The sequence below is a fragment of the Emydura macquarii genome, unplaced genomic scaffold (assembly GCF_026122565.2).
Source record: "Emydura macquarii macquarii isolate MOO-44397 ecotype Brisbane River unplaced genomic scaffold, CSIRO-AGI_Emac_v2 contig_1551, whole genome shotgun sequence".
Lineage (NCBI taxonomy): Eukaryota > Metazoa > Chordata > Testudines > Chelidae > Emydura > Emydura macquarii.
Window position 1 is genome coordinate 15,756,252 of NW_027131688.1, and position 71,087 is coordinate 15,827,338.

The 71,087-nt window shown below is 43.9% G+C and overlaps 3 protein-coding genes and 1 long non-coding RNA gene across 7 annotated transcripts in view; 3 read left to right on the forward strand and 1 right to left on the reverse strand.

Annotated features, from left to right (window-relative positions):
* The first annotated feature begins 4,696 nt into the window (after positions 1–4,696).
* On the forward strand, positions 4,697–19,320 carry ZBTB1 (zinc finger and BTB domain containing 1). Of its 2 annotated transcripts, none has more exons than XM_067554929.1 (2): positions 4,697–4,832; positions 16,826–19,320. In XM_067554929.1, exon 2 carries the CDS (start codon positions 16,846–16,848, stop codon positions 18,979–18,981), a length of 2,136 nt encoding a protein of 711 aa, XP_067411030.1. In that variant the 5' UTR covers positions 4,697–4,832; positions 16,826–16,845; the 3' UTR covers positions 18,982–19,320. The 2 variants fall into 2 exon arrangements, with proteins under 2 accessions (XP_067411030.1, XP_067411029.1); XM_067554928.1 differs by lacking the exon at positions 4,697–4,832 and adding an exon at positions 5,392–5,587.
* Positions 19,321–36,659: 17,339 nt separating this feature from the next.
* Positions 36,660–39,019, forward strand: HSPA2 (heat shock protein family A (Hsp70) member 2). Its single transcript, XM_067554930.1, has one exon. The coding sequence runs from the start codon at positions 36,727–36,729 to the stop codon at positions 38,626–38,628; it is 1,902 nt and encodes a 633-aa protein (XP_067411031.1). The 5' UTR covers positions 36,660–36,726; the 3' UTR covers positions 38,629–39,019.
* Positions 39,020–54,473: 15,454 nt separating this feature from the next.
* Positions 54,474–71,087, forward strand: part of PPP1R36 (protein phosphatase 1 regulatory subunit 36) — a 20,208-nt gene continuing 3,594 nt past the window's right edge. Inside the window, exons 1-9 of one of the 3 annotated variants that reach the window (XM_067554932.1) lie at positions 54,474–54,665; positions 56,007–56,093; positions 56,877–57,010; positions 57,132–57,198; positions 58,152–58,250; positions 61,644–61,784; positions 68,172–68,214; positions 70,364–70,557; positions 70,647–70,841. In XM_067554932.1, the coding sequence (XP_067411033.1) occupies positions 54,601–54,665; positions 56,007–56,093; positions 56,877–57,010; positions 57,132–57,198; positions 58,152–58,250; positions 61,644–61,784; positions 68,172–68,214; positions 70,364–70,557; positions 70,647–70,841 (1,025 nt within the window). In that variant the 5' untranslated portion in view covers positions 54,474–54,600. Of the gene's footprint in view, positions 54,666–55,868; positions 56,094–56,876; positions 57,011–57,131; positions 57,199–58,151; positions 58,251–61,643; positions 61,785–68,171; positions 68,215–70,363; positions 70,558–70,646 lie in introns of those variants that run through there. The other 2 variants (XM_067554931.1, XM_067554935.1) reach the window with 2 other exon arrangements.
* Positions 58,367–62,881, reverse strand: LOC137157585 (uncharacterized). Its single transcript, XR_010921150.1, has 3 exons — positions 62,779–62,881; positions 60,750–60,861; positions 58,367–58,453 (listed from the first exon to the last, which is right to left on the reverse strand). It is a non-coding gene; the product is annotated as an uncharacterized lncRNA (long non-coding RNA).

Sequence of the window (71,087 nt, forward strand, 5' to 3'; positions counted from 1 at the left end):
ACGAAGGCAAGTGTGCCTACGGCCTACCAAGGTCTTAACACGGCCCTGCCAATGTCCTGCACAGAGACCAGGCTGGCCGACCCTCGCGCTGGTAGGCAACCTGTGGCCCTCATGCCAAACATGATGATTTTGAACGGCACGCATCAGGGTTGTATAATTTTGGCGGCGCTGGGTCCGGGGCTGGGGGAAGGGGTAGGGGCTGGGAGGGGGAGTGGCTGCTGCCCGGCACTTCTTGGGGCTGGGTGCAGCTCCTGGCTGGCGCTGGGTTCACGTCACGTGGGAGAGGGGCATGGGGTGGAAAAGGTAGTGGGGCTGAGAGGGGGAAACGGCTATAGCCCCATGCTGGTTGGGGCCAGGAATGGCTCCTGGCCAGGGCGTTGGGCCCATGGCACATGGGTAGGGCCCAAGTATAATTTTTTCGGGCCCAGTACAAACGGGCCCTCTCCCATACGCATACCACAATCGCTCATCCCATACATGCAAGCTCATGAGCCATAAACATTTTTTTCTCATGGTAATGGGGGTTGAAGCCTGGCCCGGGCCTCAGTAAAGTGTACCCTTCCCCCCCATGTGGGGGCCCTGCACATGGGAGAGGGGTGGGGAGACTTGGCACGCCACTTCCCAAAGGTTGCCAACCGCTGCCCTAGTGTGTCAGGGTCTTCCAGGTATTTTGATTTTAACTAAAGGGCCACGTTTTTGTCACATGGCTTCTGTAGGCCGAGCTCATTGCACCCACCGGGGGCTCCTTACATCCCGCCATTCCACCCAAGCTCCCTGTGGCCCACCCTCCTCTCTTTTAGAGACTTGACTTTTGTTTCATACACCCTCCTTCATCCCTGGGGTTGTGTCCCTCAGCCCCAACATCAGGGTCACCCAGGCCCCCCTGTGTGCCCCCAATTCCTCTCTCTGCAACATGGCAGGGGTGCTTTATGGCTCTCTCATATTCTCCCCCCATCTTAGGGCAGTGTGCTCCCTCCTTTCCCCACCATTAATCCCCAAAACCACATGCCCTGGGCTCAGTGTCCTCAAGTCCCCATTCTTCTATATCATTGTCTCCTATTCTCCCCACCTCAGGGCTCTATGTGCTCTCCATTTCCTTCTTCCCCACCATGCAGGGACTCATTGTGTCCCCCATGACCTCTTTGATATATAGACAATGCCAGAGGTGGTCAAAGCAGTCAGGCCTGCTAACCAGATACAAGGAGCTCTGTGGGTTTCCCATTTCCACCCTTGCTTTTCAGATTTTCATCAAAATCAATAGGGTTCTGGCCATTGATGCCTAGTACATTCCTTGAAATTTTGGAATTGAATGGACACAGTGCACAAAAGTTATTACCTTTCAGACAGAAATGCTAGAGTTAAGTGCTTGCTTCACTAAGACAATGATCATTTCAGCCAGATACAGATGTAAGACTTACTGGTCTATAATTCCCCAGAATATCCCAAGAGCCTTTTTAAAACATTGGTACATTTCTGAAACTGTGGCTGGTTTTAGTGAGAGATTGCATATTTTTGTTAAAAACTCAGACACTTCATACTTAAACTCCTTCAGAACTTTTGGTTACATGCCCTCTGGGCCTGGTGAGTTAGATTCAGATCCTCAAAGGTACTTATGTGGTACTTTGAGAATCTGGGCCTGACTCCCTTTTAAATGATCAGTTTGATCCAGTATTCTTCTGATGCTTCAATCTCTGAGAGTACCTCATCTTTGTTACTGGAGTGGGTCCAGAGTAAGTATGTTCTCAATATCCTCAGTAGTGAAAATTGATGCAAATAAATTATTTAGCTTCTCAGCAATGTCCTTATCTTCCATAATTACTTCCTTTAACACTGGTGATCCAGCAGACCCACCAATTCTTTCACAGATTTCCTGCAAACTCTTATTTTTAACCTTTAGACATTTGTTTTTAAAATTAATTTTGCCCTTTTAATTTTCTTTCTTTCTTATTGTCTGCTGTTATTTATGCTCCTGTTTATTAGCTTCACTAGGGTCAGATTTCCAAACTTTGAAGGAAAATCATTCCACCAATCTCTTAGAATTCTTTAAGCATGTTAATAAAGTAGTAGTGGATAAAGGAGAACCAGTTTACATAATGTATTTAAACTTCCAAAAGGCCTTTGACAATGTTCTTACACAAGAATCTACTAAAAAAGCTAAGTTGTCATGGGGTGAGAGGCTAGGAGTGAGAAATCAAAGAGCAGAATTGGGTTAGGCTGCTGGTGTATCGAGACCATTGCCTCTCACGCTGACCAATGTTGTTTCGTTTCCCTGTATTTCCCCATCAGCCTGTATCTCTCTTTTGTCTAATACTTAGGTTGTAAGTTCTCTGGGGCCAGGGACTGTCCTTTTATTTGGTTTGTACAGCACCTAACACAATTGGGTCCTGGCCTATGACTAGGGCTTCTAGGCACTACAGTAATAAAAATACAAATTGCCAATTTTCATGGTAAAAAATTAACAGAAGATGCTTCATGGTTCTGTACTACAGCCCATGTTATTTAATATGTATCAGTGATTTGGAAAGAGGGTGAGGTGAATAGTGAGGCAGTAAAATTTGCAGATATTTAGGTAAGACAGGACCAGAGAAGACTGAGAAATTTCAGAGACTTAAATATGCTAGGTGAATGGGTGTCATGAAGATAAATGAAATTAAATGTTGATAAATGCAAAGCAGCACACATTAAAAAGAAAAGTTTAAATTACTCATACACTTTACAGGATTCTAAATTCACTATATCCACTCAAGAAAGGGACCAGGGCATCATTGTAGATAGCTCAATGAACATCTCTGCTCAGCACGTAGCTGCAGTCAAAACAAATACCATGTTAAATTCCAATATGAATGGGATGGTGAACAATCTGGAGAATTATATCACTTTGTATAAATCAGTGGTGCAGCCTAAGATGGAATATTGTGTGCAGTACCCGTCATCCCATCTGAAATAAGATAGTGCAGAATGAGAGGAGGTCAGCAAGAATGATCTAGGGTCCGGGAAAACTGTCACATGAAGAAAGATTTAAAAAGTTTGGGATTGTTCAGTTTTGAGATGAATGAGGGGATATGAGAAAAGTATATATGTAAAATAAGGACTGGCGTAGAGAAAGGTTGATCAGGAACTTCTGTTCTCCCTGTCTTATAAAACAAGAACAAGCAGAAATTAAATTAAATGATAAGGTGGGAAATTCAAAACCCATAAAAGGATATATTTTTTCACACAGTGCTTAATTAAATGGTGGAATTCATTGCCAAAGGAAATCATTGTCAAAAATTTAACAACATTCAAAAAGGTATTGGCCATTTATGTAGATAACAAGAATATCCAGTTATATCATAATTAAAGATAAAATGTTGTAGAAGGGATATAAATCTCATGCTTCAAGCGTTAAACCAATCTCTATCTATTAGAGATCAAGTTGAGACCTAGTATATGGGGCAGGTTAACCCACATCTGCCTACTGTGGGGATCTTACCCCCAAAAGCCACTATCAGAGACAGGATTCTGGGCTACAGGGACCATGGGTGTTCCAGCATGGAAATTCTTATTGCTATGTGGCTGATTTTGACATCTCAATGGGTGGAGAGCTTGGGACAGTAACACTATGGGAAATGTACATCTAGCACAAAGAGACAGGAAGAAGTGTTCTAGTACAGGATTAAGCCTCTACTTCTCAAGAAGGGATGGCACATAATATGAGCCTCCAGCATATAAAACTGGTTGTGGGATAGGAGGGAATGGGCCTTCAGCATGGGGTAGAATAAGCCTCAAGTGTAGGCAGGGTGGGGAATGAGTACAGGGGATGGGCAATGAGCTTCCAGAACCAGATAGGGTGGAATGGGGAAACATGACTCCCACAGAATAGATGGGAGCATGAAACTCCTACAAAAGAAGGATGGGGGAACTCTTGGGAGAGGGCGAGCAAAGCCTCCAACACAACAAGTAGGATGAATGCAGAAGAGACATGGGAGGAGGGGGAAACTGATCATCCAGCATATGAGATTGTGGATTGGGGGGGTGAGCCTCTAGCAAAGGGGGATGGGATCTGTGGGGAGAGGAGAGCATCCAGTGCAGGAAGGTGAGATTTAGAAGTGGGGGTGAGCATACAGCACAAGGGGAGTGAGATGGGATTTTGGGGGGAGCCCCCAGTGTAGGGGTGAACAGGGTGGGATTTGGATGCAGTATCCAGTGCAGGGGGGGTGGTATTGGGGGTGGCCCTCCCCTGAAAGCAGGACAGGGTGGGATCTGGGGAGCAGGTTGGGGGTGATCCTCCCATGCAGGCAGGATAGGGTCAGAGTGGGGCTCTGGGGGGTGACCCCTGCAGGAATGACAGGGTTGGATGGGGGGAGGTTTGGGGTGATCCTCCTCTGCAGGGTAGGATTTGGGGGGAGGGTTCTGGGGGGTGACCCACGCAGGCAGGACAGGGTTGGGTCTGAGGGAGATGGGGTGCCCGTCCCGCGCAGGCAGGCCGGGGGGACACCGGGGAGGGGGCGCCCCTCCCGCGCAGGGGCGGGTGGCATTTGGGAATCCATGGAACGCCGGCGGGACTGGAGCCGCCCGCCCTGCCTTGGCCGCGGCTGCCGCCGCCGCAGCAGCAGCAGGGCCGGGAGGGGACCGCCGCGCCGCGCCGGCCGCCGGGGGGAGGGGTCCGGCTCCGTGCGGTCGCGGAGGAGCCCAGCCAGCCGAGCGGCAGCAGAGCGGAGCAGGCGCTGCGGGGCGGAAGTCCTTTGTTGCAGCAGCACAGGGAGCAGCGCGGGCGGCTCCGACCTCCTCGGCCGCCGCCGCCGCCGCCTCGGCCCCGCGCGGAGTCCCCGGATCCTGCTCCCCGCGCGGCGGTAAGTGGGGTGCGGGCCCCGCCGAGCGTGGCGGGGAGCTTGGCCTGCGCTGGGCTGGGCTGGGGCGCGCGGCGGGAGCAGCCCCCGGCCGGGGCGCGGCGCCCGCTGGCCGCCCAGGGGAGGGTGCGTGGCGGCGGCGGCGCAGGGGAGCCGCGGGCGGGCGGAGCGCGGGGCCGGGGCCCGGGGGCGAAGAAGGGGCTCCCTCCCGCAGGCGTGCGGAGGATCCGGCGTGCGCGAAGCGGCTGGACTGGGCTCGGCGCCCGCATGCAGCAGCAGCTCCTCCGTCGGCGGGAGGTGGGAAGTGACGGGGGCTCTGCGGCGGGCAGCCCCGGCCCGGCTGTTTGTTCATCATGGCACATGAGCGTGGCGAGCTTCCCCCTCCCGCACCGTGCACGGGGGGGTGGGACTAGCGCTGCCAGGGGCTTTCCAGCGGTAGCCACCTATCGCCGCGCCGGGGCCGGGTGGGTGCGGACCTTCCTTCCTTCCTTCCTTCCCTGCCTTGCAGCCCTGAGCGACGCGTGGCCGGGCCCCTGTCCGGGGCCGTCTGTCGGCCCGCACACATCCGCCACTCAATCAACTCAAAGAGCAAGGACGCCACCGGCCGCGAAACGAACCCCCGCTGCCTGAGCGCTCCGGGGGGAGCCGCCCGAGACGCAGAGGGGAATGATCTACAGGGTGCCACTTCTAGATCAATAACCATCACTGGTCAAAAATCGCTGTGCCCAGTGCCGCTGGGCTTCTGGCCGGTACCTGAGGTCTGTCGGACACTGCCATGCCTGCCTAGGTTGTCCTGCCCATAAAGATTTTGAAGCCTGCTGCCCTGCTGAGGGCTGTATTGCTACCTTCCCGGCTCTGTGAAAGAGTTTTGAATCTTAAGTGCGTCAGTCACAGACAGATCTGGCCGGGTCCCTTGGGGTTTAATGATGGGTCTGAGCTATTTTCTTGGGTGAAGGTGAAACCATTATTCTCTGGCAGATGGAAGTGAATTCTGAGGCAGTGACCATGAGTATTGGGCTATACAGTTCCCTTGTCAGCTGCCTTGGCTGTTGGGGATGGGATCCCAAACCTGTCCACAGTTCCATCCTCGTGGAAGTTAATTCTGCACCAGCAGCATTGTCCAGAGAAATGGACAAATGCTGACTGTCATCACAGGGTACATTCAGAGATGGACAAAGCGCAACAAGATGCATCAGCTGGATGATACATCCAGTTAAATGTCATATTTTTTTCCTGTTAAGTAGTTGATGGTTTCCCATAAAATGGAGTCAATATTTTAAAAAGCAGATGGTGATTACAGTCCTTTCAAGCTAGTGGTTGATGTGCTCATTAGGTGAGAAATCAAATGCTATATACAATCATGCTGGGGCACATCAGAATACAGGCTAGCACTGCAAAACAAGAGGCAGCTAAGAAGGTATAGAAATGGGACTCAGTGAAAGGTACTGGGTTGTTTTGTTTAAATTTAGATTTTAAGTAATATTAAACAGAGCAAACTTTTTAAATCCTGTTTTAAAGAGCAACCCCTTTCCCCCCCAGGTACTCTCTTCAGTGGTATATTATGGGGAGGTGAAATTTGAATGCAAATGTTATCACAATACTTTAGTAAAACCACGCAGAGCTGGGATCTAAAGGGAGTACTCCACCCTGCCAACTATGAGATTTGGGTTTCATTCTCTGGGCTGGAAGTGCAAGACTTTGGCAGCAGCGTGGAAAGGAGGAAATAGTGTGTCACTCAAAAGTAAGCCCTCCAGTTGCTTAGGGATCAGAATTTGCACCTGGGTTTCTCAGGTTTGTTCATATTCACCAACTGACACATGCATGGGCACCCGTGCCCTACTGATATGTAGGCATCAGTAAATGGGTAGCATACATGGGATGCTATTTAAAATCTGGACATTTACCAGCTGCATCAGTTCAGTTTACTACAGTATTCCCCTGTTGTACTACAGTACTGTATAATATGTACTACAATAGATTACAATAGAAAACTTCCTGGTGTTTGAAACAGTGTTATGTTCCTTAGTGTCTATTAATTACATTAAACATTCTTGTGGTTAAACGAGCTTATTCAGTGTTCTTCGTGATAGGGCTTGAAATATTCACACACCAGTGGTGAGCGAGGAGGACTTAAGCCATCAATTTCTGCAGGATTAGAATTTAAGCTTTCATTACAAAATAAAGATTTTAGGCCATATGGCTGTGAATAAAATCTTGCAAATGTGAACAGCTGCACTCCAGCCTTTCTGAGTCTGCTGACACACAGCAGCAGTGCCTGTACTGCTCTAAGTTTTTCTAAGCAGCGGCACAGTGAATTGACAAGACTCTGGAGAGTTTTTTAGCTGCTAATCAGAAACCTGTCAGAAGGTACAAAACAGGAAACAATCTTATCGGTTTCACTGTGCTCCTTTTTGGGAAAGCTCTGAGCACAGACAGGCACTGGAATTATTTGTGTGGGAGGAAGATCCACAAAAGAGGCTCAGGGTAGGGTACAGATAGTGAAGAGAAGTACACCTGTGCCTTGCAACACCAAGAAAGCTGGGAGAAGGTAGAATATCAGAAACCCCTTTCCCCTATGACTGGAAGACTGGAGTGGTGTGGAAGAGGGAAGCTCCTCTTCTGGTTCAGTAGCCCAAAGGGGTAAGGTCTCAAATTTATCAGACACTTAAGCTGTGTCTGCACTAGCTTTGTCTTCCTCAAATTTCCCATTTTTCTTGTTGCTGGAACAGTTCCACTTGGGGTAGGTATGGTGGGAATGCTAGTTATAGATCAGCTGCTGGGGTTTTAGTCACCATGTCATCTGACCTTGTTCAGAAATGGGTCTAGACTACACAGAGCTAAAATGTAGGTGCTGGTGCCTTGTTTATACTAGACCTCCCATTGTTGTTACTAACTCTGGGAAATGTTATGAGTGTTAAGCCTAGTGTAGACAAGGCCTTAATAGCCAGAAATTAGTTTACTTCTAATATGAAAAATAAATCCCCAGAAGAGGACTCCCTGAACTGTATCCCAAAAAGAATTCAAGGACTCTTTCTCTTTTAGCTGTTGAGGTTGGGCATTTCACCAGTATTGCTCTGGATTTCTCTCGTTTATATTGGGAGAAAACAAGGGCTCATTTTTTTGTACTGACCAGTAGATTTAGGGTGAAATTCTGGTCCCACTGAAGTCAATGGCAAAATTCCAATTGACTTCAATAGACTAAGGATTTCACCCTTAGTCTTCTGGCAAATGTTTCATGTTCTGCTTTATCACAGTAGTTGACAGGGAATACTGCAAGTCCATTTTTAAAATGGTGTCTATTGATAGATACTTCTGTGGGTAGGCATGGCTGTGAGTGCAGATGCAGTATGAGGGCACAACAGCTGATAAATAACTTGCATTAAGATCATTTATGTCCTCTGGATGAATGTCCCCCTGTGATTGTTCATGTCCTCTAATATTTTTTCTTCACAGTTTTATGTGAACATTTTTATGCCCTGTAATAATACTGAACATTAGCTCTGTTATATCCTATAACACACTTATTTCACTTGACGCAGATTTTAGCTACTTTATTTACATTAGAAAAAATATGCTGTTAATAGACTCATAGATCCATACAATTTAAGGCCAGAAGACATCATTTGATCATCTAGTCTGTCGTTCTGTATATCAGAGGCCATTACATTTTACCCGTTTACTCCTGTGTTAAGCCCAATAATTTGTATTTGACTAAAGCATGTCTTCCAGAAAAGCAGCCAGACTTGATTGGAAGAAATTAAGAAATGGAGAATCCACTGGAGTAGTTTACTGTACATGTAGTTTGAGGTCATAAGTCAGGGTACTGGAAGAACTCTGAATATAAAGGCTTATTAAAAATTACTCTGTGCTAAATTTGGTTTCATGGTTTTTTTCTGCTAATTGGTTTACTTTAATATTTAAAAAAATCATTATTGTTAATACATTGCCTAATACAGAACATGTTTATACAAGGATAAAGTAAATTTTACCCATTAAGTAACGGTAAGTAGGAATGTCCACAAAAATCCATTGTGGCTGAGAAGTCAGTTTACCACTGTGTCAGCTTTTCCTTATGCTTTTACTCTCTGTGGACCTGATCCAAAGCCTTTTGAAGTCAGTGGCAAATGTTCAGGGCTTTAGATCAAACCTTATGTCCTTAACTCATGCAATTGTGGTATACAGCCATTTTACTCCTTGTCTTTAATGCACTGTGCTTATGTTGTGAATATATAACATGCCTGTATCTTTGATGCTCTCAGACATCAACTGAGAGTCTTGAGTTATTGTCAGATTTCAGCGGCTATTTCCCATATTTGTGGAAGAGATACTGTATTATCAGAAGAGATCTTAATACTGGTGTAGGATTGAAGACTTAAATGATTGGCAGTTTGTTGATTTTTAGAGTCTTTTACCTCTTGCATTGGTTCAGCTCCAGTCTGGGTAGCAGTTGAAACCTGTTGTGATCTAAAGGCTGTCCATAGCCTATTTTCAGTGAATTGATAATCTTAGTACAGCTCATAATGGACAAGTGTCCACATTATAGAAAACAACATTACAACTAGTATTGCTGTTGGCAGGCTCAGGACTGAGGATGAAATTCACCATCCCCACAAATAGCCTAAGTAATAGAGCTTATAGTGTAGATCTCTAGAAGTGGGGGGATGGAATTCATACCTGTATGGCAACCAGTGGGCAAGTAATAGAGCTGCAACACAGCCCCTATATCATTGCTGCAGGCTGAGTTGAAATATTGGCTACTCCACATCCTCTACTTGATTTTTGTACCATGTGGCCCCTCTACAGCATGCAAGGGGCTATGGTGACCACTTGCTCGGCTCGTGTGCCTGCTAACTCACAGACATGTAGATTTCCCACATGTCGCTAAGGCAGTGGCTCTCAATCTTTCCAGACTACTGTACCCCTTTCAGGAGTCTGATTTGTCTCACGTACCCCAAGATTTACCTCACTTAAAAACTACTTGCTTACATCAGACATAAAAATACAAGTGTCACAGCACGCTGTTAATGAAAAATTGCTTACTTTCTCATGTTTACCATATAATTATAAAATAAATCAATTGGGATAGAAATATTGTACTTAATATTACATAGAGCAGTATAAACAAGTCATTGTCTGTATGAAATTTTTGTTTGTACTGACTTCACTAGTGCTTTTTATGTAGCCTGTTGTAAGACTAGGCAAATATCTAGATTAGTTGATGTACCTCCTGGAAGACTTCTGTGTTCCCTGAGGGTACCCCTAATTGAGAACCGCTGCTTTAGTGCACTTGCCTTTTACACCAAAGTAAATTTCACTCTGAAGGGGCACAGAGATAACTTCTACAGAGGAGAGAATATTTTATAGGGTAAAGACATGGTGGTGAAGTGGTGTAGGGAAATTTGCACTGTCACCGTGCTATATCAGTCTGTTTTGTGAATAAATAGGAGACTTGATTTGTATGGATTTTCAGTATATCACTTTCCATTAGTGCTAAATTCAGAGCTTTCATTTATTTCATTTTGTCCCATCTGATCTTGGTTTCTACAGAAAAACAGCCAGCAGCTAAGTATGTGAGATTTCCATTTTTGCCTGCTCAGCAGTGAAAATGCTGGGTTTTGAAAACCACCTACTAATTTTAGAGGCCCAAAGGCTCCTAAATCCTAAAGTGTGTGGTACTTTTTTTTAGAAAACATATACAAATTTCAGAAGGAACTTTGCCAAGTTCTCTTTACATTTTTAAATAAAAAAAGTTTTAGGAATTTTTTATATCTTTAGTTTAAAAACTTTTTAAAGTCTCTGCTATAGCAAAGTGTGCAGTTATACTGAATACCTGCTTTGCTCAGTTAGAAAGCTTTTGACCAAAGCATGCAGATATTTAATACAGCTGTACAGCTTGTCTTGTTTTTATATATGCCATATTAACAGTAGATACTGACATAACAACATTGTATCTGTAAGCATCAATTAAAAATAAAAGGGAAAATTCTAATGGGAGAAAAATGAGATTTGAATAGTGTCTGGCAGTGTCAAAATTAAAAGTTAGTCCAAAGGTAAAATGAGAGTACTGTGATGATTGTAAATTCAGAATTACAGTGAAATTACCTGTTCAGACATTACACTAGAAATGTCTTTACATATTTCTACTTTATCTTCAACTTGAAAATGCTATAGGGACTTGCAGCAGTGGTGGTGTGCACAAGTCCAAAGAGTAGCTTTTTAATGTGTCTTTTTATTGACTATCAAATAGAAAATTATTACTTATAGACAATGTGCCTGCCACTGCAAACAAAGATGATGATGGTCTCTGTCCCAGTGATTTTGTAATCTACAATAACTCAGACAGTGCAGTTTAATTGCTATTACACACAAAAAACTAAGTTAAAAGAACATTATTAAGATGCAAATCAAGCACTCAAAGATTAGGAAATGCCAGAATTAAGGTTGCCTGTGCATTCTTAATTCATCCTCTTTGTGCGTGTGCATTAAGATACCATCTTTAACCATATGAACACATACCATTTTTTCCACACACCTCTGCCTCATTCACCACACAAGGTGGTCAGTGTTCACTTAATGAACAGCTATTCAATATTTTGTTTTCTCCTCATTTTCAGTGTGTGCCCCTGAGCTTTATTTCCTGCACATCATTGAAACCCCCCCCCCCCCCACTGAAGACAGAATTACTGATTTTCCTCATGGTTTTTCTGTGGCATGTATCACTCTAGTATCTGAGTGCTTCGCAAACAGTAATTCATCTTCACAACATCCCAGTAAGATGAGGGTGTGCAGCGGACAGAGATTGAGTTAAAATATTCACTAATTTTGGGTGTCCAATTTGAAATGAATAGGACCTGATTTTTCAGAGCACTTAGCATTGTACCACACTTATATGTTCAAAGCACATCTCCCACCCAGGGCCCAAGGATAATTTTTTCAGGCCCAGTACAAACATGAAACATGGGGCCCCTCCCACACACATACCACAATTCCTCATTCCATACATACTATCTCATGAGCCATGAACATTTTTTTCCTCATGGTAATGGGGGTTGCAGCCTGGACCGGGCCCCGGTAAAGTGTACCCTTCCCCCCCCATGTGGGGGCCCTGCTCCCACTGAGTTCAGTTATAGCTGTGAGGGCCCAGCGCTTTCCCCAGATACTATGTTGGACACCCAGAGAAGGAGGAACACACAATTAGTGACCACCTGTGAAAAGTTTGGTTGATATGACTTGCTTAGCATGACAAAGTAACTCTGTGGCAGAGGCAGGGATAGAATCTAATTTCCCAGGGCAGCATTCAACTGCTTTAACCATGGGGCTTTCCTTTTTTTTCATGTAATTCCCTGCCTCGTTTTCTCTACAAAACACATTTTCCAACAAATGAAGCAGAAGTCCTACAGATAACATTTTCATTTCAGTACACAACCCTGATTGATCCCCCGAGCAGATCCACATCCTGTGCACTGAATGAAGCAGGGGTCCTGTGGGAAAAATAGTTTGTGATCATGTAATTAAAGATTGAATCATAATGCATATGGACAAGGGAGGTGAATAAGGGTTGCACAAGCACCTTAATTCTGGGCTTTCCTAACTTTTGAGTGCTTGACTATGCAACTTTAGTGTTCTTTTACTGCAGTTTTTTTTTTTTTTTTTTGCATGTGTAACTTCATAAGTTTTTTAAAAAGCAAACTGAAAATAACAAATTCCATCATGTAGCATCATATTGACATCCTTCTGGGTCGTCAGCAAGGATGGAACCTTTAGTAATCCTCTGTGTGGATGAGCACCAGAGGGGGATGAGACACACTTTGCCCATGGCTTCCAGATATCTGTTGGCAGCGGGAATCTTGGGCTTCACTCCAAGCTCTGGAGGGAAGTGTGCTGGTGGGCACCGATACTTCTGCCCATTCCCACTCCAAATGTGACACATTCTGCCTTGTCCCCTCCAGCCTGTCCCAATCCCAGGCGTGTCTTTTCCCCCTTGCTGTCTCCCTGTTTCAGTCCCTTTCTCCCCTCCCAACTATTCCCCCTTTCACCTCAACTTCTTGTCCCCAGTCTCTTTGCCCAGCCAGTCTTAGTTCTCCCCTCCTGGCGCCTTGTCTGATCTATCTCTCCCTCCATCCCGTGAGTGTCATCCTAGTTCCAGTTCCTGGGCTCCACATCCAGTCTCGGTCTGCATCCACCCTGCCTGATGCCTTGCCCATCTCTTTCCCCGTCCAGTCTCAGTTCTCCCCCTGAACCCCAGTTCCTTGTCAGATCTGTCTCCCCTTCCTCCCATTGGTTGCTAGTCCCAGTTTCCCCCCACCTCACAGTTCCCAGTCTAACCTTGGTGCCCATCTCCACACACTAACTGGTTTCTGGTTGTCTTTCCCCCGCCTGCATTTCCCTTGTTGACTCCCACTCCCAGCCTCTTTGCTCAGCCAGCCCCAGTTTCTGCTCCCAGTCTCATCACCCTCTTTGTCCCAATCTGCACCTTTCCCTTCCCTGCTTCAGCTTTTGTCTCTTCTGCATTTCAGTCAGGCAGCTTCCTCCCTCAGGCTCTTTGGGTGCAAGCAGGGAGGTCCCTGGGAGCACTGGAGAGACAGGCTCTCGGAGTTTGGTTCCCATGTTCAGCCTCACCTGGCTTGGTGCAGCCATTACAGGAAGAGTCTTAGGGCGGGGCTGGCCAGCCCACGGGCCACACACGGCCCACCAGAGCATTTCATAAGATCTGCGGCCTACTTCAAGACAATATACTAATGGCCGATTCATTAGAGTTTTGCTGTAGGGAGACGCGCCCTGTGAGCCAGCCTCGGAGACCATCCGTGCTGCACTGAGACCTCCCGGATTTCTGCCAGGCAGAGGCGACGTGGAACTGTTCATAGTGGGGGAGGGGGCCGGGGAACAATTTAAAGGTTCTGGTGTGAACCCTGGCGGAAATCGAGGGGGAGCGGCGGCATGTGACCCACGCGTTACCCCTGTTTGGGTGGATTTTCATGAGATGGCAAAATGTACATCCCTGACACAAAGGCCATCTCCCTGCCACATGTAAAGTCTCAGCTCCAAAGAAGGTAGTGGGAGCTTTTCAAAGAAAAAGTCAGCAGCATTTTTTAACATGGGCAAAATGGTGTATTTTTCCCTAGCCTCGTTGTCAGGAACGATGGAACCATTTTGCCTGATGTTCCACATCCCCTCCTCCCTCCTCCCCACCAAAAAATATCAGCTTGAGGCAGACCCTTCACATGGAAAATTTCATCCCAAATAGTTAAAGTTTGGCCAATCATAAGCAACAGAAAACAGAGTCACTGGCTGTTCCTGTAATAATTTCTGCACTGAAGGTCCAATATTCAGGCCGTGCTGTTTTTAAATACACAGACACGTAAAATATATAGGGCAGATTGGTGTGGAACTTGGAAGAAAAACGGTGCTTTAATAATGGATTTGAATTAGTAGGGTGCTATTAATAACGGTAAAATGTTAATGTATGTACTTGTATGTCCCCTATCACTATACTATCTGGGCGTTTTATCTGTTATCAGCATCAGGCAAACCACTGTTGGGCTACTTCCTTTAGAGGTTTCAGGAAATATGTCTTACCAGTCAGTTCTCTTCTGCATATCCAAACTCAAGTGTTGAAGAATTCTAGGAGGTTTTATTGACGGTTATCTCCCAGAGTTCCTCTTTCAAAAGAGACAATGTCCTTTATTCCTACTTCTCCCAAGGAAAAGAGAAACCTAAAGGAATACGTCTTTTCTCCCTCATTCCAAAGCCTATGAAGTCAATGGGAATACTGTATTTGCACTGGTTTCAATGGGCATGCATTAGGCCCCCTAGATGCTGCATAACCTCCTGTTTGCCACGGGGTTACCCTGTTACAGAACTTTTTTCATCTAGCAAACTTTACAAAATGCCTTTTAAAATAGTAGAACAAGTGGGATTTTTTTTTTAATTACAAATTTGAATTTGTCCCTTTGCATGTTGTAATAAGGCCAGCTGACGATGTTTAGCAATTCTGAACAGACTTCTTTGATACAGATGGTGGTTCAGAGTTGTCCTCATGCCTTATCAGACATGAAATGTCAGTATCTGTTTTATGACCACATAATTTTAAACACATACTGTGTAGTTTGAACTGAAATTATTAGTAAACCTTCAGTTACTGTTCTTAGAATTTAAATGGTAATTCAACATGTTATCACATGAGACTGAGTGTACAGAGTAAGTTCAGGTCAAATGCACCTCATTTAGAGACATGTGAAATTGTGATTACTTTTTAAAATTCAAGATCTTTGAGGGGGTTATTTTTTATTTTTGTTTGGTTTTTTGTTTTGTTCACAAAAACAACCAAAGTTATTTAAATTCTTAGAAATAATCAGTTCTGTTGTTGCTTAGAATGTACCTCTTCTTTTCAATGAGGTAAAAGATTCTGTTTGGGAAGTAAAATAACTGAATCTGCTGCCACCAAAGTGTCACACTGTATTAATTAGTGCAAAACTACTTTTTACTCTTCAGTGTAATGTAAAAACAAAGTTACAATTGACGTCACTTTGCTAATCAGATCGCAGTAGCGTGTCAGGGTATTCACTAGCTGCTGAGCTTTCAGCTTGGAGAGGAAAGTCTTCCCTGTCCCTGACTCGGTCAGCAGGAATCTCTCTCTCCGTTTCTACCGGAGCTGTCTTTTTGTTCTCTATTTGTGCAGCGCCTAGCACAATGGGGTTTTGATCCATGACTGGAGCTCTGAGGTGCCATGGTAATATATGTAATATATATGCATATATGTAGTAAGCCCCCCTTATAATAAGTCCCTTATAATAAGCCCCCCTTCTGCAGCCATCCAACCCCTAGCCAACACCTGGATGATGTTAGTGATCCATAAATGCTACTCTTTAAATGGCTGTAGTGGATGTCTTTGGGCAGGATGAAACATTTCCTCCTCTTTAAGGATTGCACATACTGTTTTCATGATGCTCCCAGCCTCCTGATAGCCCAAGGAAGGAATGAATAGTAATTAAACCCATGTTTCCTCCATGACAGTGCAGGCCTTATCACCAAGCCGGCCTATTTCGCAGTTGTCCAACTTGAGGCATACTAAAGGAGCCTGATTTTCAGAGGATGAATGCTCAGCACTTTTTGAAAATCAGGCCCCTTTAAAGTATCTCAAGTTGGGCACCCAAAATCTTAGTCACGTTTAAAAATCTTGGTCATTTTTTTTGTGTGTGTTTACTTCCTGATTTGTGTACTAGCAGCAGTACTGTTGAGATCAGTATAGGTGTGGCAGTAAAGGTTATTACAAGGATTCTCAGACTTTTTTTTTGATGGGCCCCCCTTTGAAAACATATCAGGCTGTGATGACCCCCCCAACATACACACGCACATGCACACACACACTTGGTACTGGAGATAGCTTTTGCAACATCAGTGCAGATCCCTACAGAGCTAAGAAACCATATGATGCCACCCTTACTTATGCACTGTTGCTGGTGGCGGTGCGGTCTTCAAAGCTGGGCAGCCGGAGAACGGTGGCAGCTGGCTGGGCACCCAGCTCTGAAGGCAAGGGAAAAGGATGAGCAAGGGAAAATCATGGACATTTGTTCGTATTTCAAAAATCTGCCCAGACAGAGATTGGAGGAGCAATAAAGAAGTCATGTCTGGGAAAACCCAGATGTACGATAACCCTATAATTTTTGTTATCTCACAGCCCCTCCCCCCCTACAATTGCCTTGCGGCCCCCTTTTGGGTCAGGACCCCCAGTTTGAGAAACAACTGGTTTGTTAGTTAACTGGTCTTGCAAATATAGCGAATGGAGTAATGGCTATTTGTATTTTACTTGGCACCACTTTACTGGATTTCCTTTCCAGTCAGATCATAAAAATAGTAAGAATATAAAAATTTTGGTCCCAAATTGCAGTTCTTGACAATTGTCTTTTGAATTAAAATGAGCTCTCTCTTACTTTCTGTGCTCATAATATAACTAAATATTGTTTTTTCTTTTCTTTTTTTTTTTTTTAAAAACACAGGGCTGTAATCGAAATACAAGATGGCAAGAACCAGCCACAGCACCTATGTCCTTCAGCAGCTAAACAACCAAAGGGAGTGGGGTTTTCTCTGTGACTGCTGCATTGCTATTGATGATATTTACTTTCAAGCACACAAAGCGGTCCTAGCTGCCTGCAGCTCTTATTTTAGGATGTTTTTTATGAACCACCAACACACCACAGCCCAGCTGAATCTCAGCAACATGAAGATTAGTGCTGAATGCTTTGATCTCATTTTACAGTTTATGTATTTAGGAAAAATTATGACTGCCCCTACCAACTTTGAGCAATTTAAAGTGGCAATGAACTATCTACAGTTATACAATGTGCCTGAATGTTTAGAAGATATACAAGATACAGACTCCTCTAATTTAAAATGCTCATCTTCTGCTTCTAGTACCCAGAATAGTAAAATGATATTTGGAGTGAGAATGTATGAAGACACACTTGCTAGAAATGGCAGTGAAGTAAATAGATGGGGTATGGAGCCTCCAAGTTCAACTGTAAACACATCCCATAACAAAGAACCTGATGAAGAAGCTTTGCAGCTTGGCAGTTTTCCGGAACAACTGTTTGATGTTTGCAAAAAAAGCACCATGTCCAAATTCTCTAATGTGAAAGATCGTGTGTCACATTCACGCCGCTTTGGAAGAAGCTTTACCTGTGACAGCTGTGGGTTTAGTTTTAGCTGTGAAAAGTTACTTGATGAGCATGTGTTAACATGCACTAATAGGCATTCATACCAAAATACCAGGTTTTATGGTATTGAAAAAATTGATTTTAGTGAAAAAGACTCTTCTTCTAAAATATTACCTGCACAAACTGAGAATTATAAAGGGGATATGAGTCAAGCAGCTGATGACTCTTCATCTCCAATGTCAAACATAACAAGCAGAAAAAGTAGTATAGTTGCATCTGAGACATCAGGTGAAGAAGGAAGTAGAGCGACTGAGAGGAAAAGGATTATCATCAAGATGGAACCAGAGGACAACCCCACAGATGAACTGAAAGACTTTAACATTATTAAAGTGACAGATAAAGACTGCAATGAATCTACTGACAATGATGAATTAGATGATGAACAGGAAGAGCCTCTTTACAGATATTATGTTGCAGAAGGAGTCAATGAAAAGAGACATGCTAGAAAAACTCTAAAACCCCAGTTGTCTAAGGGTAAGAATGAAAGAAAGTGTTTAAAAAACTCAAGGCATCTTAACAGGAAAGTCCCTCCAGTGCAGGAAGATGTGGAGAATGCTCCCTGTGAACTGTGTGGACTAACAATTACAGAGGAAGATTTATCCTCTCATTATTTATCTAAACACATAGAAAATATATGTGCTTGTGGCAAATGTGGCCAAATACTGGTCAAAGGTAGACAGTTACAGGATCATGCAGAGACCTGTGGAGAACCCCAGGATCTGACAATGAATGGTATAAGGAATGCTGAGGAAAAAATGGACTTAGAGGAGAATCCTGAGGAACAGTCTGAAATAAGGGATATGATGTTTGTAGAGATGTTGGAGGACTTCAGGGACAGTCATTTCCAAATGAACAGTCTTCCAAACAAACAGTTATATAAGCATTCTTCCTGTCCTTTCCGATGTCCTAATTGTGGTCAGCGTTTTGAAACTGAAACTCTAGTGGTTGAACATATGTCAAACTGCCTAGAGCAAGATTTATTTAAGAATACCATTATGGAAGAGAATGAAAGAGATCACAGACGCAAGCATTTCTGCAATCTTTGTGGGAAAGGATTTTATCAGCGTTGTCACTTACGGGAACATTATACTGTTCATACCAAGGAAAAACAATTTGTTTGTCAGACATGTGGGAAGCAGTTTTTAAGAGAACGCCAGCTGCGGCTCCACAATGATATGCACAAAGGCATGGCCAGGTATGTCTGTTCCATTTGTGATCAAGGAAACTTCAGAAAACATGACCATGTACGGCATATGATATCTCATTTATCAGCTGGAGAGACTATATGCCAGGTCTGCTTTCAGATATTCCCAAATAACGAACAACTGGAGCAGCACATGGATGTTCATCTGTATACATGTGGAGTATGTGGAGCAAAATTTAATTTGAGAAAAGATATGAGATCTCACTATAATGCCAAGCATTTGAAAAGAACATAAGCATAAACATACTGTAAAACAAGCATTAAATTGACAGCAGAGGGAACACCAAAGCAAGGCATATAATATAGCAGACAACAATTGAATTAATTGTTGAAAATGAGTCTTTTGTTTAAAGACCCTTTTAATCATAGGTGTCTTTGTTTTAGGGTCATTAAGTATATATCTTTTTAAAGCATCAAGTGTTTAATTATTACAGTTTCACTGTTGCCTACTAGCAATTTCTGTTTTTAATTTTGTTTTACTAAGTAGATATGATATAAGTCATTATTTTTAAACTGTAGATTAAAAGCACAAATGTTACCCCTTCACTGACTTCTATTAAACAGTTCTTAGTTCCATGTCCGTCAGATGAGTGCTTCAGTATTTCCACGTGTTGTTTCTTCATGTGAAATGTTAGATCATGTAGCAATTAATATGCAGGAGCATAATCATTCCTAATATCAGAATTAATTTAAAAAACGAAAACAGATGCCAAGGAATAATTCTTTGCTTTGTGTTTCTACAGTCAGCCCAGCGCTTGCTGTCCTAGTATTCAGATGATCAGCATCTTTGTTGAGATTCACTTCCCCAGGAATGCTGGTCAGCTTGGGTGGGTTAAGTTAAACCTTGTATGGTATCAATCAATGATACGGACAAAGGAAGAAATAGAGAATTAAGACTATACAGAGAAAATTCCCATCTGAACAGCCATTTTCCACACTTGATATTCTAGCAGAATTGAAACAGGCACTTCTGTTGCAGTATGGTTTCCCTTCAGTTTTCTATCGGTACCTGAGTATTTATAAACTGATTATTACAAAGATAGCTGAATGTTGAGTATGAAGGGACTGCTGAGATCTCTTAATAAATGCAGCAGTGGTGTTTATGCCCTTTTAGAATGTTCTCATAGACAGATCTCTCTGAGTCTAGTGCAGCGCTAACATATACAGCTTATCTGTTTTATTTTAAGGCAGTAAAAAAACCATTGTGTGTCAGCTGAGGCAACTAGGCCTTTGAAAGTACAACTATTGGACTGGGCTTGAATCTTAGACACCAGCTATATAAACGAATACTAACTACATGATTGTTAATGATGAAATCTATGATAAGCAGTGGTGAACAAACAGCATTTCAAAAAACAGTAACAATGCCTACCTCTTCTATAGCACTTTTCATCAGCAGATTTCTAAGTGCTTCACAAAGGAAGTCAGTATCATTTCACTGATGGGGAAACTGAGGTATGGAGCGGGGAAGTGACTTGCCAAAGGTCACCTAGTAGGCCAGTGGCAGAGCTGGGAATAGAACCTAGATCTCTTGAGTTCCAGTCCAGCGCTATAGCTAGAGTATAACTGCCAGGGCTAAGTTTTGAAACCTTGCTGTTTTTCAAAGACTGTGATTAATTTATAGCTCATAAAACAGAATGTCAGAATATATACATCAATGGATAAAGTTCAGTGTATTACCTAAAAATTCTATACAACTACATAATCAAATGAGTATTTTCAGATACTATATCAAATTTCTTTTTTGATATTCAGTTATAAGTGGTCTTTGCAAACTTATAATGTGAATGTCTTTCAAGTCAGAGCTTGATACACTGAAGGAAAAGGAAGACTTGGGTCCTGGACCTGCAATCGGACCTGAGCACATGGATCCAATTATAGCATTGGGGTTTTAGCATTTCACATACAAAAAGTACAGTATCAACTTAATCCTGTATTTCTTTTATGCCCAAAAAACCCACAGAGGCACTGAATGGCACCCCTAACATTAATGCATGCTAGTTTTTCCATTATTTCAAAGATCTGTTTTTCCCCCCCAAAGATTTAAAATGCTTCCATTCCAAGCTGCATTGAGCTGAAACTTAACATAACAGTCCAGAGACCAACCAGGTTGGCTGTTTTAAATGCTGTGTTTGTGATAGTGATTGATTGTCAGGGTGTGGCTCAGAGGACTAGCCATCTTGTACACTGGAAAACAAAATTTAAAAGAATCTAGTAGAATGGCGTTTGAAAAATAATTACTGATCAATGAGGCATTGTAATGACAGTATTTTTATAAAGTGTTTAGTTCACATTCAGATTCTCAGACATTTGAGTTACCTCTTGATATATAAACTCCAACTCAGCTGAGAAAGCAGCCGGCGAACTGAGAGAGAACTTGTGTGTGCAGCAGAATTGAAAGAAGGGTATTGTGGCATGGGGTGTGCTGAGAGATTTGGAATGCTGTGGGGGATGCCAGGCAAAGATTGGAACAGCACAGGAGCAGAGACCAAATTAGAATGACATAGTGGGAAGTGGAGGGCAAAAAATCCCAAAGGAGGGGGGGGAGTGGACAAAATGTCCCATAGATGCCTGAAGGAACAGAGAGTGAGTGTGACTCAACTTGGCTGGGAGAGCAGTCAGCCTGGATTACTAGCTCACTAGGGCACGAACTCTCGTTGCAGTTTGTGTGCTAAATCTAAACCAGATTTTTGTGCTGGATGGGCCATAGTGGCACAGAAAAGCTTAGATGAAAGATTGCACTGAGCTAGAGGACTGAAAATGGTCCAGAAAACTGAGAGGATGAAACACGGTAGCTAATAGATCATCCAGAGTACACTGAAGAGCTAAAAGAGTGATTCATAGGCCCCTCTGCATTGGGTCAGGAGCCAGGCTGGGTATGTGTTAGCCTGAACCTGTTAAAACCATGTTTTACACGGGGTCAGCCTACATAGTTTGATACCTTGAGTAGATGGGCCATAATGGCAGAGGAAGATTTAATTTGTGAATTGAATTGTGTCCTATTGTACAGACTATGTTTTTTCAGAGATCCTCCAGAATACCTCAATTTTCCCATTATAAACTTTGGTGTAGTGACCTTTCCCTTCTCAGTGAGGGCTGGCTGTCTCCAGTTCTCTCTAAAGCCCATCAACATCTCTCTTTCAGTTGGCAGAGTTTGCTGGAGGATGATTTGATGCATTCTCAGCTTTTAAACAGCCTGCGCAATGGAGGAACCAGAATTCCTCTTGAGTTTACAAGGTCGCGCACTAGAAATAATGCTCACTTTGTGATCTAGGGGAGTGAATTGGAGTATCATGGAGAAGTTCAGAGAGGATCAGGCAAAGAGGCACAGAATGGTTGGAAAGGGCCAAGAGGGGATGAAAAGAATCAAGAGTTCCTGTGAACAAATCAAAGGCAGTAAGGACAAATCAGGGAGCACTGCAACTGGGGTGTGGGAGAGATGGGAAGAAACACTGTTGTAGTGATACATGAAAGGAGGTATAAGAATAGCATGAGCAAGCTGAAGGTGAGGCCTGGAGCAGCTAATAGAGAGGATTAAGGTGGTGAGAGGAGAAGAGAAAAGGATCGAAATCATGCTAATGAGACAAGAGTGGGTGAAAGGGAACTAAATAAGAGTGTGAAGACCATTTAATAATGCTTTCTAAGGGCAATTGAATGTTCTTCAGAGAACATAATGAGATGGATGCAATAAATACAAAATTACCATGTTTCTGCTGCCCCACAATGATAGTGTAGTGTTTTTAAAAATTCATCCCATTAAAGATACAGATACTCAAAAAGCAAATATAGTACTAAAGAATGTTGAAACACTTTCAGTAAAACAAACAAAACCAAATCCCTGGAAATCTCATTGTTGCAAGATAGTGAAGCGGGAGCAAAAACAACGAGAGTCCTATAGCACTTTAAAAATTAACAAATTTCTGCAGGCATAAGCTTTCGTGGGCTGCAACCCATTTTGTCAGATGCATGGAAGATTTCCATTTCATACAGCTAAATATAGTGCTTTCCATGGTGAAAAGTTCCAGAGGGGTAGTAGCCCTGTTAGTCTGTATACAGCAAAAACAACGAGAATCCTGTAGCACTGTAAAGACTAGCACATTTCTGCAGGCATAAGCTTTCGTGGGCTGCAGCCCACTTCGTCAGATGCAGATGAAGGGGGAGCAGAAATCCTTGATTTAGAGTTCTGTTTATCACAGTTACAGTTGTAGTCTTCTCACCATAGTTTCTCTGTATCCACTTCCTATACTAACTGGAATCCAATGCACATTTAGATTGTACAGTATAGATGTAATTCTGTAAATTGCTTAGGATCCTTGGAGATAAAAAGTGCTATATAAAGAAATGTAGGACCATGTTTGTAAAAATACTAAATCATTAATCCTTTTTCCAAAGAGAATGAGCACTCTCTTGATGCTCTGCCTCTGCCATCCTTGTATCTTCAGGTACTTTGTTATTCTTATGTCCAGTAATCTCTTGCTGTTCTCCTTCTGCTGCTTTCCACATCCTGTGGTGTGGGCTGCAACTTTGAAAAACATTTTACTGGCAACCACATCTCTGCTCTCCGCTTTCAGGACTTACTGAGAGCTAAACAGGGAGTCTGTAACGAATGGAATGAGCTTTTAAATATAAGAAATGCTGTTAAGCCAGCTTTAGTTTTGGTACCGCACAGTCAGTTTCACATTTTTAAAAACTGGTTTTTAAAGGTTTCCTTGCAGCTAAGTTATTAATTTAAAGACCTGACAGGAATGGTTCTTGCACGTGGATCTGACATCATATCCGTGATTAACAGCTCTCTATCTCCACATCGAGGCCATATCTCGATATACACACCCACTCTCTTGAAACGGGGAAAAACCACTAGATCTTCCACATAAAAGTCAGAGAGATCTGTACACATTCCCTTTCTCTGTTCAACTTACCCTTCAGATACGGTCTGGAGCATTTTTGTTCTCTTGATACATGCTGGATAACATCTCCTCAAACATACATTCAGTCAGTGGGAAAAGGAGGGTTTCATCCCCCACAATTCTGATGGCATAGCTGTTGAGGCTCAGAGGGGATAAATACCTTATGGAAGTTAAGAAGATACATGCAATAGCTGCTTCATATCTGTTCATTACAAAATAGGTGGCTCTTAGGTGCTCACTATCTAGTATGGGTTAAGAATCAAAACTTTTCTAACTTTCTTAATTCTAACCCAGTTATTTTCAAGCTAGTCAAAGACACGGGGTCCCATAGGATGAAGTACATGGCTATTTTGAACTTTTAAAATAAGCTGACTTTAAGTTAACAATTAATTTAAAAAATAGGAACACATTTTTAAAAGCTCTTGCCATTCTTAGTGACTGTAAATAGCTTTCCTGATTTTCTTCCAACTTCAAAAAAAAGTAATCTTTCAGCCGACTATTCTTGAGACATTTCAGTCCAAAAGGATTTGGAGAGGAAAGGAGTTAGAAGAAGGTGAAAAATATAAGTTATAAATATCATCTCTGCTCTTATCTAAAGAGTCACTCCCATGACTTGAAATGAATTGTGAATTATTTTTTCCAAAAAGAAAAGTTCATAATGTGTAACGGAGAAAAGAGAAAGCATGATTCAGGAGTGGACTCATCTTGACAAAAATATTCAGTACTGAAACAAACAGCCTTTGCTGCTTTTCATAGGCTTGAGTGAACTGATGCCAGCATTCAGTAGAAATGTTACTGGAATGTCTTTCTTCATGTCATTTTTGTCTACAAATAACTTATAACATTTTCTCAGGAAATAGTAGAGAAACATTATTGTGCATTATACTTTCACGGAGACTGCTCCCAGCAGTAATACTTTTGTGTGTACATTCTTTGTTAATATTGGGAACTGTAACTATATTAGAGAATTTTAAATGAGCTTATTTAAGAAAAATGTCAGATGTTCATGGGATGAGAAATCACTAGCTGATCATCTAAGGTGCAGATTTTCAACTGTCCATTTACTTGGAGTGCCCAACTTGTCCCAAAAATGGGATACCAAGTCACACGGGCCTGAATTTCAAAAGTGTTGTGCACTTTCAACTCTGTCTGAAGTCAATGGAGGCACCTCTGATAATCAGCACTGAAGTGTATCAAATTAAATACCCACAAATTACTGGTCACTTTTAAAACATTTGGCCTGTCTTATGATAGGATTGATTTATTTGCTCCTTATTTTAATTTTCTTCTTTCTCATGTTTAAGGGAGAAACAAGAAGCCTTCATCCTTTGCTATTTCTTTTAAAATATTACACCAGAAGTCTTCATCTAGATACATTCACAAAAACAATGCTGCTTTTAGCATTTCCTGTGGGAGAAAAAAAGCTCGTTCTTGCAGTTTATGAAAGAACTTTGATCTCTATGTCCAAGTCCCGGTGCCTTTACTCAGCGTTTACTCAAGTTAAAGAGCCACTGACATCAATAAGAGCTTTGCCTGAGTAAGTGCTGAATAAAAATTTAGTCCTAGATCTTATTCAACAGGAGGTAAGTGAGTAAGGAAAATTTATGAGGTTCTGTAAATTGGTGTAAGGCCGCACAGTTGAAATGAGAAGGTTCTGTCCTCAAAATTCCCAAACCCCTAGAGATCTGTGTGGATCACAGGAATCCACTGGAACCCAGGGCTGTCTGCACTTCTTTTGAGCTCCTTGAGCTGTTTCCGCAGCTTCAGGGTTGAATGCTTTCAATGGAGCCACATTGCTACAGTTGCTGCAACAGCAGCATTGACAACCTCAAGCATTCCAAAATCATAAGTGGGGCTCGAAAAATAATGAGCAGCATAAAACTCATGAGATTTTTTTTTTTTTTAATAAAATATATTTTGGTTTCTTTCTATTTGTCCTCCTGGTTTCTGAGCCTTTAGGGGCCACTCCATGTTTTGTAACTTTTTCTCTTTTACGCAACCATCAGGGCTAGAAACTTGCTCTTTTTTTTTTTTAAATGAAAACTGAGATTCTCACCTGTCACATGAATCTGGGAACTGGGGTTTAAGAAACATGATAAAATTGCAAGAGTCCATTTCCTCCTTTTGTCCTCCTCTTTCTTCTACCGCCTCAGGAAGAGACGGTTATCCGAGTTAACTCGGTTTCAAAATTGATGGGAAGAACAATGCAATCTTCCTCTCTCCACAGATAGAGCCTAAAAACCTCTGGAAGGGCCTGGAGTTAAATGACGCCGAAGAGGTGATACTCCCTCTTCTGTTTCCCTCAGACAGGGATTTGTACAGCTTTATTTCCCTATTACGTATGTGCTTCTAAAATTGGAGAAAACTTTGTATGAGACATTATGGGCTGGTCTACAGTGAAAATTTACATTTGGCATAGCTACATCTCTCCGGGGTATGAAAAATCCATCCATCCAATTCCTCCATCAGCCTAACTACAGCCTTGCAGGGAGGTGGATTAACTACAACCATGGGAGAACCCCTCCTGTCGCTGTAGTGACTGTCTACTCTACACTGTAGCGTTTGAAGTGTAGACATACCCTGTGTTATTTGAGATGTAGCATGAATCAATCCAGGATTGAACTGGAATGCACTTACACAAATAGCCAGTTAGTTATGCTGGCAGCCTTAATTCTGACACATCCTGACATTTGAGTGCACCTGTAATGTTCTGTTAACATGATTTTGTGTTGAATTTATAATGTGTGATAGGAACCTTCATGCTTATGGTGTAAGATCCCACTTTATCTACAGTAGTCACCTCACTGTACTTCCAATTCAGTGAAATATTAGTATCTCAGAAAACAAATTTACTTTATAGTATAGCTCTGGCACTAATCTGCAGCACAGCCAGGGTCCGCAATTCAAAGTTTTATCAGCATACCCTTGTGAAAAAATCCCTTCCCCTGACTGACCTAGCTATGCTGGCCAAAAAAAAACCTGTGTAGGTGCAGCTATAGCAGCAAACGAGTCCTTCTGCCAATATAACTTATGTCATTTGGGGAGATTTACATATACAGCCAAAAGATCTCCTTTTCCCAGAATAAGTTGGATCTCCACTAGGGGGCTCTGACAATAGCTATACAGCTATAGCTGTACCAGCAAAGCCTTTTCAGTGTAAACTAGCCCTACATAATAGCATTGGGCCTGATCTATAATGATTTGGGAAACTATAGTTGCACCTTTCTAACAAGGATTGTGTTTAATTACAGTTTGTTAGCATGTGTAAGTATTGCTGCCAGGCTAGACAGGCCTATATATTTGGTACTAAAGCGCCTAAGTAACAAAAAAATAGCACAAACAAAAAACAGTCAAATCAGTCAACTAAAATATCTGAAAATTCACTGATATAATGCTACAATTCCCCTTGCTTTGTTTTGATTGTGAGAACAGTTAAGTTAAATAACCTGTTTAACAAAGTTTCCTTTTGGGAATGTGTTTATCTGGTTAAATACAGTCAGGTCAGGATCCCAAATACAAACAGACTACTACAAATTAGTTTGAAGCAGAGCAAATAACAGCAGAAATTTTGTGTGGCCTTCTAGAGCCCACAAACCATCTTGATCTGCTACCAGTCCCTCAAAATGTGCATAAATGAACCATACACCTTCCATGCACCACAACTAGACCATAGACCTGCTTTTCTCCCCTACTAGGGGTCTGCAGTTGACAGAAACTCCAGCAGCCTATGCATATATCCAAAAGGGTGCAAGTTAGCCTATGGGCTATATATAGAGATTTTTAAAACATACATGCTGTGTGTATGAATGGGAACCCCACCTTTCAAGAATCATTAAAAAACAGGCATTGGAAAGCTGCTGCCTCTACCATTGTGGGTGCACCATCTCCCTTAGATGTTTTAATAGGGCTCTTTCTCCAGCTCTGATTTCCATTTGGTCTGTAGAAAGTGGTGTGGGGAAAGACGCACTGTATCCTTCTATTCTCTTGAGACTTGAGAACATCTCAAAGTAATATTTTATTATTTTTACATATATGTATAGGCCAAGTTTGTCCACTTGACCTGACATAATTGCAGTGTATGCAAAAACAGTAAGTAGTTATAGAGATATATAGTGTAGAGCCAACTTGTTGTGTGTCCAGATCTATTTTGCTGTTTTAAAACAAAAGGAGGATCACAAATTTGCTCTGATTTTTAGGAAGCTACAGAAGCCTACACTAAATAGTCCCTCTCTGCAGATGTCAATATATTTCTATTCCATTGGGGTTGTGTGGGCTCCATCTGGTGGTTAATTTAAAACACGTACACTTTTATTTAAACAGAGATTGACTGTAGATTAGTTGACTTGAATATTTGAAGATTGCAGAATCAGATTCTACTGATGTTGTCATTTCATTTAAAACATCTGTTCTAAGGGTAACTGGATGACTTTACAGATTGGTAGTAGGATACAGAGCTTTTTACCTCTGACTGACTAGTTCAAATCTAATCTAGCTCACTGGGGTTTTAAAGTCATTAGTAATGGCAACTGTACACTGGCTTGAAAAATGAGCTGGTGGGGATAGTTCAGTACATACCTCACTACTACAGTTGGCATTAATTAACAACCTTTTTGCAAGCTCATCAGAAAGATCAAGCACTAATGTGCATGATGACTGATGCTATCTTCCCACTCCCGGAGGCAGTTCCTGCAAAATGGGCTTGGTGTACGAGGCTTGGTGAAGCTTACAGTGCTGCTGCTTCAGCTGTATATGATCTATGGAGAAATAGAAATCTTTGCTTTTACAAGAGTATCGGTCCAGCACCATCTCTAAACATTAACATTCATGGAGAAAATTAATATTCTGGTATGATTTTTCTGAGTGTAAATGCAATAAATCCTTTTCCACATTTGTTGTTTTTCTGAACAAAATAAGGGCATTTCTCTACCTGTAAACATGTCAAATTGAAGTCATATTGAGGCATCCATCAGTTCAATGAGACCTACTGGAAAGTATCACATCCTCCAATACAAAAAGCCATGTAGACATATTGGGTCCAATACAACTACGTTTAAATAAGGATGAAAGGTGCACATCAGGTGTAAGTTGGTCAGAAAATGTATGTAAGTAATGAATATAAGCAGTGTTCCTTGCACCAATCTAGCAGTCAAGAAGATGCAATTTATACACCAACAGAGCAAAAGGCAGCATATTAGGAAAAGCAACTAATAGGATTATCTTTACATCTTACATCCACTTCTGTTTTCTGGACAGTTTACATCTGATGTGTGACATGCTGATATTTGTCACAAATGCATTTGGTCCAGAGCCTTTTAAGGAGAGTTGTAAGTGCTTACACCAGAATTGAATTAGAGCTACCTCTTTGGGTTCAATAGCATTTTACAACATAAAAACTGACGAGACAAACATGGAACATTCTTCCAGAATGGTAGTTGCTCCAAACTATGCGATCAGTTGAAGGGAAGTAGCTCTCTCTCAACCACTGGTGCATTCACTATGTCAAGCCATAAACCTCAATAAAGTGTTGAGAACTGGGTCAAAAGGAAGGGAGGGCAACATATTTAATCAAATGAAAGGTTAACTTTTGGAACACACTCAGGACAAAGTATTTTTAACTGATCTGGTTCCCTAATCTGATGCCCATTGTGAGTGCAACTGAAAAAGTAACACTTAGAGCAAAAACAAAACATAGAGGTGGGAAGGATAATGGCATGCTAGGAAGAATGGTACCTGAGTGTGGGCTTCTGATTCTTAATATTCTTCTTGCATTTCTTTTGTGTGGCAGTAGTGAAATAGGGACGTCTAAGCTTCTGAAGAAATGAAAGATCCAAGTCTGAAGAGGACATGGGGAGAAGCAGTCTGCAAAAGATTCTTTAAACTCATAACCACATATGCCAGACCTGAACTGGTGCACCGTCTTTGCCTTCCTGACAGACTACACCAGTTGGTAATAGCATCAACAGCAGAGTCAAATTAGAGTGCTCAGTAAAACCCTTTTGGACTTGTCTCCATATTATATTATAAAATGGATATACTGGTGACCATACTTGCATCTCTGAAAAACAAACTGAAATCTCATCTCTCAGAGGAGATAATCAAAAGAGCTATATGCTAAGGGTTGAAGACTACACTGAAATGGGCTGGCAGACCTTGCTAATTACTCGCTGCAGTCCTCATTTTCTAAAATGAAAATTGCTAAGGTTGCCATAAAAACCTTTAGACTTTTCAAAAAATTTAAAACAATCAATATAAATTAACATGCTATAATTTTAATATATTCAGGCCAATTACAGTAATAAATTAAGAATTAAAACAACATCTACATTTGTTTTAGTCTGGAGAATAAGATATATAGCCGCAAAAACTATGTGGGGCCATGAGGAAGAATACAACTGGCATTGAGGCTCCCAGCCAAGAGAGGGAGAAAACATAGACCCCATTGACTTTAATTTGCCTGTTGCCTCCCTACTACCATCACCAATTTCTGATCTTGATATTGAAGACCTTCTGTGAAGCACAGTACTTATAAGTGGGGGTAAAGAGATAGTGCTGGAATCCTATTACAAGACTGGTGAATTAATGTGACAGACTGATTGGCCGTGGACATGAGTGAATGTGAAATAATCTTTAAAGGGCACAGCATGCACTTTGTTCTGGATGTAAACCTTACAAGGCAGGCCTAAAGGAGAGAAGAAGGCATTCTTTTTCTGACTCAAACATCTCAACACTCCTAATAGTTCCAGCTAAATTAATGAGGCTAGAGCACAACAAGGCATTCAGTGTTTAGCATTCAGGGTCTGGACAGATTAAAAAACTAACTAACCCTTCCCTCTTCCATACAGACCACAATGGATCAGATTCAGACATTTCAGTAGACACAAAATATTGATTTAGCATTATATACTGCTGTAGCTTTGCATCTCACTGATTCTGCTTATGGCTGTAAAGATGTTATGCTTTTCTTAGCAGTAATTGTTATATAGAGAAATGTTTGTGCATATTTTTACTTATAACTTGCATTTGCTTATTTCTTTGACATGCTTACCGTGTTGTCTATACTGGTGCTTGTATAGGCCAAGATCCTCTTTATACAAATGTAGGAAAGATGTTAAAATATCTGTGGGTTGGGATGCTTTATTTGATTACACACTCCTAAACATTTTAGCAGGCAGAAGTGTAAAGGGAGATCAACAATACGTTACAGCACCTTTAAAGGATCCATTACAATGCTGGGGATATTCATGAATCTGGCCCTGTGGCTATTTTAAAACAACAGAAAAAAAGATAATTCAAGTGTGAACGTGAAAAGAGGAGACAGAACCCCACTGGAGAGTCCCCCAGGGAGAAGGCACAATATAGCTGAGACATTGACAGGAAATGGAGCTGGTCTTCCAGAGAGAATGGGAAACCTGTGGGACTGTCAGGACTTGCAACACCTACAAGGCAAGAAAAGACAAATGTACACAGTATTAACAGATAGCAGCCGCTGCACCGCTCTAGACCTACCCAAATTATTTATGCAAAAGGAGTCTGTAACATAGCAATTATTTGTAGTCTCTATAAAACAGTCTGAGAGGGCATCCCAGGTTTTAAAGTTATTACTTTAAACTCTTAATTTATGCTTTGATACAGTATCTTTAATAAAATGTTCTTATTCAAATATCTGCTTGTTACTCTTATTTAATATCATCTCTTCTATTGCCTGTGTAAAAACTGTCACAGCAACAGAATACAGCCTCAGCTAATACTTGCTTCCTCTGCATTCCCAAGATTTTTCCATTCACCTGAAAAGATGGGCAGTTTGGGAAATTGAGGCAATACACAATGAAGACAAAGTAAAGAGAAAAATAAGAGAAATCTTTAGCACTGATATAGTTCCTTTCTCTTCAAAGCGCTTTACGCTAAACACTAGCTAACTGAATCAAAACGAGTTAGATGTACTGATTCATGAATACAAAGCAGATAGTTTAGCTGTATTTGCTCTAGATCTTTCTTTTTTCCCCTTAAGAGTTCTCGCCATTCCAGCTCTATAGTGGCAGGAACAGTGGGAATACAAGTGTAGATGTCTGCCAGTGTTTTAATTACTGCTCAGTGGCGATCTACACAACACAGAGGTTAAAACATGGTTACCAGCACCCTATTTACACTAAGGCTCCCACCTTTGCTACTGCCAATAGAGTTTGCACTTGTGGCAACAATAGGAAATTTAAAGAAAAGTCTAATATAGTCAAGGATGAAAAGCCCAAGTACATAGCACAACACTGCATACAATAATTCATTTAGCCAGTTTTGCCAACTCTTCTGATTTTATTGCAAGTCTCATGAACTTGATGTTTTTCTTAAATCAGCAGCTCTGATTTATGTGATTAGATGAGACTCTCAGCTTTCATTAAAAAACAAAAAGTTTCTAGCCCTCACAGTTCCAGAGACAATCTTAAAAATGTGACCCAAACATCTTCTAATGTTTCAAAAGCATGAAGGCAAATAAAACAAACTCCATATGTATTATTTTAAATAACTGGCATAATTTTTAAGCCAGTCTCATAATTTTGCAGAGCCTAATTCATGACTTTTGAGCTTTTGGGCTGGCAATACTAAATTTGTATTAGCTGTATTTTGCTGTTCTGTATACTTGCATGTTGCCTGTCACTCTTGTATATAGTTTATACAACGTGTGTTACACTAACTGAGCCATACGATTTTTATTTTGTTTACACAGTATTTTCTCTTTTAGAAAAGTCATGCATTTTGAGTACTTTTCCGCAAACAGAATGTTTGTGGGTAAAAAATGGGACTGCATAAAGACAAATGGTACTTACAAAAAAATTATATTACCAATCAAGCAAAATGTTATCTTTAACACAACAGCAAGATGTCAGGGAAATCGTTTGACATTTCAAACACTGGTAATTCCCTTAAGAATGCCTACAGCAATTATATACATATTTACAAATTCAGTCATCTAATTTTAGTGATAAACAGATGTTATTTCCTTTTATTGAACCTATTGTTTGGCATCCCAACATTGTGATATAAGATATTATCATATAGTACAGCAATATACTATTACCACCACAACTGTAAACTGCTTTATAACATTTTTATGTATATTTTTCCCAGAAAAAATAATTCACAGTTCATAGAGTGTAAAGCCCTTAAGACTCCATATTTCTCAAATTGGGAGTCCCAACCTAAAAGGGGGGGGGGAGGGCTGCAAGACTACTGTAGCTGGTTTGCGGTAGTGCCACCCTTACTTCTGTGCTGCCTTCAGTCTGGGCAGCCGGAGAGCAGCGGCTGCTAGTCGGGTGCCCAGCTTTGAAGGCAACACTGCTGTCAGCAGCAGCACAGAAGAGTGGCAATACCATACCATACCACCCTTACTGCTGCTGGTGGCGGTGCTACCTTCAGAGCTGGGTGGCCGAAGAGTGGCAGCTAATGGCCAAGAGTCCAGCTGTGATGGCAGCACAAAAGTAAGGGTGGAAATACTGTGACCCCCACCCCCCTCATAATAGCCTTGCAACCCCCTTTTGGGTCAGGACCCCCAGTATGAGAAACACTGTGCTCTTTTGTATGCTTTTACCCTACAGTATAGGGTAAAACTACACAAAAGATCAGATTTCATGGGGGAGACCAGATGGCCCTACATGTAAACCTTCAGAACGTTTTTCCAAAATAGTCCAGGATAAACCTATAGTTCAATTAAAATATAGGTAAGACTGAGAGAGAGATTTTTGTGAGCAAGGATTCCAACCCCTGCAAATATCTCAGAACCACATGTCAGAATATTCCTTGTACTTACACAACTATACCTGGGCCACATTAACCATTGGTGAATGAAACCATGCCAAGCTGAAACAGATGTCCTATAACATTGGCAGACTGCAGAAACACTTCATTTTATTATCAATTTAATACCAGTTTTTAAAAGTGTCTTATTTAAAAGTCTCCAGACTAAGTATCCATTCTTCTGCTGCTGCTAACCTTTCATTGCATTGCTTTCTGGCATCTCTCCTCTCCATCTGATACTATCAACACTAAATGCTGCAACTGTGAGCAGTGGCAGCATGACATATCTCAGTGACAAATTAGTCAGTTGGTCTAGCTACAAGAGAAAAGGACACACCTCCGACCATAATAAAATATGTGTGTGGGAGATTTAAAAAGTTCTGTGGGGGAGAAAAAACAACATGGAGCCTGCAATGGAGTGCTATGGACTAGGAAGAAAAGAGAGATTAAGGCTCATGAAGGGAAAAAGACAACTGAACATGAGGAACAGCAAACTGATTACACAATATTGAGGCTGGCACTAACCAAAATAAAGAAAAACACTAAGATATAGATAGAAGGAAATATTTCTTCAAACAATGCACAATTGGCCTACGGAATTCATTGCCATGAAATATCATTGTTGCCTAGAATTTAGCAAGATTCAAAAAGAAATTAAATATTTAAAGGTATATATCCTCCTACTTCAGGATTTAAGACAACCTGAGCATTGGGGGTTAGGAAAAACCTTTCCCTTAAGCAAGTTCTCCCATAACAGCATATTGCAGGATTTCTTGCACTTTCCTCTGAAGCACCCTATCAGACAAGATACTAGTCTGATCCAGTATGGTAATGTCATGTTCTACAAAAAAACATCCATGACTTCTCATAATTTTGTCATGGTTTCCATGGCTTGTGGTATGACATCTCCGTGACTTTCCCCAAATGATAACGTTTGCAGTTTCTGCTGGCTACATGATTTTTCTCTTCATTTCTAAACTGTTGTGTGGTAAAGCGGTACACTATTTAAAAGCTGCTTTATTCCATCCCAAAGGTGGATGCACTTCAACGGCATAGGCAGGGTGCTGAGCCTGCAGAAATCCTATTGAAATCAATGGGAGCTTCAGCATTCTGTGCCTCTGAAAATCAGGCATTCTATATCAAAGGGCTTTATGATTCTTTTAGAAAAAAGGTGTTTCTGTTTACTATGATAAACCTACACCATTCTATAAGATAGAACATAGTGCATATATGGAACAGGTATTCAAAATCTCTCAGTATTTGGAATAGAAGTGGGATTCTCCTGTCAGGTAACAAGACCTTGAAGAAATGCATTCACACAGTAAGAGTAATTATTTTGAAAGGTAAGTAAAAAATATCAATAGTTTTTTCATCCTCTTAAATTATCTCGGTAAAGGCAGATGACAATATATATGTGGCTGAGCTGATAAATTTCTATGAGTTTTGCAAGACTATGTTAAAGACAGTGGCCCAAATTAATTAGAATGACTAGTACATATTTAACATCTCCAGAATACATTGTTCAAATGAATAATTAAAAGTGCACAGTCGTTAATGCTAAGAGAAAGAAACATCAACGCAAAGTATTATCCTGCAGGCAGAAACAATGATTTGCCTTTATTACTATATTTTGAATGCGTTGAAGCATTTGGTATTTGTCAAGAGAGGGGAAGAGTAAAACATTGGGGAACAAGAGATTTTCATAATAACTTTTCTCTAGCTCCGAGTTCATAGTTTCACAGCTTACGTTTGAACTAAATAGAGGCATGATGGCATTTACGTTAGCACAACCCACAAAAATTTGGAGAGGTTTCAAGAAATGTCACTATGCAAAAATACACAGCAACAGAACTCCTAAAATCCTCTACAAGGGGAGCGCTAAAGGCCACACGTCCGTCGTCCCCATAAAACATGCCAGTCTGGCTATGGCTTTGGCAGCTATAAAAGTAGTGAACACACACTTCTGTGGTTTCAGGAAGCTGAATGAGTGAAGGCAATGTTAGTGGGCGCTGGGGGCCAGCAGGAGTGGGTGAGGCAGCTGTGTGAGTGAAAGGGGACGCAGGGGAGGGCTGCCAGCTTGCCAATGTCAGCAGAAACCAGGCTGGTCTCGCTCGTTGAGGGTGTAAAGCAGGACAGAAGGGTTTGTGCAGGTCTGCGAGAGACACCGAAACTCTCCCTCGGCCGCTCGGTCCCAGACACTGGGGAGCCAGCCCCTGAGCGAGGCAGAAACAAAGCCAGGCGCCTTTCCTGCGCAGCGTCGCACGGCCGGGATTTCTGCACGGCAGCCGAATAAGGGGAAATTCCCCACCGGCTCCTGCCCTGGCGGAAGATGACAGCTGGCACTGAACTGAACTTTCGGGAATTACAAACTGCGAACCCGACACACCCTGCCCTCGCCGCCCGGCTGCCTGCCCTCCCCTCCCTGCAATCACCCCATCTCCGCCGGTTCCCCACGCCCTGCCGCTCCCCCCGGCCCGCACCCCGCCACAACACTCCTCCTCGGCCTCCTCTCCCCGCTGGACCGACCTCCCGCCACCCCCTTCCCGCTCCCGCGCCCCTCAGGGCACACCGGACGGCGCGCCGACAGCGGCAGCCCCCGCTCCGCCCGCCAATCACACGGAGCCCGCCTACGCCGGCTGGGCCCAGCCACTTCGATCGCCACCTACGCAGTGGGGGAGTGGCTCGCGCCCGCAGCTACTGACATTCGGACAGCCAGGGAGGAGCGGCGGTTAGGGAAGCAGGGTTATTTGCATAACCACCACCCAAAAAGTCTCTCGAGCGCCTAACTCATTCCACCGCCCCTAACCCATTGCTCGCATCCTATTGGGTAAGGGTGACATCAATCCCCAAACGCCAGACTAGCGTCCGCTGGAAGTTTCTGGCCGAGTCGAGGAACAGGGCGAGGGCAAAGGAGAACCAAGCGAAGTGATTGGCCAGAGCGCCGTGGACGCTACAAAACCGTATTGGACGAAAAAGACAAGGAAGAGATGCAGTAAGGCTATTGGTCTAGAGAAGAAGACCGTGTGAGGGATTGGGCAGAACGGAAAAACGGAGATGATTGGTCAAGAGGCGCAAGGCGGATCTTCTGCCGGGATTCACGGAGGTGATTGGTCAAAGATCTGCGGCGAGCGAACTGATTGGGAGGTAGGGTTCTGGCAGGTTCCAGAAGAAGACGGGCGACGACTATAAAAGACAGTGAGCCGCCGCGCTGAGTAACCGCAGATCGCGCTGCTCCTAGCGAGAGGAGTGTCCCTAGAAGCGTCAGCTCAGCCGAGCCAACCGCCGCTATGTCGGGCAAAGCTCCTGCCATTGGCATCGACCTGGGCACCACGTACTCCTGCGTGGGTGTCTTCCAGCACGGCAAAGTGGAGATCATCGCCAACGACCAAGGCAACCGCACCACGCCCAGCTATGTGGCGTTCACCGACACCGAGCGCCTCATCGGCGACGCTGCCAAGAACCAGGTGGCCATGAACCCCACCAACACCATCTTCGACGCCAAGCGCCTGATCGGCCGCAAGTTCGACGACCCCACGGTGCAGTCCGACATGAAGCACTGGCCCTTCCGCGTGGTGAGCGAGGGCGGCAAGCCCAAGGTGCAGGTGGAGTACAAGGGCGAGCACAAGACGTTCTTCCCGGAGGAGATCAGCTCCATGGTGCTGACCAAGATGAAGGAGATCGCCGAGGCCTACCTGGGCCGCAAGGTGCAGAACGCCGTCATCACCGTGCCCGCCTACTTCAACGACTCCCAGCGCCAGGCCACCAAAGACGCCGGCACCATCACCGGCCTCAACGTGCTGCGCATCATCAACGAGCCCACGGCGGCCGCCATCGCCTACGGGCTGGACAAGAAGGGCAGCGGGGCCGGCGAGAAGAACGTGCTGATCTTCGACCTGGGCGGCGGCACCTTCGACGTCTCCATCCTCACCATCGAGGACGGCATTTTCGAGGTGAAGTCCACGGCCGGGGACACTCACCTGGGCGGCGAGGACTTCGACAACCGCATGGTGAGCCACTTCGTGGAGGAGTTCAAGCGCAAGCACAAGCGGGACATCGGCAGCAACAAGCGGGCCGTGCGGCGGCTGCGCACTGCCTGCGAGCGGGCCAAGCGCACGCTGAGCTCCTCCACCCAGGCCAGCATCGAGATCGATTCGCTCTACGAGGGCATCGACTTCTACACCTCCATCACCCGCGCCCGCTTCGAGGAGCTCAACGCGGATCTCTTCCGCGGCACCTTGGAGCCGGTGGAGAAAGCCCTGCGCGACGCCAAGCTCGATAAAGGCCAGATCCAGGAGATCGTGTTGGTGGGGGGCTCCACCCGCATCCCCAAGATCCAAAAGCTGCTGCAGGACTTCTTCAACGGCAAGGAGCTGAACAAGAGCATCAATCCCGACGAGGCTGTCGCCTATGGTGCCGCCGTGCAGGCTGCCATCCTCATGGGGGACAAGTCTGAGAACGTGCAGGACTTGCTGCTGCTCGATGTCACCCCGCTCTCCTTGGGCATCGAGACCGCCGGCGGGGTGATGACCGCCCTCATCAAGCGGAACACCACCATCCCCACCAAGCAGACCCAGATCTTCACCACCTACTCCGACAACCAGAACAGCGTCCTGGTGCAGGTGTACGAGGGCGAGAGGGCGATGACGAAGGACAACAACCTGCTGGGCAAGTTCGACTTGACCGGCATCCCCCCAGCCCCCCGCGGCGTCCCGCAGATCGAGGTCACCTTCGATATAGACGCCAACGGGATCCTGAATGTCACCGCCTCCGACAAGAGCACGGGCAAGGAGAACAAGATCACCATCACCAACGACAAGGGGCGCCTCAGCAAGGACGACATCGACCGGATGGTGCAAGAGGCGGAGAAGTACAAAGCGGAGGACGAAGCGAATCGCGACCGCGTGGCAGCGAAGAACTCCCTCGAGTCCTACACCTACAACATGAAGCAGAGCGTGGAGGACGAGAAACTGAAGGGCAAGATCGGCGACCAGGACAAGCAGAAGGTGCTCGACAAATGCCAGGAGGTGGTCACCTGGCTTGACCGAAACCAGATGGCCGAGAAAGAGGAGTACGAGCACAAGCAGAAGGAGCTGGAGTCACTCTGCAACCCCATCATCACCAAACTGTACCAGGGAGGAGCCGCCCCAGGCGGGGGGGCCGGAGGACCAACCATTGAAGAAGTGGACTAGACTGGACTGAACTCGAGCACTGTTCATGGACAGTTATTTCCCCATTCTCCGCTTTACTTTGTTCCTAACTTCAAAGAGTCCGTGTCCTACCGGACTTTGTTTTGTTTGGATGTGTGTTACGAGCTGGGAAAGCCGCTTCTGTGCTTGCAAAGAGAAGGCAGGCCGGCTTGCTAAGGTTAGTAGCAGAGAAGTTCTTGTTCACTCCGATACAACGCCAGTGTTCGGGATGTTGTCTTTACGTGTTCAGTGGCTCCTCCGGAGTGCCCCCCTTGATCCTTATTGTTGACAAACATTTCACGTTCTGCATGGAGAATGTTGTTTAGCAAACGCTTTACGAGTATTTGCCAGTCTGGCATCTGGAAACTTTGGTAATAAAATAATATTGAAAGCATACATTTCTCTTCTGTTTTAATCGTAACTGGCCAAACGCCAGCGGTCCCTGCTCCTCATCGGGGGGGCGGGGGGGTGAGAAGGAAGCGTTAAGACTCCAAAGAAGTCAATGTACTACCGCTTTGTCATAGACACCGGGCACTAATAGCGGTGCAAAGGCTGCTGACGCTCCAGTGAACTATGGAGTGGGTGCTCCTGGCTGCCCGGACAGCAGGTCCGGTCCTAGCTGGCAGATCCTCCCTTCCCTAGCTGGGGGTGGGCCGGGGTGGGAGAATAGTGCATGCTGCAACAGACAGACTCTGCAAGGTTCGCTTTCCTGCCCTAATTACCGTAGCTGTCAAGCCGCGCGGCCGGCCGGTAAAGGCTCGGCTGGTGCGGTTACAATGATGGGTGTTGTCAGCGCTGTGTAAGCGGTAAACATTAGCTGCGGGGCTCTGTGCAGCCCAAAGAAGGCTCGCTAAGCAGCTGGGGTGGGAGGAGGGCTGGAGAACCCTCGGCTGCCTGGGCGGCTCCGCACAGCTAGGTTCTGCTTTACAAAGAGCCGAGCTCGTGGTCTCTGCAGCTCTCATGCGCTCTGAACGCAGCCCGCTGCTACGATGCTAAACGAAATCATCCGGGGGGGGGGGCGTGGCCGGTGGGCTCTAGCTAAGCTGACTCAAAACCAGTTTGCAGAGGGGAGCCAGCCCAGGCTGTGCGGTGGCGAGGGGGGGGAGGATAAGGATTTGAAACTGCCTAACTCCTCCCAAAGCCCACATCTGCAAGAGCAACTGCAAAGAGTTTACTGTGCATGTTAGTGTTGAACTGTATTCCTATTCCTGTCCAGTAAACATCCAGCCTGGTAAGGATTGAGGGGTTGGTAATTCAATCTAGGAGTTAAACTCTAACGCAGGACACCAGCTTTCTATTTAAGGTAACGTTTTAAGAAAAGTAAACTCCGAGCGGTGTTACTGCAGAAATTTAGCTAGTCTTGCTGGTGGTTACATTACAGCAATAAATGGCTGGTTTAAACTCCAGATTATCTCTTGCAAATTGTCAATCAGATCAACCTAAGTATGTTGTCTGGACCCAAAAGGTGGGGGACAGTCACTATTTGATGTAGTGCATAGTTCTTCAACACGCCTACAATTTCAAAGCATAGCTCAGAACTAGGGAGTTAATTTTTTTTCTTTTTCTCTAGGCAAGATGTAGATGCAGATAAATCCTCTATTCCATACGTTAAAAATACTGCGCATAACATAAGGCAAAACTCATATTTTAAGGCTAAAACTGTCCTTCAATGCTAGCAACTTCTGGGTCAGCTCAACCATATATGTTCTAATTTAAAAACTAAGGGGTCAATTAAAAGACCTAAACTTGTCTTATCTGCACGAAGTATTGAGTTGTAGTTTGAAAAAACAGTATTTCAAACTGGTCACAATGGTCTAAATTGAACCCTACTCTGGAGTCCCCTATTTGTAGATAAGTTATTGAGCCTCTTTTTGGCAATAGTTGATATTTCAATGTGTATCCCTAAACTCTTTATCTGGAGGTAGATAAGCCAAATTTAAGTTGACAAGTTTTTCATTTATTCCTAAATTTAAGTGTAATGTTAGTTGATGGAGTTAAAGAATACTCAATCTCTTTAATGCTAACCATGAATTTATTTTTATTAGCACTCACTTTTGCTGAAATGCTTCCCTCCCCTTTTCTCTGGGTGGAAAGAGCACCTGAAGCATTGATCTGTGAAAGACCGTATAAAGGTTGATAGCTGGAATAGTTGCAAGAACACTGCTTATTTCTTCCTCTAACTTTCTAAAATCAAGGACTGAATTAAACCCACAGGTTTCATAGCTGCCCCAGGACTCTGGGTAGTTTTGCTGTTTGCAATGTTCCCTTTTTTGTGGGGAGAGGAAACTGGAATACTGAGGAATGGCCAAACAAAATAAAACTGCTGAGGAGTAGTCAGTCTAAGGAGGTGCACATAGGAAGAGACTTCTGGACGTGAGTGTTAATTCTGCAAATTACACAAGCTGACCCCTGCAATGCTATTTCTCCAAAGACCATAGTTTTTAGGGATCAATTTATTCCTGAAGTCTGCAGCATGGTTAATGTTTTTATCCTTTTTATTAAAGGGTTAGATTAAAAAAATTTCCTTAACTTTAGTAGAGGTCTAAAATTCCAGTTTACTAAAACATTTCTCTCAGCCTGAATGGCAAACTTGCTGCTGAGTTCTTGTGTACACAGCATTATCACAATGTTTGAGTTAGTTACTGCTGGGGAAAGTTAAATATATGGGTTTAAAAAATAGTGAGCTATGCAAAACCTTGTTTTACCTACTGCTGTCCCAGATTATTCAAAACCACTTAAACTTTACCAAATGGTTTATATGTGCATTCTAAGACTTAAAGGTCTGTTAGCCAACTTGGCAAAATTGGTCTTACATTTTATGGCTAATATCAATGTTAAGCTTGCTAAATCTTTTAACAATTTAAATTTTCATAGTTGTGGGAAACTCTGGGCATGGGCTCCAGAATTATTTAATGATATTCAGCTGGGGGGGCCAGGAGGATACCATGACAGGATTTTTTTCCAGCAAGTGATCAGCATGGGAGGGAGAGATAAGATAGCCATTGTTTTATTTCCCCTTGTTCCTTTGAGTGCCACGAGAAGCGCATTTTGCTGAATGCCTGCAATAGCTATTATTTCAGTAATCCTCCTCTGCCTGTTTGAGGTTGGTTGGGGTTTTTTTTTTTTGTGTTTTTTAAACCTATCTACTTTTACACTAGAAAAACTAGTACTGCAGCAATGGTTTAAAGATTAGTGCTGGAAGGGGTGAGAGGGGTCCATCAGATTGTCAGATAACCAGGGATGGGTTGCTCTAGAGCAGCTGTATTGTAGTTAGAATAAGATTTCTGAATTTTTTTTGTCTAGACACACCCACATTGTATGAGAGCTATAAGGGCATAGCTACTACATTGGCAAGGTTGGGGAAAATCTAAGTCTCAAAGCACATTTTAGCCTTTCAAATGTGACTGGGAGGAGGGGGGGAAATTGCCCTGCTCAGGGCTGTGGTGTTTCTCTTTTGGGTAAAACAATCAGATACAGCATTTTACACTGTTCACATTATAATTAAATGTGAACCCTAGTGTTAAAAGCCTGGTCTCACTCAGGTCACTGGCAAAACACTCACTTGTGGGGTGTAATGCAGCAGGGCTCGATTTCATCCCAGGTTCCTACAGGAAGTAGGTAAATATCAGGAAAAAATGTTGTCCTTTGTAATTAGGGAGAGTTGAAGAGTATGCCTAAAATTAGGGAATAGAGAGAGAAGAGCTGCACGTTTAAGAATTATATGGTCTAAAATCTGGCAGATTAACTCCCCCATGGTCAGCCTGTAGTGTTGACACACACAAAGTTGCCTCATTTCATCAAAAGCATTTCACTTCAAAATTTTATTTTTGCTTCAACAAGGCTTTGCAAAACCATGCCTGCTCAAAGACATGTCTATAAGTAAAGTGTTTAATTACAGTTTAATATTTAACTGGTCTTCATTTGTTGCTGATCAGATTTGGAAGACTTCTATAGTACTATGGACGGGGGGGACCCCAGTGTTAGTAGTTAACGGAACATTAAGGATTCCTACGGCACTTAAATTGCTGTATTGCATGGTGGAGTAAAGAGATGCTATTGTTTGTACCTGCAGTATGCTGGTACTTTTGTGATGCCCATAGGTTCTGAATTTTCTGATTGATAATTTTTGTTTATAAATGGGAGAGGGAAGAGCCAACAAGGAAATAAAATGACTGATTAATTAGGCAGGGAGTGTGGGAGGGAGCTGGGGGACCTGCTTCATAAGGCAGGGGGATGTCCCAAGAACCTGCAGGGGGTGGTAGGGAGAGGGTGTAAGAAAGCTGAGGAATGGATTGTCTGCCTGCTCCCAAGCCAGCAGTAGGGGTTGAGTCAGCTCCCTGTAACCTGCATGCTCCAGAATGTGTTACAACCTCCAGTGTCTGTTTCAATTTTTGCACAGAAGTAGTAGTGTGCAGGGTTGCAGCTGTGCTGACTTCTTTCTAATAGCATTTGAAAAGCAGGAGTGGCTGTGTCCCAGCAGTCTCCATTTTCTCTCTCAGAAGACCTTGGAAAGAGCACAGCAGGTTTTTGCTGGGTCTTCCTGTCATTTATTTAAAATATTGTTCTTAGAAGTTCAGCTAATTGTATGATACGAGCTGACCAGAAACGTTTGAAAGAAATGTGCAATTTAATGATTGCCCTTTAAGTTCTGTCCTCTGGATTCCATTCCCTGCTGCTTCTTCTTCCCCCCCCCCCCCCCCCCGACATATACATGAAGAAAAAAGGAAAAGCACTCTGAGAATTAGCTTTTTCCATGTAGATACTACATGTAGCGTTATATCGAAGGCTCTAAGTTAAAGTGCATGATGTGTAGGCCCGCTTTTTAAAGTGAACTTATTTCAAAGCTCCTTTCTTCAGACTTACTGCTATGTACATGCCAATTTTTGAAGTTTGTCATTCTCTGAGTTTAAAAAAACCAAGTGGTGGTGGTTAAATACCCCTTTTTAATGTAAGTGCAAGGGTGGCATTGATTTTGCTCAGTTTACCGCATCCTACCCCATCGGAAAGTAGCTGGGAAGTGGTGGTGTAGATTAGAATACTCTTTCAACACCACTGTGAGGATACAGTTGTGCAGACCTTATATTTTCAGATGCATGAACATGTTTGATTTCTACATATAGAATAATAGCACTCAAAACACCCAAGATATTCTCCCTTGCATGGCCCTAGTCTCTCACTGTCTTTATTGTGCTCATCTCCTTTATTCTCTACTGCATGAGAGGCATTGGGAAATCTGCAAGCTTTTTCTTCTCCTCTTCCCTGAGAGAGAGCACCAAGGAGGAGTTTGGGTAGTGGCAGGCAATGGTGGGAGCTCCGTTTATTCCCCTTGAGGATGGCTGAAGATAGCCTCAACCTCTTAAGTTGCTTGCGTTTTTTTTTTTCAAAATAAAAAAAAAAAAAAAAAAAATTGATACTGTCCCACCTGTTGTGGGGAGGAAGACCGCTCCTTCTGCCATCACTATTCAGCTGCCCTCAAGATAGCAAAGTCCTTCAGTAAAGGGAAGACAGCAGAGAGCTAAATTTTATTATTTCTTAAGTAACACTTCTGAAATCTTCTGCTTAAGAAAACTGACTGTCTGTGTGTACACTCAGAGGGACGTACAGAATAAAGTGTAAAACCAATTTTGCTTTCTTGCCTCATTAGTAAGTGGATGACTTTTCTATTTAGTGCTAATAAAAACAAAGTTTAACTTTTGTGAAAGGAGACTAGAGTGAGGTGACTGTTTTCCAAATACACCAGGTGGTTCTGCTCTTTGAGTTCATCCTAAGACTTTGTGCAACCGCGATGGTGACAGATGAATAAACAAATATACTGAAGTGTGGTTCTGGTAGTTTGTTTCATTGAACACCTTGGTGGGAGTGGGATGGGTGACAGTAAATGTTGGCTATGAAGCAAAGCTTAAAAATTACTGAATGTTAGTAATTTCCAGGAATGTGAAAAAACCAAACGAAAATCTCTGTGCAGTACTTGATGGATTTCTAATCTCAGTAATTTATCCCTCAGACTGAGGCCTTGTCTGCACTTCGAATGCTTTAATTGTAGAGCTATATATACCAGGAGAACCCCCTAGTGTTAGATTCAGCTTATGCTGACAATGAGTTTTTCTGTTGGTGTAACAAACTACCTCACCAAATAACATTAGCTGTGCTGTATGCAGTGTTGTAGCCACGCGGTCCCAGTTTAGCAGAGAGACAAGGTGAAGTAATATCTTTTATTGGAGCAGTTTCTGGTGGTGAAAGAAACAAGCTTTTGAGCTCTGGATAAGCTCAAAAGCGTCCCTCTCACCACAAGAAGCTGGTCCTATAAAAGGTATTACCTCACCCACTTTGTCTCTCTGCTTAACTGTGCTGACTAGCACTCTTCTGTTGGCAAAGTTGTGTCTACACTGATGTGCGTGGGAGCGTGTGGTTTTTTCACACTCCTGACTGACATAGGTATGTTGACAAAACTTTGTAGGGTAGATCTCTTAATAGGGCCTTAGTAGCCCTCTCTTGCACAGTTCAGGAAGGGCTGGTGCACAGTCCTGCTACGATGGCTGGAGTTGCAGATCACTATTGGTTCTAGGACAAAGGGTGTGAGTTGGCTCTTTCTCCTTCCAAGTGGGAAAGGTTAACAGCAGCTTCCTTTCTCTCCCCCCCAAGGAGGGCATGGATGGGTCTGCAACTGGTTGTAGCCCATCTGTGTGAATGATTGGAAATTCTGCAGCTTGATGGATCAGAAGTTGGATAGAATTAAAGCGACAACATACTTCTAGAAATGTTAAAGCTGTTTATTTTGGACAAGATTTTCAAAAGTGGCGAATAATTTTGGCTACCTTAGTATTTTGGTGACCATTGGTAGACATCACAAAAGCCTGATTTTCAGAGGGCATCTGCTCAGCACGTCCTTAATATCAACCCCCCTTCAAAGTGTCTCCAGTTGGGCACCCCAGAAATTAGGAACCTAAAATAACTAGTCCCTTTTTAAAATCTTGGCCAAATTTCTGTTTTCTAGAATGTGTCTAGAAACTTTAAAATATTTTTCAAAGACATTTTCATTTACCAAACTAATTATTTTCCTACAGGCTCTGTCCATAGCCAATCTGGAACTCTGTTAATTAACACTTGCAAGTCCTAGTTCCCCTCTCCACTATATAAATCCCCTGTAAAGGGATAGAGTAACAACAAAGTTAACCCCCAATACGGGGTGTAGACTACTCACGTTTTAACCATGTCTTTGAATGGTGGTAAAGCCTTGGCCATGTCTATCACTGGGGCACAGAAGAAGGAATATTTTGCCTATTAGGTCCTTTTCTGTTATAGTAAAATTGTGTTGCGTAGGGGGGAAAGCCCACTTTGCTGTATGTTTCCACAATAACAAAACAGTTCTGGTGGCCACATCCTTATGGGTAAATCCTGTAAAAATTAATAGGGAGGAAACTAACAAGAGTCTATAGAAATGACTTTTATAACCCACATAATTGAATATTGGAGATCTTGTCTAGATTTTTAAACAATCCTTTATAATTCTATATCAGGGATATAATTGTTAAATTCTGTAGGATGATTAGAAACCAGGTTATTTTCTGTTAAGTTCTGGAGGACTTTTCCATGAGATTGACACCTTGTCTCTGCTTTCCACAAAGTACTAAATCAAAAGCCAAGTTGTGAAAATATGGATAGGTAATATTTCTGTGCATGATCTGTGCTTGCATATTTCTTCCTTTTCACATGTGGCAATTACTAACAAAAGTTCCTTGTTGGAAGCACAAAGCAAATATATAGCTACATAAAAATAGCTGATAACCTCTAACATTCAAGAATTTAATCTGATGAAGCCACAGAGAGGAGAGGAATCACATGGGGTTGTCAGAAAGAACATGCAGTTAGTTTTTCTGGTTTTTGAAATTCAGACTTAATTTCTATAAACTACTTGGCACTAGTCACATTCTGATTTCCCTTGAATGTCAGTATTCGAGACTCGGAGACCAATGCTGCTTTTGACTATCAATGTTAGCAAGTTCGCTTCCATAGCCTCTATTAATAAACTGGACAGGGCAGAGGCAGCCTTGTCAGGGTCTAAAGCTGCATAACAATCATGGTATTTCTGCATTACAATAGGGTCAGGATAGTAGAGAGGGCAGAATTTATCTAATGTAGCCAACAACAAGGCTATTCAACTACTGTCTGGTTTGGATACTCCAAATAGCTAATTGAAAAGCTGAAGCACTGGCAAAAGGAGATGTAAATTGGAGCCTCTTCATCCTGAAAAAAAAAGAATTAGGGGATTCAATTTTGCACAAATCAAAAATGGAAAATCCATAGCAATACTAAGCTAAATATGCCAAGGATGCTGTTTTATTCTGTCCTGGGGTATGGTCCTGCTTTTAACGAACAGAAGAGAGTACTTGGCAGGTATACTTCATACCAAGGGAATAGGTATTACTATAGAGAGCTTTAATTTTGGACCCTTTGTTTCTAATGCAAAACAGTAATGCACATAAAATACTAATAATCCCAGAGAAACCAATGCTGACATTCAATCAGCCACAGGGAAGGGAGGAGGAAAGTAGTCTGAAGGGTATGGAGACCAGAGGGTGCATCTGGCATGGAAAAGGAACACAGAAAAGACACAACTGGATGGTGAGTCAGTGATATTTTTGTTGAGTTTATTCATGCACTACTTGCTTTCCAGTTATGGACATACTGAATAGGTGCTCAGTGAGCACCAGTCTGTGCACTGAATGAGGCAGGGGTCGTGGGAAAATGAGTGTGATCATGAAATTAGACTATATCATGATGCTCAAGGGGGCTGAATTAAAGTTGCATGGGCAATCTTGATTCTGGTGCTTACTGACTTTTGGGTGCTTGACTTTTACCTTAATAATGTTCTTTTAATTTGTGTGTGTGTGAGAGAAAGAGGGGGAGAGAAATTTCTTAGGTTTTTAAAACAAACTGAAAAAAAACGGAAACGCCATCATGTGGCATTATGACATCCACAAGGGTCATCAGCAGGATTGGAACCTTTAGCACAGGTCTCTGGCACTTGAGCTAACAGAGTTGTCATCCTCTCTGTGCACCAGAACTACAGAGGAATGGGAGGGTTAGACAGTGGGTTCATAGATACTTGTTGACAGTGGAGGAATGGCGAGACTCAGGAATCTTGGGTTCCATTCCAAGATCTGGAGGGGAGTGTGGTCTAATGGGCACAAATTCTTGTGCACCATCCTAACTAATTTGTTCCTGTCTTAGGCCGATCTCTTCCCCACCCTGGATCCTTGTCCCAGTCTCATTCTTGTCAGCTACCCAGTCCTAGTCTCTATTCCTCAGGATTCTCTTCTCAGTCTGAGTCTCCGTGCCCAGACAGTCCCAATCTCCCTCTCCTGGTACCCTGTCTGAACTCTGTATCTCTGGCCTCCAGAACCACCCCATATGTCCACATTGCTCATGCCCACTGCCTGTTTCAGTCTCCCTCCCAATCTCAGTGTCTCCACCAACAAGGGCTTGTCTCAGTCTCTGCCCAGCCAGTCCCAGTTCTCACAGACTCTAAGGTCAGAAGGGACCAATGTGATCATCTAGTCTGACCTGCACAATGCAGGCCCCAGAACCTCACCCACCCACTCCTGTAATAAATCTCTAACCTATCACTCCTCCCATATCCCAGCTCCTTGTCAGATCTGTCTTCCCTCCCCTTCTTCCTTCTCCTGCCCCTCTGATTCCCAGCCCCAGAGTCCTTGCCAAGCCAGTCCCAGCTTCCTCCAATTCACAGTTCCCTCTGCCAGCCTCTGGTCAGGATATGGCTTTCTCACTGCCACGGCTTGGGTTCGATTCCCGGTCAGGGAGGGCATCTACTTGTGCTGGCTCCACTTGTACAACTCCAAATGCTTCACCCCAAAGGGTCTCAGGCTCCTTGTCTCAGTCTACCCCCCACTTGTCCAGCTCTTGCCCCCTCTACATTTGAAACAGGCAACATCTTCCTCCAAGATGCCTAGGAGAGACAGGTTCCTTGCTCTCAGCTCACGTGCCTCAACTCGGGTCCTGGCACAGTCTGTAGCAGCCTACAGCTGCAATTGCAGGGAAAGTCCTCTTACTCTGCCTGGGTTGGAGCATGCTCAGTGAGGATGGAATATCTGGGGAATTTAGCTGACTCTAGCAAGTCTCTACTGAGCATGTGCAAACTGCTATTTTCCAAAGGTTTACAACTTGGCTAGATTTGGGTGGATTTTCATGGGGATGACAAAAGGCACCTTCCTGACACAAAGGCCACCCAACCTGCCAAATTTCAAGTCCCTTATCAAAAGCACTGGAGCACTAGAGCTTCTCAAAGAAAAGGTCACCAGAAGTTTGTAACATGGAGAAAGCAATGTATTTTTTCACTCACCTCATTCTTGGAAACGACTGAACCATTTGGCATGACATTTATTAAAAAATAGTCAGCCTGAGGCAGACACCTGAGATGGAAAATTTCAGCCTAAATGGTTAAAGTTTGGGAAAGTTATAAACAACTGAAAAGAGTTTTATAATGGGAAGTGTTGGACAACCTTAATACTAGGCAGCACTACCAAGCTGGCCTATACTGTATTTCCCCTGCACACCATCTTGGGTTCAGGAGGTGAGTATGCAAAATATTCCCCGATGGCACCAGTTCCAGGCCCACCTGAACTTTTCACAGTGAAATGGGTAAAAGCATCAGTTTTGACATAGCAAACTCACATATAACTGGGGGCTCAATCAATACTGTCCTCCTTCCGTGATCTCTGTGAGCCATGGGAACTGTATGGTGGGAGAGGATGGGAGTCGAGCTGTGGCTTCACCGTTTCACTAGGAGGTGGCCTGTGGGAGCTGTGGTACATTGCTGTGGTACCTCTCTCAGTGGAAGGGAATTTCCCTTTAAAGAGAGGAGGATCCCAAGGACATCTGTGGGAAGGAGATGCCGAAGTCCTAGAGCCACTGAGGAGGCAATCTGGCCTTGTGTTATCTATCACTGACTAGAATGTGAAAGGAGCTATTTGCTTACGCAGCAGAGGGCATGAAATCTCTTAAAACTCTGCTTGCTTTCTAAATCCACCACATATTGACTGCTGTAAGAAGAATGGATAGTCATTCAAAAATGTCCTTTAAGACTTTGAAACCCTAGCACCCGCTCAGAGTTGGCCCATTGCCTTCTTTGCACACTACAGCAGGCTGGGTTGGCAGCACAAACTCATAAAAATGCCCTGTGGCAATAACCCAAAGCTCAGTCTTATCATTAGGTTTGGAAGGATTCGTTTTGTTATCAGGAAGTGTTGGTAAACTTTGATTTCATCATACACACACAACCTGGCGAATTTTTTTTCCAATCAGTGGCCATCAAAATTTACAGATCGGCAAAATAAAAAGAGTGCTGCTTGACAACTTGTTAGTGTTTGATTTAAGGATATTCACTTTGTATGTTTTTGACATGTTGATATTGACAATTTGTGTTTTAATGAGCTTCAACTTTTTTAATCTCAGTGTCTGCTGTCATTAAATAATTATTCTCTGAAGTCTGACCTCTCCATTATCTGATGGCCCTCCCTAATTTACTACACCTGTGAAAATTTAAATAGCTAAAATGGAAAAATGCTGTAAAATAAAAATTGATATTATCTATCTAAATTATAAATAAACAAAAATTGAATTTTGCCAAGACTACTTATAATGGTCATATTGCAGTGATTTCTGTACCTCTATCCAGAGATGTATGATACCCATCACCAGAGTACCGGAGTCCAGAATGTGGTAGTATTTTTTTAAGGGAAGGCCCATCACTGATGTTGTTTTTTGCCTGCTTCTGAAATGAAATGTAAATAGTAAATGAAGAATGAGGAGTAGATGCTTGTGAGTGGCTTAAAGCTTTAATGAATAGGATAATTGTGCAAAATTTGTTCAAGAAAATGGGGCTATATCCCTAACTGTGCAACAGACTTCTTGTGTCACCCTGGGCAAGGCCTTTAAGCTCCTTGTATCTGTGTTCCCATTTGTAAAACGATGGTGATAATACTTCCCTAGTCACAGGAGTGTTATGAGGCTTAAAATCCATTATTATTTCTAAAGCTGTTGGAAGGTCTAGCAAGTAGCAATTAGATTAGTTTGCAGATTTCCTTTTGGGATTGTGACAATATTGACTGTAGCTATCTAAGTATGGCTCTCCTAATACATTGCCTCTCTCCCATTTGGCATAGGCAGACCTGCAGGCAATCCTGCCTAATTTTCCCTCCTTCATTGCTGCCCTTTATTTTAGGCAATGCTTTACAACCTCTCTCTTTAGATGTGGCTTTTAAACTGGCCCAAAGGGCTACCAGCCCCTGAGGCTGATGACAATGCTACATTATAAACTGTCCAGCAAATGAGCCAGTGGCCATCATCATTTCCAAATCTCCCATTCTCCCTAGTTCAGGATCCTGTTTCTACAATGCTCCTGAGCTCTGCCATCCTGTGATGGGATGGATCTGAGATTGTTCCCAAATCTGCTTCTCTCATCCTGAGAAATATGCAGCACTGCTGCCAAACCACCAGAATATACTTGGCAGCCTGTAATAGCAACTGGAAACAAAACATACATAATGCAATTGTCAAAAAAGGTCACTGCAGAGAAATGTGCAAAGCTCAGTTTTGAATTTTCAGAAAGATTCAAGACTTCCTGTCAGCCTGTCAGCATTTGGGCAGGCACACTTTAAAGAGCACAAGAGATTTGCGTCTGTAGTGGCTTTCCTGCAGCGTCTCTCAGGGCGAAGCGGGGAGTTAGGTTTAGAAAGTAAATTGTTTCAGGCTAATTTTTTCCATGTAGCTTCTTTATAGCATTCTCCATAGCCTTACACACAGTCATAAAGATCTCAGTAATACTCTCCAAAAGTGTTTTCCCACAAGTAAAACATCTACTGTAGAAATGAATGGGGCACATCAATATACATAAGTGCTGAGTGCATAAGTAATGATCCTTCTCCCCCATCCAGCTGAGCTACCTATAAATCATATGCAGATGCTTTTACCCCCTCAATGTGTACCTTAGGCCTACTCTACACTTCCAAGTTTTGCTAATATAGTTACACTGGCTAACCCCACCTAGTGTAGATGCAGCTTTTACCGGCAAAAAGAGTGCTTTTGCTGTTATAACCATAGGGCTGGAACTGCTGCACCCCCTGGCTTGAAGTGGTTTCCCTCATATACAGGGTTTACAGTTTGGTTCAATGGCTCTCAGCACCCCCACCATACAAATTGTTTATAGCTTTATACCAGTTCCCTGCCTGAAATAAGCTATACCAGCCGGAGCACATTTCTGCTGGTACGACTGCGTCTACACTAGGGCAGCAACATTGCTCGTGTAGAGCTGGCCTTAGTGCACTTCACACATTTTCAGAAGGGAAGGGCAAACATTGACTGGGCAGCTGCCTGGGGAGCACGATGGTGCTGCAGGGAGCGCTCGGCCCTTTGGTGTTTGGGGACACATTCAAATCCTGCAAGGGCCATAGCGGGGCGGCAATGCCATCATGCAGCTACATTCCCTGGGTGCCTCCTGCAGGGACTGCATCAGTGATCAGGGACACCAAGGCCGCCCTGCATCTGCCAGTCTCTCCTCCTAGTCATTACACGAGCCCTAATGGCTGGCCGGAGAGATGTTGTTAATGCACCTGCACCCCCTCCCGCTCCCGCCTCTGGGGCCAGAGCTCGCCCTGGGGGGCTGGATTGGGGCCGAGCAAAGAGACTGCAAGCCCCAGCGTGCAAAGCGGCATTGCAGGGCGCATGGCATGCTGGGACTTGTAGTTTCCAGGGGCTGTTGCCGGGACACCGCCGCAAACAATGCCTGCCTCCCGGGGTCGCATTGTTCTCCCTGCGTCAGCCGGGCTCCCGCCAAGCGCCGTGCCACCGGGGAGTCTGCCCGCCCGCCCGCGGCCTGCTCCGCACGGACCCTGCAGCGCGGCCTCGCGGTGCAATGGCCGGGAGAAGCCGGGCTCCTGGAGACGGGTTTGCCGGCTAGTGGCAGGTCCGGAGCCTCTCGAGTCCCATCCTCCCCCTGCGGCTGCCCCCCGGAAAGACAGGGCCCGAGCGGGGACAGCAGCTTGGCCACCCGCCGCCTGTAGCCCCTGACTAGTCAGCGGGCCAGGCAGGCTGCAAGGTGAGGTGGACTTGAAGGGCACACAGGTGATCTCCGCTGGATTCTGCACAAGGTTTGGTTAGTGTGGATTTATCTAGCAATGCAGGGCAGAGGAGAATGGTGTGCTGCCTTTGCTCCTGGACTCCTGGGCTCTCTTCTCTTCTCAGCTCCACTGAGGACTTTTGGAAAACGGTTTTTCGTGCCTCAGTTTCCGGGCCTGTGACAGGTTAATAACACTAACGTGTTAGTGATACTAACCTCCTAGGGGAGTTGCCTTCTGACAGATCCTCTGGTGGAAGGTCCTGTTCTATATCAATGAAAATGATAATCCTTTACTTTCAGAAGTCTTTAATACAAAGTAAAATGCCTGCCATTTTGGTTTTACTGACCACGTGTTTAAGTGAGCAGCCAGGGAGTTATATCTGCACGGTATAGTTTGCAGACACAGTAAAGTTCCCGAGTCCTTCTTGCTATCATTGGCTATACTTGTATCTGACTCGCCATCTCCTGTATCATTAAACAGCTTCTTCTGCTTGATCTTTCACTAAATTGATCACCCCATGTTTACAATCGCAGAATACTGCATTTATGCAGCCCCTTTCATCACTTGAAAAAAAGATGGATATTATTTCCATTGTACAGATGGAAAACTTGAGGCCCAAAGCGGCCAAGATCATACAACAGTTCAGTGTCAAAGTCAGGAATAAAACCTTGATCTCCTGACTCCCCGTTGAATGTTCTAACCATTATTGAGGTTGCCTTCTGCTGACATGAAATGATTTTGGTATTCTAAGGTCTTGTCCACATGGCCTACAATGCAAGCTACCAGGGTGTGAATTGCAGTGCACATTAAAATGTTGCGCTCTCACTGCCCAGGTGGACCCTCCTAACGAACTAAAAGGTACCTAGTTTGTGTTAGCATAGTCCTTTCAGTTCATGCTAGCAGGATCTACACAGGGCGCTGCAGTTCACACCCCTGTAATCCACACTGTGAGGCTGTGTAGACAAGCCCTAAATCGAGCATTCTGACAACATTTTAGAACTGAGTAAGAGTCTGTGGGGATCTCTATGAGACTGGTTGGTCAGATGGCAAAACATGGCAGACAGCCTAAATGCAATACTGGATTTACATTAATTATCCTTTTTTAAGCCTTTGCAATCTTTCCTTTTTAATGGTATATAAAAAAGACTGAAATTTTTTTGGTAGTTTTTTTTTTTTCCAAAGTTTTTTTTCTCCTTGTTTTTCACTTTAGAAATACAAAATAATGTAAAATCTTGTCTTCTCTGGTTTTGTTGGATACCCCTGGGAGGTCTAAAAGATGTTTTGTGAACTCTTCATACCTCAGTTTAACAAACAAGGAACCTGCTGAATCTTTAACAAAGATTTCCTTTCTCCAAAGTCTTAATTAGTCATTGAAGTTAAATAGATGTTACCAGAAACAAACAAAAAATAATGTGTTTTAAAGAGCCTGACTAAAACCCCATCTGTTCTTAAAAGCTCTGCATTTACTTGTTCTCCAAAATCTTCCAATTTAAGGATGATTTAAATTTCTAATGTTTAAAAAAATTAAACCCCCAGCAAACCTTTCAGGCCTTTAGAATATTAAAGAAGCAAAAAACAATAGGAACCTTCTCTTCCTTAGCCAGTCAGCTTTTGGTGCCAAAGATTTTGTCTGTCTGGCCAGGTCAGGAGCCAGTTCTCGAGAACTTGTCTGACAACATGTGCATGAAATGGACAATTAAGACAGACCAAACAATAGCCAAAATACATAGTGTTTGTATTATAAATACTTTGTTTAAATGGGCTGAGAATATGCCTGGGTTAGATTTTTAAAAAAGTAATTAAAGAGCTTATACATGACATTATATTTTAATTTTTGTAGATGATAAAAATAGCCCCAGGGGTGTGGTACTGGAAAGACGACACCAAAACACTTGAATTTGCAAGGTAAAAGTTTAAAGTTACAATTTTTTTAATGTACAGACTAATGCCTTGATCCAGCAGTCCTTATGCAGGTAAAATTGGATCCCAATGGGGTTTTGCCCAAATATGAATCACAGGACCAGATCCTACCTATTTATTTTCCCTGTTGAGAGAATAGCTTTTAAAAACTCACTCTGTAGAACATGTTGTCGTTTATCCCAATAGATTAATGGAAAGGGAAATTTGCCATAGAAATAATGAATATGTTGATGATATTTATTCTGCACTACTCGCCAGCAGAATTCACTACAAAAGGATCCCAGCAAGGCATGTTATATCAGATATGCATGTGCCTGAGAGACAATGCTCTGAAAGCAAAGGGCCAAATTCAGACCTGGTGAATTGTGTGCAACTTCACTGAAGACAATTCAGCTGTGTCCAGTGCTGTGTTTGACCCTGAAGTACTTTCAAGCACGCAGGAACTTTAGGCATATAATACAGCTGTGCCTGTCAAGGAGTGATATTGCTCTTAAACATTATTATTTTTTACATTTTTGTGGCAGTTGTGAATTAAGACTATAATGGGCCCAAATCTACCAAAAATTTGGGCCACTGAAAAAAATACAGGCTCCTTCCTGAAAGAGCTGAGAGTGTGAGTATATGCCAGGTTGGGCAGATGATTTAGAGTCAGTCACGTGACTCCCACCTGCTGCCCCTCCACCCTTTCCCTGCGCATTCCGGATCTTCCTCAGGCATCTGATTCTTCCTGTGTGTATCGTCTCTTCCCTGCTCCCGCTGCTTTGTCGGCCCATCACACATGCCCCTTTTAAGACTGAGTCCCAGCAAGTCTACCAGCGCCTCTGCTGGGCCCAGGTGTGCTGCTCCCTGCCTGCCTGCTGTCCCTGTAAGGACAGTAGTGGGTTTCCCCAGTTGCTTGTGTCCCACAGTGCACAGCGACCCTGACAGCAAACTCTAGAATGAGATGGCTCACTTTCAAGCCTATCCTCTCTGAGACAAAACAGGACTAAGAGCCCATCCTGCTCGCATTGATTTCAGTTGGAGCAGGCCCATAGGTAAGTAAACAACCTTTCCCTTCCCATCTCTCTCCTACTTTGCGGTTCTTTGGTGTGGCAGATGTAGCAGTGAGAGGATATGAAAATTGCCTGATGTATTTGCTCCTCTCTAAGCCTGCCTCGATGGGTAGCAAAAGCAATAGCCTGACCCAATCACAATCCAGAGATTTGTCTCAGTGTCACAGGGAAGCCAAAAAATGTGGGTGTTACATTCAGTATGTACTGAATTCTTTGCCCTGTCCTGTCCAATTGCTCTTTACCTTTCTGAATGTTCACTCTGTATGTGTTACAGCTCCATCCCTGCCACAGATGCTAGAGAGAAACTCAAGAAGGGCAAAACCATCCATTTTCAGGAAATGGGTGGTAAAACACTGGACAGGTATGCCAGTTTAAACTCACTTGGTTAAAACAGGAAAGCAGCATTATTTGCGTGGGATCTTTTGCTCATGGTCTTAAGAATATTGTATTTTTATCTTGCTTTAACGAAGTACGTAAGGCAGAAGGTAATCTGTCATTTCAGCAGCTATGTCAGGCTGAGTGGTAAGTGGTCTGAGCACAGGTCTGGGAGACTCCTAACATCTATTCCTAGGTCTGACTCTGGCTCCTTTTGATCATGGGCAAGTCACTTAACGTCTCTGCATCCGTTTCCACATCTGTTAGAACGGGGACAATAATACTTATCTATAGAGAGGGGTCTTGTGAGGATGAATTTATTAATTCATGTTCATAAAGCACTTCAAAGATTACAGTTGTTGTTACCATTATTATTTATTTTACACATGGACTAGGTTGGCATACACTAAAAGGCACAGTTCATTTTCCTCTTTACCACCAATATCACCAAAGAAAATACCTTTGACCTAAGTAGTCTGGTCACAATTTATTATGTTACCCACTGAAAGAATCACATTCAGAAGTGCTCTGAAGAGTTGAAGGACCCTGGTTGGCTGAATGTGGTCCACTCGCAATAGCTTATAGAAGGGAAGGGAAGGGAAAGGAAGGGAGGACTTCAGAGTATTCATCAAACCCTTTTTAACCATCAGTTTTCATCTTTAAATTGAATCAACTGAAAAGAGAATGTCCCAAATGTTAACAGCAAACTTGTATCTGACTGTAACCCAAATAAGTGGAATTAATAGTATACGTTAAATCCTGCATGTAGATCGACTCCTAGTATGTTTCGAGATTTGTTTGGTGCAAGATTCCCTGAGAAAAAAATCAGTATACATGAAGAGAAATCCCCTAGGCTGTCAAAGCGGGGACAACACGAGTGCGTTACCTTAGATGATGTTAAATGTGAGTAAGCCCTGCCATTTGGTACAGTGTTATCCTTACAGATTAGAAAAGTATTTCCTCTAGAAGTTTTTCCTTGGAAATATTTTTGATATGCATTTTTTTCTACCTTGTGCATTTTTAGATGCTGCTTTGTTTCTGGTACAAGAAGATGAATCATATCATATACCATCTTTTACAGCAATTATGAGGTATGCAGTCTGGAATTTGTTCTAAGAATTTTGTGTATGTGTTGTGTGTGTTTTAATAGCTGATGGTGATGGAGTCAGAGCTTGTAAAGAGCGGAGAGTGAAATATTTGAGATTTAAAATCTCTCATCTGTCAACTATAAAATTCAGTGGAAGGTGCTACCAAATGCATTTCAGCCCAGACAGAGTACAGCGAGTTAATTCCCTTACTCTTATGAAAGGGTCTTTCACTCTGTTTACTAATGGTTAGATTGTGACTTGAGCTAAGCACTCATGCAGGGTAGTAACCCTGCCGGCTACCCACACATCGGGTCTGGCACAAGACCCTAAAGGGGAGGACATAAAAGGGTGGAGCCTTTGTTCTTCATTGCCAAAGTAGAACTGATGAGCTGGTGCAGATGGTGTCAGAATATGCTGCTGGTATTTTTCAGCAGTAAAACAAGAGGAAAGCAGAGAGGGAAATGTACCTCAGGGGCATGTCACTGAAGCATGGGGGGGGATACCACTTCCACACTACCTTTTGCCTATAGCACCAACCTAGCCCTAAGCTCAGGGAATGATCACTTGAGAAGAAAGGCATTTTTCTGCTTGGACTTTTAAATGCAGGTTCCACACTGACGATGTATTTTGTACACGGAAGTCATATGTTTTATAACCCACCCACTTCAGCGGGCCTATCTCCTGTAATGGTCGCATGCCAATCCACCCTTCAACATGTTTCTTGGACTGTGTTTGTTAGTCTTTCTATAGGGGCATGTCCTTGCAAACCCTTACTAGAGGGTGTAGTGCTTAATACTCCGAAGAGGTTTACGAGGGTAGGAAGCACTAGGCTAAGTACTAACTGTTGATAGACAGTAGGCACTTCGGGGGCACTTCAGGGCAAGGACATTTTTTTAGGTTCAGCCTTACATCGATAGGGTTACCTACATGATGGTGATTTGCTGTCTTCCATTTAGGAGTAAGCAGCTGGATGAATTCCTCATGGCTCTGCTTTTCTACTTATCGTATTATCTGGAAAAAATTGCACTGGAAAAGAAACCCAAATCTTTTATGGTGTAAGTAAGAGACTTTACTGACTTAAGGACACAGGACCTGCCCCTGCCCGTGCAGACAGGCCTTACCCAAGTGAATAGTACCGTTACTTCAGTGGAACTCCACATGTGAGCAAGGACTACTGGAGGGTTGGGCTCATAGTAGATACAGAATAGGTTTCCCATTACTGGCTCTGTTGGGACATTTGAATGTGAAGGTCTTTTATCTACAAGGAAAACATTGTGGGTATGTTCTGAAATACTGACACGGACAGACACAGCTTACAGTGTTAAAGGCAGAGGGCCCATTCTATGAACATGTGGTCCCAGACATACTGCTCACTATTGAGAATAGTCTCTCCTCCCTCCCTAGTATGTTCGTTCTCCTTTGTCTGTCTTGTCTATGTAAACTGTATTCTCTTACTACGTATATATACTGTGCCGAGTGAAATGGGGCCACCATCTCAACTGGAGTCTATGTGCTACTGCACTGCTAATAAACTGCTACTGATTTTCCCTTGACTTCACTGGGATGAAGCTATGTTAGTGAGCACTAAGCCCAGTCCTTTGTGTTTGCAAGATAGGGCTGCAGGTAATCAGATAGTGTCCCACATAATTTACAGCAGCTATTATAAATAAGCAAAGATTTGTAACCTTCTGCACAAGGTTATTTAATCAGCAGCTTGTGATGTTTTGGCATCTTTCTGAACTTGCAGCAGGATTTATGACACACATCCATCATCCCTTAGAAGGTTGGTGTTTCCAGGCAAGCAACCAAGTCAATTCCTATATTATGGAGCTCTAAAGAAAGTTCCAAAGAAGTTAAGGTTGAAAGTAGCTTTTCATCATATGCCTAATTTCAAGCCCCACCAATGTCCTTAAACGAATAGACTCCGTCTGAAATATTTCACGTGTGGTCTTGTGCCTGAGGAATGTTTGATTTGGGAGTCACACTTCTTTTTAGAGCTCCACTTCATAATGGTTTATAAAGCATGACTAGATGTTATAAGCATGTTGCAATATGAGAAGTATATGTGAGATGGTTATATATTGTTCTCTGGTTTTGACCCAAGTGGTTAGACAAAATTCAGGATCCTATGAGTTGGGTTTGTTAGGAGGAGAACTCGATAACAGAGTCGGTTATTTCTTTGATTCTGCACCGCTCCTGTTTATTGACAAAGAAGCAATGAAGTCCTGTTGCGTTGAACACAGGAGGAATCTAACAACAGGAGGTAGTTTCTTTGCTCACAGGTCCAAGCCTCTTTCAGCTAGCATTGTACCCAAAAGTTCTCTCTCTTAGCTTTTTCTCAGGATTACGCTACCAGTGTGTCTGTGACTGTACCTGGTAATTCCTTATGGCTGCCTCTGTTTCCTTCTGTGTGTTGTTTCTCCTGCTTCTCTCACTCAGAGCTCTTATTAAAACAATGCCCAGCAAAGGTCCCATGCCACATAGTTCAGATTCCTGTGCCACCTCTCGTGTTGCTAGTGTTTTGGTTGGAGGTCCCTATTATTTCAGTTAATTAGTTCCATAAAGGAGCTTATTGGCCTTCTTACAACTATCTTAAATGAAGGGTGGTGATTTCAGTGAGGTTTAACCCAGCCCACCATCAGTAGAGGTGTTACAGACCAGCCCTGGTTATAGGCAGCCTATTGTTTTGTAGGACTCTATAACAATCTATACAGCAATTAATAAGCCATTTATTAAACCTCTATCAATCATCTATCAACCCTTTATAATCCATTTGTAAATGGAGCCTTTGTTTTTGTGGGACAGACTGCGGGGGATTTGTCTTTGGCTTTGTAGAATTGATAAGGTCCACATCCATCGATGATGTGTCTGTCTGACCATGTACGGCCATGTCTACACTACAAAATTAAGTTGACCTAATTTATGTCGGCATACAGCTGCTGCAGTAATTACATCACTTGTGTGTGTCTACATTGTGCTTCTGGTGTTGGCAGTGCACATCCTTCTCAGGAGCGCTTGTATTGATTGTACTGTCAGTGTGGGGAATTGTGGGACGGCTCCTGAAAGCCAGTAACAGTCGACATAAGCAACGCACTGTCTCCACTGACACTGCATTGACCTAACTACATTGACCTTGACTCTATGCCACTTGTGGAGGTGGAGTTATTACGTCGGCGGAGCAAGGCTGATGTGTTGGCAGGAGTGAAATTGAAGTGCAGACACTTCCATACTTAGGTCGATATAAGCTGCCTTGCGTCACCCTAACTCTGTAGTGTAGAACAGACCTAAGAGTTGAATAATTAATAAATAAATAAATAAACAAGATCCATAAATCTCAAATGTGATTTCATATGCGGAGGTCTTGGATTCGCTGGTAGCGCTGGGGGCGCTGACCATTGAGATAGTCCCCTGCTGCTCATGGCTGGGGAAAGCCCGCATGCAGGTCCTGAAATTGCTAGTGTCTCCATCTGGAAAGGCAAGATGCTGACCACTAAAACGGCGAGTAGTTGGCCTCTTGCTCAAGGGGCCATTACTTGACAGAACTCACCACTTACCTCTGGGTTTCAAACATTCTTGCTTTGGAAGGTTGTTGACAAGTTCATGTCAAAGCCTCTCTGGGTTCATCTAGATTCCTTTTCCCATGCCCCTGTCAATCTGGTTTCAGATCTGTGTATGGCAGAGAAAGACAACGTCTGTATTTTATCTTTACTTGGTGCTCTACTGACCATGAGTCCCAGCCTGGGACCTAGCAGACTTCTTACAGGTGCAGATATACCGAGCAAAGAACTCCAAAACCAACCAGCCACCCTTCCAAAAAGCAGGGAAAGGCACTCCACCCCATGAGTGGCCGTTCGAACTAGGTTTTTTGAAAACCTAAAAACAAGGGTTTTCTTCACTTTCTAAAATAATCTTCTACCTTTATTGTTCCTGGAATCTCATATTTCAGAAATGGTTTAGCCTGAAAGTTCTACATTTGCTTTAGTAATTTGTGCTAAAAGAGGATGAGAACCTTTCAGTATTTTTTTTTGAAGGATTTTGGAGATATTTGCTCAGCGTGACCCCAATTGTACAATGAAGTGTGTCCATTTGCAGGGCCGGGGTGTATATCTGACCCTGCAAGAAGTCCTGAGGGCCCCTGGCTAAGGTTGCAAGAAGGGTTCACAAGCTTGGTAGGACCAGCGGGATTCCCTTGGCAGTCTGTGAATGTGGAACTTACAAACCCTGCAGGGTCAGAGAGAATTTATGGGGCCAAGTCCTATGCTGTGTTGCTCCACCAGCTCCGGAAGTGTTCTAATCTGTCTGCAAACGGGTCCTCTGGGCTTGGTTCATGCAGTGTGATGGTTCATATATATGAATGGACATATTCTTTCCTTTCATAAACAGTTGGGCGTGTCTCACCTAAATAGAACATCCTTTATTAAAGAATATTTTTCTTTCTTGTAAAACAGGAACCCCAGTGTGTTAGACAAAAAAGAACTGGAGGAGACATTGGCTAAGCTAGCAGGAACCAAGAAACACCTTGCCAAGGTGTACTGCATCCTTATTCTCGGACTAGGAATGGCTGAACAGCATCACATGGCTTGTGGAAAGTAAGGAAATGCACTGACTAATTTTCCCTCTGATGACACCTAGCTGCGATAGTTGCTGTTACACCTGACATCCAGGCAGCCTCATTTCGGGTATGTCTGCACTGCACTCAGGAGTTGTGATTGCAGCAGGTGTAGGCATACTCGAGTTAGCTGTGATCTAGTGAGGTCAAAGCTAGCTGAAGTAAGAATAGCACTGAAGCCATAGCAATGTGGGTGGCGGCTGTGTCCAGGTGTTCTGGGTGGGCAGGGCTAACCTGTGCAGCCTCCTATGTCGCAGTGATTTCATTGCTAGTGTTACTCAAGATGGCTTTGATCTAGCCCAGATCAAAGCTAACTCAGGGATGCCTCGACGTGCTGCAGTGACACCTCCCGGTTGCAGCGTAGCCATGCCTTTTCTTTGACAAAGACAAAAGCCCACAATAACCCAGTCCAGGTGAGCACTGCAGGCTGGAAAGCATTGGCCAGGGCCAAGCGAGCAGCTCTGAAAAATTGACTTTTGGTTTAAATATGATGCTGCCAAGTGATTCATAGAGTGTAAGGCCAGACGGGACCACCCTGATCCTCTAGTCTGTTCTTCTGCAGAACACAGGCCATAGGACTGCAACACACTGCAGCAGAACTTTGGATACCTGACTTACAGCTCAGATCCAGCTGTGCAGATGCCTTCCTGGCTATAGGAGCAATGTGGTGTTGAACGGGTCCAGCACAATCAACTGGGCAAATGACAATACTCACATTAATTGCCATCTCCAAAGCCTCTGGGGAGATTGGGGGGGGGGGGGCAACATAGCAGGGAGGAAGGGAAGGTTAATACATCTTAGGAGGAGAAAGGTAAACTAATTAATCTATGAAATATACCATATTGTGACATCAATGCTATGTCATATTCCTCCCTGTGATCAGTGCGCTGCTATGCACCAGCGTACTGTGTAGGCATTGCCCACCCACACATAGCAGCAGGGTTGAACTATTGCCAAAGCCTTCTGCTACCTACCTCCATGACCAAGCTGTTCCCCAGTCCCTCCCGATTTATCTTGCCACGGTTACGACTCTTTCCATAGCAGAGTGCTGATGCCCATCCATCCCAGATCTCGAATCTGAATTGTAGAGGAAGGGTAACCAGCAACCAGCGACTGTAACTGTTGGCTGCCTCAAGCCTTTCTGCAGATCCTGGCACACTTCCCTCCCATGCTAGGTCTGAGCTAGTGCAAGAGCAGAGCTGGGCCTGAGAGCTGCAGATAGGCCATAGGAGCAGCAGAGGGACGGAGCATGAAGAGAAGAGGCTGCACTTTGGGAGCCTGGGCGGCAGCAGGCAGGGGTTGGGTGCTTTAAGGGTACGTTTACATTGCACACTAAGTGCAGGTCTGTGGGGATCAGGCCCGTTGGCTCGTGGGTTGCAATAGGACATCGCTGGCCAGCCAGAAGATATTGCACTGGAACTAGCCCTGCAGTATGGTCAGCATGAACCCATCAAGGGAGAGACAGGAGAGAAAGAGGAACAGAGGGCGAGAGAGATGGGGAAGGAGAGAGGGGTGTGTTGGAAGAGGCAAGGGATCCAGGGAAAAGTGGGGAAAGAAAGATGGAGGAAGGACATGGAAGGAGAGGAGAGAGGAGTAAGAAGGGATGAAGGTGAAGCTGGAAGGAGAGAATGCGAAGGAAATAATGACATAGAAGGAGAGACCACACAGTGCTGAGCCTACGAAATCCTGTCTTACTCACTCCTACTCCTGCACGATGATGTGTTATCCATCGGCGCCAAGAGGAGGGGGATTCGCTGTCAGCCTCCCAGCGTGAGGGATCTCTGCCTCTCTGCAATGGCAGCAAGAGTCTCTGCCGCTGCAGCCAGGTCTACCCTGCTATTTTTAGCACGCTAGCCTGAGTGCTGCCAGCCTCCGTCTGTGTGCCTGGGTGGGGAGGCGCACTCCCGGCTGCAGTGCAGACATACCTTCAATGGCTGCCAAGCCCAAGTTCCGCCTTTTGCTCCAAACACTCTCCTGTGCTAGCCTGGCGAGTGTGTGTGTGTGTGTGTGTGTGTGTGTACGTGTACACGTACACACACCCTGCAGTGTGAGCAGACCAAGAGGAAGGAAGCTCTCCTGATTTACCAGGGAATTGCTGTTGCTAATCCCACAGAGCTCTCGCTCAGCGTGTGCTCCATATCATGAGGCCCTGAAGCATGAGGAGGAAAGAGCGCAGCACAGTGCTTGTGCACCCTGGGGCCCGCGCGGGGGACAGGCTTGGCAGCATTGTGTGACCGGGTGCTGGATCTCTGGGCTGATTGCCGTTTGGGGGTAGGGCTGTGGGGTTATTTTCATTTTCTTGCTGATTAGACAGGAAGGGCCGTGCCAGGAAGCGCTGACTGTAATACAGCCCCCAAGGCTGCAGGTGCAAGACCCAACTTGTGCAATGTCTTCTCTGGGCCAGCTAGAGCTACTGGCTTTGAAGAACTCATCTGTTCTTGTTTAGTGTCCTTGCTAGGATAAAACTCCCTGGACAAGTCATCAGTGGAGCAATAGCTCTGGCCTACTTACGGAGTCTGCTGCCGGTGCTCTCCCTTCTCCTTCCTGGTAGAAGGAAAGGTGCAGGGCTGTAGCCATATAGAGAGAAGTTGATTCAACACCCCCTGCCCCACCCTGCAACACTCTGGGTAAAAAGTGAAGAGATCTGAATGAGAATTGTCAGTATTATTTGGTATTTACCTTACAATCCTGCCCAGAAGCTCTGAACAGGATTGGGGCTGCATGGTGCCAGGCTCTGTAGAAACACAGAGGTAGATGTGGTCCCTGCCTCAAAGAGCTCACAGTCTGGGGCCTGGTCTACACTACATGGTTAGGTCGACGTATGCTGCCTCGTGTCAACCTAGCTGTGGAAGTGTCTTCACTTAAATGTGGCTCCTGCCGACGTAAGTGCCTCTCTGCACCGATTTAGAAACATCACCTCCCTGAGCAGCCTAGAGTCACAGTCGATGTAATTAGTCGGGGCAGTGTCAGTGTGGACATGGTGTTTACATTGACTGTTGCTGGCTGTCCAGAGCTGCCCCACACTGACAGTACAATCGATACCAGCGCTTCTAGAGAGGATGTGCACCACCAACACAAGGAGCCAAGTGTGCACATGCACAAGTGATTTAATAACTGCGGTGGCTGTGGGCTGATGTAAGTTAGGTCGAACTAATATTGTAATGTAGGCATGGCCTAAGAAGACTGACTGTCTATCTATCTATCAAGGGTGGCATTTTCAGAAGCACTCAGCACTGAAATGGCTGAATGGTCACTGGAATTTCCAGAGGCTGCCTAAAACAAATGCTGCTGTGTTGCACTGATCAACATTTACTAATTATTAAAGTTGGTTGGGAATTTTTCAATTCAGTGTTTTCATTGGCAAATATTGATTGGTTGAAACTCTTCACGGGACAGGGTCGGTTTCCACTAATTTCTTGGTTTGAAAAGCTTTTTGGGAAGAACGTTTTGAAATTGCTCAGATGATACACTTCAGCATTTTTTAAATGAAAAATGTTGTTGCTTTGGTTCTATCTGACTTTTTAGTTAGAAATCTAAGCTAATTATATTTTTAAAAAATTAAAAATCTAAAAAAAGGTCAAAAATGAAACATTTAAAAAATGTTGAAATGTAAGTTTCAGTTGACCTAATTTTGTTTCTCACATTGTTGGTTTGTGACAATTTTTGAGATTTCAGCTTTTCGTTCTGATTTGGAATGGGAAAAAGTTTTGAAATCTCAACATTTTTCCAGGTATGGGAAAAGCATTTCCCACACAGCTCTTCTAATTATCCATACACAGCTGTTAAGTTATTAATTGTGCCTGTGAAGTTTTCTCCAAGAGTTTAGAAAGGAGCCTATTCTGGAGGAAGAGTAGTGTGAGGCTTCAAATGGTGTCCACATGTAACTTAATAATGATTGAAATGTTTGTGAAACACAGCTTAGGAGTCCTATTTTGATGTTATCTCAGACTGTGTTTTGAGGAGTTCCCCAGCAGACCTATTTGTGTGTATGAGCTTTAGTTCTTTTATGTTTCCAACCCCGAGGAAGGAATAGGTGTGTCTGGCTTTCTCCTCTGAAACTACTGGGACAGATTGTGCAATTTTTTTATAGTGCCAATTTCCTTCTGGGTATTTTTTCATAATGGGAAAAAATAGGTTGTGTTCTCAGAGCTGCATATATTGCTTACACAGACATGGCCAAAGCTGGGTTTTGCTTGAGGTCTGAGACAGGACTCACCCAGACCTTGTTGTGGTCCACAGTCCATAAAATATATAGTTGTGGATTAGAGAGCTGCAAAAATGGCATATGAAGCATTTATTCTGAATTGCATCCACATGCAGGATGCAGGGTCCTGTAAAAGTTAAAAAGTGTTTTAATAAGCACACGCACACCTCTGCTTAATGTAGCGTCTGGGTTTGGCTGGGCTCTCCTCCACTATGTCTAATGCATCCATTCCCACCGGTGCACTGGCAATTCTACAAACGCCTTCTTACTGTGTTTCTAGCACATGGGATGCATTTCACTCATTTAGCCACTCACATATTTAATTTCTTACAATCCCCTCTCCTGAGCTTATTGAAGTTTGACATTTTCCTAACCTTGCCTGCATTTTTTTTAAGCTAATGAGTAAGAGTGCACCAAACACAGGAACTACCTGCTGTCAGTTTTACACGAATTTTAGGAAGGTTTTTAAGGTGTAGCTTGACAAAGCCCTGGCTGGGATGATTTAGTTGCGGCGGGTCCTGCTTTGAGCAGGGGGTTGGACTAGACCCTAATCTTCTATGATTCTATACCCGAAGCGGTTTTCTTGGGTTAACCCCTCCTGCATGGTTAGCATTGGAGGGGGAAGGGATGTAGACCACAGCCATGCTGGACTCCAGTTGAAAGGCTGTTTTCTGTTAGTCTTTTGTCTAGGGTGGTTGGGTTTCCTATCATGCAGAAAGCAGTTGGAGGATTTTGTCATTAAGGGACCATACAAGCTACATTGTGCTAAAAGGTGAAATCAGCTCATAAGGGGTCACTTTACTTAATCCACTGTTAGATTTGATGATTATATAATGTTCACGGCTGATAGCGCATTCCAGGTACTGATGAGCAACAAAATATGCTGAAGTTATTTTACAATTCTGCAATGACAATGGACCAGGTTTCTTGGCCACTGTTAATTAAGCTCAAGAGGTCCTATCCTTCCCATGCAGAAGGGAGTCCACTGTCTCTGTGCCACCATCTCCCCTTACTTTGGACCCTGCTTAGCACTTGGGGCTTGGGATCTGCAGCTGGGGAAGTGGCAGGATGGGATAATGGGGCAGGGGAATGGAGTGGGGCTGGGAAGGATGCACGTCTTTCCCCGGCCAGTAAAAAAGCCAGTGAACAATTAATGCAGCCTAGAGCATATCACTTTTGCTGTCCCCTCAGTACTGAGGTTCCTGGGTGCAGTAGCAGCTGGGGAAACCCCTGGTAGCGTGGCACGAGTGGCGCTGCACTGTTGGGAAGCTACAGTGGCCCTGCACCTGCGTGTTGGCATGGAGGCACAGAGCCTCTTGCACGTCTCTTAGGATCTACCCAGATCCTTCAGGAGTCTGTAGGGCCTGGGCTGGGGGGGAAATTGCTCCCCATTCAGTGGGAGAAGAGTCTGCCCCCTTGCAGAATGATTGAATGGCTCCTTGCAGGGTGGGGGTTCTGCCTTTCAGACCGACAGGTATGTCCGTGGCAGGGGTTAGCCGGCCCAGTGTGGATCAGATCGATGTATTTCCAGAGCCAGCCTTTTATGAGACACGTTCCTGTTACTTTAACAGAGGCCGTTCTCCCTAAAGCTTTGCCATTCTTCTGCAAGTTTTACATTTCCTCCTCGAATCCCAGACATCCTTTCCCTTCCATTTCTCAGCTATCATCTCTCCGCTTTGAACTGATATTGCTCCCACGCTGGCTACGCCCCCCTTGAAGTCAATGAGAGTTTTCCCATTGACTTCAATGGATGCGAAGTTGGACAAATGCTGAGTATTTTTTTAAAACCACTCAAAGGGCCTGATTTTATTAGGCCCCGAACCCAAAACTCTGTTTGAAATGAATGGGAACATCAGGTGCTCAGCCCCTCTGACTGTCAGGCCCGTGGCATTTGGGCTCTGGCAGATTTAATTAGCTAAGCCACAGAGTGTTGTGCATTTTTCTTTCTTTTCTTTTTGAATCAGTCCAAGAATCCTGCCTTTCTCTGGGACAGCGGGCCGCTGCATTGCTAGAAAAGGTGATTGCTCAGTGACCAGCCTTTCTGTGCTGGTGAAATGCCAGCTTGATGGCAGCCATGTGATTTGTGTCCAGTATGCTGAAAGCATAAAAGACTTGAAAGCATAACTCCTGCTATTAACTTTGTGCTATTGTTTATTGTCTTAGGAGAAAAACATCAGCAGCACAGAAAGACCGGGAGTTCTTTGAGGTAAGAAAGAGACATTCATGGATAGACACTGAGCTTTTTCTCTAATTCTAGAATAAGATGAAATGAAGGAGGATCAGAAATAGTAGCTGCCCTGGGTTCAAGATACTGGGCCATATCATCTGCTGGTGTAAGTTGACTTAGCTCTGTTGAAGTCAGTGGTGTAAATCAGTGTTGCTTCACCTGAGGATCGGGGCTAAGATCGGTAGTGGTGGAGAAATCAGTGAGTTGTTTAAATTGTCACTAACACACACTTCCTCAGAATTGTTCTGGCTGAGACAAGACACTGAGAAAGTGGCTCTTTTACTCAAAATTGGAAGGCCTCCATGTTGTTCCTCCCTGTCCAAATCTGCAGAAAAGAAAACAAAGCAGGTCAAAGTCTTCGTGATCAGCCCTACAATAACAAACCAATTTGCATGTCATGAAGGAAAAAAAATCAGCAAGAAAATAGAGTTCAGTTTGAAGCTTCCATTCGGGTTAAATCCAAAGATCACGACTGCAGCAGTGAGACTAGCACTGTGTGATTCAGAAATGCAACAATCTTAACGACGACAGGAACATTTCCCATCTTTCATAGTAACGTTTCCAGATGTCTCTGCTGGAACTGCTCAATGAACGGATTTTAACAGTTCATTTCCAGATACCATACTTCACCACATTCATAGAAAACATTTGAAACCAATACAGTATTTTGGACTCCAGTGGATTGTGTCTGATGTGCTTACGTAGGGTTTGTCCACACTTGAAATGCTTCAGCAGCACAGTGGTGGAGCTGTAGCGCTTCGGTGTAGAACTATCTACGCCAATGGGAGGGGTTCTCCTGACAGCGCAGTTAATCCACCTCCCTGACAGGCTATAGCTAGGTTGACAGAAGAATTCTTCCATCGACCTATTGCTGTTTATACCAGGGGGGTTAGGGGCATAGCTATGTCTCTCAGGGATGTGGATTTTTCACACCCAAGAGTTGTAGTTCTCTCTTCGAGTGATTGCTCATATCCATTCCATTATAGGTGAGTGCGCGCCCCGTACACTGGTTCCCGGAACTTTTTTGCCCTTAGCAAGCCCCGTAGGGTCGGCTCAGGCGCCCCCTGGAGTACCGCGCTCATGCCGTGGTACATAGGGCACTGCCGACCCCGCGGGCCCTCAGTTCCTTCTTTCCGCCCGTTGACGGTAGCTGGAACGTCTGCCCCTTGCTTTCAAAGCAAGCAGCAATCCCTGTAGTTCTTCTAGTGTTAGTTGTTAGAGTCTGTCGTTTAGTTAAGTATAGTATTTAGTGCATAGTTAGCAATTAGAGATAAGATCTTGCCCTTCGGGGCTTAACGTTGAGCCATGCCCGGCTCGACCGGTTTTAAGGCCTGTGCCGCCTGCAGTAAGGCCTTTCCCATCAGCGACCCTCATGACCGCTGCCTCCGTTGCCTCGGGGAGCAGCATCGGAGGAATAAGTGTCGCATCTGCAAGGCTTTCAAGCCTCGCACCCAGAAGGAGTGGGATGCACGCCTGAAAGCAATTCTCATGGAGTCCGTGCTCCGTCCGGACTCGGAACCATCTCGCTCCCCCGCGGCACCGAGCGTATCTTCTACCTATGTAAATTTCCAGCATAGACCAGCGCTTAGCAGAAATTCTATGTAACGGGGACACATTCAGCCTATACCAAGTATCTCGTGTATTTAACCAGGCGCTAACTAGGTGTGAACATCTAAGCTTTGGTCTTTTAATACTGAAGTTGCCAAGCAAGGATGAGATGTGATGATCACATTTCTCATAGCTGTATTCAGTATGTAATTTCATTTCCAGTCTTCTCTGTACATTTTTAAAAAGTAATGTCCTATTCTCCACTTAATCCCTATGACTCAATGTGTGGAGACACTACTGTTCCCCGCTGAAACACAAGCATACCGAACAGGACTCAGGCCGTTTGGCTCTAAAACACAGAGCTACTAGGATGGCCATCGGTCGTGGAAAGTGTCTCATTAAGAGGCATTCTACCATGCTCGAAGTCCGTGCACATTCTTTAACAGTATCACTACTGTGCTGCTGTATCTCCATTGACTTCAACGGTATTACGCCAGCAAATAATTGAGCCCCCCTTGGTACAGTGTGGCTTTTTCTGCAGCACAGCCATTTGATAAGATTGGTCTCTGTTTTTATTTAGTGCTTCTACAACTTCTGTACCTATGTGGCATGGGTGGTGTTCAGACGGAAGCACTTCCAAGAGATTCAAGAAGAAGTGGGCAGGCTTCTTCGCTCTGACATCTTTAACTCCGCGCTGAGAGAGAAGAACAGCCCCGACCTGCAGAAAACAGACATCTCTGCCGATCAGAGGAAAGTTATCTTTCCCTATCACAGGTACTGCTCCTTGCTTGTTATCCCGGGGCATCGGGGAGCTCGCACTGCACCCCGGCATCAAACTAAAGCCTCATTTGTTTTTTCCGAAGGAGCATATATGCTAGACGCCCAGCCATAAAGAGTGTTGTTGGCCAGCGCTCACCAGTGCTCAGTACGCTACTGCCCCTGCCCAAAGACAACGCTCAGTATCTCTTCCAGAGCCATTACCTCCATCGGGGCAGAACCCTTCCAACCTGCAGCAGCAAAAGCCTGTCGGACTACTCAGCGGTTGCTCTTGCACCCAAGTAAGGAGCTGGGTCCGCGGATGTTGGCTGCATTTCTGCAAGGAATGGCTGAAACTTACGGAGCCCTTCTAATCTCACGGGGTGTATGTGTGAGTCCGATGTAATTAACTGAGCTCCCGTGCCCCCATGTTGCTTTCCAGACCCAGCAGGACCAATGTAGTCCCACGGCCTGGTGGGAAAGCAGGATTTGGGGAGCCTGCAGCCCCTGCATGCTTCCCCACCAAGCAGTGTTTGGGATGGGGGAGG

What these genes read in the sequence shown, in the direction of transcription:
- ZBTB1 (XM_067554929.1), top strand. Translation starts at nt 16,846, where the DNA reads ATGGCAAGAACCAGCCACAGCACCTATGTCCTTCAGCAGCTAAACAAC.
- HSPA2 (XM_067554930.1), top strand. Translation starts at nt 36,727, where the DNA reads ATGTCGGGCAAAGCTCCTGCCATTGGCATCGACCTGGGCACCACGTAC.